This window comes from Thermobia domestica, chromosome 13 (genome assembly GCF_964235325.1).
Source record: "Thermobia domestica chromosome 13, izTheDome1.hap1.1, whole genome shotgun sequence".
Taxonomy (NCBI): Eukaryota; Metazoa; Arthropoda; class Insecta; order Zygentoma; family Lepismatidae; genus Thermobia; species Thermobia domestica.
Genome location: NC_137466.1, coordinates 143,984,898 through 144,056,986, shown reverse-complemented (window position 1 = coordinate 144,056,986; position 72,089 = coordinate 143,984,898). Strand labels below are relative to the sequence as shown.

The 72,089-nt window shown below is 36.2% G+C and overlaps 2 protein-coding genes across 6 annotated transcripts in view; both read right to left on the bottom strand.

The window, feature by feature from the left end:
- LOC145667812 (3-hydroxyisobutyryl-CoA hydrolase, mitochondrial-like) overlaps positions 1-25,831 on the bottom strand; it is a 29,588-nt gene extending 3,757 nt beyond the window's left edge. Inside the window, exons 1-2 of the mRNA XM_081735244.1 lie at positions 24,871-25,831; positions 6,538-6,680 (exon numbers count right to left, since the gene is read on the bottom strand). Coding sequence (XP_081591370.1) covers positions 6,538-6,680; positions 24,871-25,831 — 1,104 coding nt within the window. The remainder of the gene's footprint in view (positions 1-6,537; positions 6,681-24,870) is intronic.
- An 18,675-nt stretch (positions 25,832-44,506) lies between these two features.
- Positions 44,507-71,653, bottom strand: LOC145668606 (3-hydroxyisobutyryl-CoA hydrolase, mitochondrial-like). Of its 5 annotated transcripts, none has more exons than XM_081736636.1 (6): positions 71,562-71,623; positions 68,975-69,129; positions 64,866-64,933; positions 57,238-58,200; positions 53,943-54,085; positions 44,507-44,717 (listed from the first exon to the last, which is right to left on the bottom strand). In XM_081736636.1, the coding sequence occupies exons 3-6, from the start codon at positions 64,924-64,926 to the stop codon at positions 44,607-44,609; spliced, it is 1,278 nt and encodes a 425-aa protein (XP_081592762.1). In that variant the 5' UTR covers positions 64,927-64,933; positions 68,975-69,129; positions 71,562-71,623; the 3' UTR covers positions 44,507-44,606. The 5 variants fall into 5 exon arrangements, with proteins under 5 accessions (XP_081592762.1, XP_081592761.1, XP_081592764.1 ...); XM_081736635.1 differs by lacking the exon at positions 71,562-71,623 and adding an exon at positions 71,372-71,543; XM_081736638.1 differs by lacking the exon at positions 68,975-69,129 and having other exon boundaries at positions 71,562-71,653.
- Positions 71,654-72,089: the final 436 nt, after the last annotated feature.

Here is a 72,089-nt window from a genome sequence, read left to right as displayed (position 1 = left end):
ATACCGCATAGAAAGAAAATTAGTGCTATGTATATTATCATAAAAATGAGGATCGATTGTTTTCTTTGATGATGCCGCAATATTAGATTTTCGAATATATTTGGCGTACTGATAATGACACTAATTTTCTTTTTATGCGGTATCGACAGCACTAATTTAACATTAACATTGTGCATAGGTTTCATCTCAATCGGTTGAGTGGATGGGGCTAGGTTCACGCTAGCCCCACCCACATATTATTGTTTTTTTGACGTTTGTGTAACAGCACTAATTTTGGAAACTATGCCAAAAATTAGTGCTGACGATACCGCATAGAAAGAAAATTAGTGCTATGTATATTATGATAAAAATGAGGATCGATTGTTTTCTTTGATGATGCCGCCATATTGGATTTTCGAATATATTTGGTCTACTGATAATGACACTAATTTTCTTTTTATGCGGTATCGTGAGAACTAATTTAACACTAGCTTTGCGTGTAGGTTTCATCTCAATCGGTTGAGTAGGTGGGGCTAGCGTGAACCTAGCCCCACCCACATATTATTGGTTTTTTGACGTTTGTGTAACAGTACTAATGTTTTTAACATTATAGGTCGTCAGCACTAGTTAGGCACTAACTTTTGTCATATGTTTTAAAATTAGTGCCGCTGTGGGTGGGGACAGGTTCACGTGAAGACAGCCCCACCCACTTTTCATTATGGAACACTAATTTTGTAAACTATGCCAAGAATTAGTGCTAAATTAGTGCTGACGATACTGCATAGAAAGAAGATTAGTGCTATATATCTTATCATAAAAATGAGGGATCTTTTGTTTTCTTTGATGATGCCGCCATTGAGCATTTTCGAATATATTTTGGCCTTCTGATAATAGCACTAATTTTCTTTTTATGCGGTACCGACAGCACTAATTTAACCCTAAGTTTGGATACAGGTTTCATCTCGATCGGTTGAGTGGGTGGGGCCAGCGTGAACCTAGCCCCACCCAGAATCTTTTTTGTTTTTTGAAGTCTGTGTAACGGCACAATTTCTTTTAACATTACAGGTCGTCTGCACTAATTCTGCACTAATTTTTGGTATATGTTTTAAAATTAGTGCCGATGTGGGTGGGGCCAGGTTCACGGACATGTGTGATTCTTAAATCTGCGCCTTAGTTGGTCTTTTAGCAGTTCAACTACATGAAGGAGGGTTAATGCCAGCAGCTCGCCCCATTTTTCCACATGACTACCACACCTAACACTAATTGGAGCTTGCTACCAAACACTAACGCACCTGACTGATCTTCACTCAGCACCTATAAAGGGGAATTTAACTGTTAGTTTTTCGAAGGATAGGTGGCGCTTTTGGCGGAAAACGAGTTTTACACGGGAATGCACCCATGACAGGGGACACGGCAGAAGTCCTAAATGGCAGAAGTCCTAAAATGCAGAAGTCCTAAACGGCATTAGACCTAAAATGCACAAGTCCTAAAAATTATTTCGCGGCACAAGTCCTAAATGGCAGAAGTCCTAAAGTGCAGAAGTCCTAAAGTGCAGAAGTCCTAAAATGCAGAAGTCCTAAAGTGCAGAAGTCCTAAAATGCAGAAGTCCTAAATGGCAGAAGTCCTAAAAATCATACCGAGGCAGAAGTCCTAAAGTGCAGAAGTCCTAAAGTGCAGAAGTCCTAAAAATCTCTTGTGGCGCTACCATCGCGTCCGTAAGAAGAATACTGTCAATCTGTTAGTCAAGTTTTAGATATACTGTTTCATATTACAGAGCCTTAGTTCTTACAAGTTATATGTATAAATACATATTCTATCGTTCTGAAATAATAAATAAATAAATAAATAAATAAATAAATGAAGCCTATTGTCCTTTCTTACTCTTTCCATGATATATTTCTATGTTGACAAAATTTTAACTTTCTACCAAATGTGATTCCCAGATCTTTCATAATGTCTGTTTTTCTCTATTTCCACACCATTGACTTCATATTAGTAACATAATATTGTGTTTTAGTTATGTACGTCATAAATTTTGCTTTCCTTGTGTTGTTTTGAAGTAAATTATTTTTACACATATATTTCTTGTACAGAAGTCTTTCTGTAGCAAATAATTTTCATATTCGTAATTAACTACTCCTGGGATACGGCTGTTTCGGTGTAGGACGTTTTGGTGCAGGGCGTTTCGGTGTACGGATTGCTCGGTGTAAGGACGTTCGCCGGTTAAGGTCAGGCTGGTTCGGTGTAAAAGTTCTAATGTTTACACCGAAACGTCCACTCTTCAAAATGAAAATTATTCGTTAGGGAGAAATAAATTCACGAAGTAGAGTATATAAATTAATAAATAAAATAAAAATTAAATGTTTTTGTAATTGGCAAGGGTTACTTATTTATAGTGAGTCCCCTCGCTTCACTCTATGTCAGAACTTCTTATATCCTCAAATGTTATAATTATTAATTGATTGGGAAAACGTTTTACGGTAATGATATATAGTAAAAAAGTGTGTGATGCATAAACATTGTGTACACCACACACACCTTATTACGGCAATAACTGTGCACAAATCGCAAAATGCTGCACAATCTTTGAAAGAAAATTTTCAAACACAGATGGTTTTTCTTCCAATAACCGCTTTTATATCATGCATACCCAATAAGATTAGCAAATCTAGGAAAAGAAAACTGATTATGAATCAGTGATGAGATCTTAATTATATTGTTACGGAGATGTAAATTCATGTTATAGTTGTAGAGAAGGACAGTGTCAGAAAAATGTCTCAAGAAAATTTTTAACGGCCTAAAGAACACAACAAGAGGCTGAATCCTACCAGTTGTTCCTGCAGAAATTGTTTCTATTATGAGTTACTCTTTTGTTCTTAAACGTGTTTAATAATTACAGCAAATGAAGGATGTTTATAATAGAATGTGAAAGAATACAGTTTTAAAAGAATTAAACTACGTCAACATGTTAAAATAATTAAAAGAACCTAATTAATTAGCCAGTTTGTACTCTCATTTGCTTAACTGGAATAACCAAGGCCTAAAGGAAAAGAGTTTTCTGCCCAAATCTTATAAGCAGTGGGATATTTTAATATTATAGAAATTGACCCTCCTTCCCCTTAGAAGTGTAATTTTCAAGATACTGAAACATATAGTATTTTATTACTTTTAGTTAAAAGTTCAAATACCGAGTTTCACGCATCTAGCTTAAACAAATCCTTCCTTAATTTATTTACATATTTTCTGAGTAAGTAATGGGGAATTCGAACATTAAAAAAGTGCTCCCTTTGCTCTTTCCTTTTTATGTGTTCAATTTTCAGTTTTTTTTTTTTTTAACAGGAAAGATTATATGCCAAGTTTCATTTTACTAGCTTCAGAAACTTGCGAGATACACTACCCTTTAAAAAAATCTTGCCCCACCCGTTTTACGATACTTATTTCCAAAAATTCTTTCTTATGTCCTGCTTTCATAAGAAAATTATATTTTATAATTAAAATTTAACGACTCTACTTGTAGTAGTATGCCCAAAAAATCACTCATCTTTACTCTTTTATATAAGAGTACAGAAGATAAATACAGTCAAACAAATGGATTTCCATGAACAGTTTCCGATTTCTTATAACTACCTGATTCGTACATTTCCCACAAGCTGTGATTTTAAATTTACGCTCTGTCAAGGTCCAGGTTTCAAAAAGGAACTAACTGGAAATATAATAATATTATGTATTTGTGTACATGTGTAATATGTATAAATTTATTGTCTTATTGAAGCTTTCGTAATCTGGAAATAAACTTTTGATTTGCTTTTAATATATAAAAATCATGCTCCCCTAGAAAAATTTGCAGGCTACACCCCTAAATGACTATGTAGTAATTTCTGCAAAAATGGCACAGGACCTAAAATTTAGGTCTAATGCCTATATTTTTAGGACTTGTGCCATTTAAGACTTATTAATGTCACCCACTGTATTGCATAATAAATGTTCTTTGCTCAATTTTAAATTTACTGCGTTCTTTATGTATACAGTTGGTATTTAATGTTCACTCGTGAAATGTCTAGTGTGCTTTTGTCCTAATTAAGTAAACTTTGGTGAATTTTTGTCCTACTCTTAATAAAATACGCCCCGCACAGTATATATTGCAATTCTGAATGTTTGCTTGGTTTCAGAAGTCTGGTAAAATATTCTTTTTAAATATTTTTTTATTATTTATTTATTTATTTATTCTTGTTTTAGGAATTTGTCTTGGGATTCTCGTAACTCCATTCGAAAGAGACGAATTTCTTAACAAATTATGTAATTAATTCTTAGAATGAAATAGGTTGTATTATGTAATTCGTGTATAAGTGCAGAACAGATAGTGATAATAACGATCTTAGTAGTACAAATATAGCTGTTACTGTTGGAATTAGATACGTTCGTAACATTATTGCCAACTAGTTGCTGCATCGTCCCAATTTCGTGTGGTGGTGGCGAATTTCAGAACTAAAGCAAGTGAATGATAAAGGCACAAGTCCTAAATGGCAGAAGTCCTAAACGGCAGAAGTCCTAAAAGGCAGAAGTCCTAAAGTGCAGAAGTCCTAAAATGCAGAAGTCCTAAAGTGCAGAAGTCCTAAAATGCAGAAGTCCTAAAGTGCAGAAGTCCTAAAATGCAGAAGTCCTAAAGTGCAGAAGTCCTAAAGTGCAGAAGTCCTAAAATTTAGGTCTAGTGCCCATATTTTTAGGACTTCTGCATTTTAGGACTTCTGCACTTTAGGACTTCTGGATGTCACCCGAATGACATACCATACAGTGGTCAGTTCTTAGTCCTGTATATGTCTACCAAATTTTATGTTGATCCTCGCGTTCGAACCGAAACATGTCCCTTGTTAGTCAATATCTAGATTAGGGCTGCTTCCTGTTTTTAATTACATATCTGACACTGTTATTTGTTCCACTATATCTAACATCTCTCATTCGTCTTCTGTTCGATCCTGCTTATTCTCTCCATTCCTCTCCACACCCACATTTCAAAAGCCTCTAGACTTTTTAAAATCGGTTTTGCACAATATTCATATTTCTGTCCATAGAATACAATAATGCACACAAAAGTTTTATGAATCTTTTTCTTAATTCTATGCAAGGAGTCATAAACAATACTTTTCTTCATTCTAGTCACTAATCCAGCTCTCCATAATCTGACCTCTCAGAAATCCGAACCTCGAGATTTCTTACATGTTATCTCTTTATCATATCATCCACAAGGAGACATATAACGTTATATCTGTCCAAAAAAATTGGAAATCTTCCGTAAGTTAGAACACGGTCTTCTCTAAAAGCTACTAAAGTACTTTTGGGAACAGAAAGTAATTATAAATACGACACAATCATCTCTATGTACTTGAAGTTTGAGAATGAATTTGATCTTTATTACATTGACATGCAGTCAGGACCATGAGAGCCTATTGGGTTGAAAAATGACAAATTTACATTTTTTACATTTTTAGCTCTAGTGAAGAAAAAATGGATATAAGTGCTAGTGTAACTTTAAAGTCTTTTGTTCATAGTGATAATCAGCTTCCATTGATTTTAAAACTGCTCTTCGTTTAAATTGGAATTTGCAATTCGTGAAACTGTGCTTTTTTTTTATCGTATTGTTTTTATAATTACAAAGTTTGTTATTGCTTAATCTTAGTGTTGTTTTCCTGTTCATAAAATAGAGAAACTTGCAGAGCTCACGATACTGATAGTGCAGTATGAGAAGAACCAGGCCATAAAAGGTACTCTGTGTCAGTTGTTGGATACTAATTGTAATTATGATTATTATTTAATGTTCTGAGCCATTTTGATTAATGGCCGAACGTTTTCTTCAAAGTTTTACAAAAAATAATAAATAAATAAATAAATATGACCTTGTGTTTCCCCTACCTGAATTGACCTAACTCCTACCTAAGCATCAAATACTTTATGTATGGATATCCGATGTTATGTCTAGACAACGCATTTGTTTTTATTTTTAAATGGTGTAACTTTTATTCTGAAAACTATCCATGAAGCGTCTTCTGGTGTCTTCTGAAACTTTTCTAGTGTAATGATAGAAATAACTGTTGCTGATACTGAACTGAAGATGAAAACAGTGTTCGATCTGAAAACATTCAACAACGAGACATCATCTGATTAATATCCCGATAAACAGTTATTTGCAGAAACAAGAACCGTATCAAAATTTGGTGAATTTTAAATTAATATCATTTGATGGTTTGTTCCCGTTACCCTATGGTTGTATGTTAATTTGAAGTCCCTCTTCATTCAACCAAAGACGGGTTTTCTAATTTTGGGGAAATACAATATCAGGGATATCTTTACAAAAAGTGTAGGAGATCCAAGGGATGAATGAAGTATACCTTTTCCGTAGTAGTTTCTGAATATTATTGTAAATTCTGCTTGCTACACATTCACTCTTAATGTAAAGTACTAAAAATACAACTTTCCATTGCTTAGAATTCTTCATAGCTAATCGTGTTACATGTTATTACTTAGTGAATAACATTTTTGTTTCTAAATAAGTAAATTGCAAACCTTTGTGAGAATATTCAAAATTCGCTCTTCTTCTTGTGATGCAGGTTTACATATTTCTCTAATCAGTTCTTGTGGTACGTCATCTAATCGTCGATACATCCAGTCAGTTGAATTGGATCTATCCGTTAATACTGCACAACTACCTGTAAGTTAAAAATTCAGTTCAGTACTAAAATAATAACGTACAATTTTAATGTTAATGTTGTGCATAGTCTGGTGATTGAATGTTGTTTCAGGGATGAATGGTGGTGAAGTTCAACGAGAGACATTCAGAATGTCAGAATCACATAGTGTGCAATTGTGAAAACAAAAACATTGCAGAAGAAAATAGAATTGCCATCAGCAACATAGTAGCAGATCATAACACAAACACTTGACACGTCAGTCTTACGAGTTTAGAAATGCGCCTAAGCACCGACGTTTCCCTTCCCCTCCTCTCAAAGCCTCATTGAGTTCTTTCTTTTTTTAAAAAAAATGAGAACTTCTAAACGTAACTCGTCTACGTTGTAGATCTTCATCATCTAATAGAGGATGGTTCTGAGCACAACGTTCAATTGCAAACTTTTTTCTCTCCAAATTCGAAGAGAATCACATTTCTTAGACCAAGTGATGTATTTGTACAAGATGAATTTTTAAGTTAACAGAGAGAAGTACAAAGAAAATTTAAGATATTTCCAGTCAAACACAAACAGAAGACAAATTGATTCAGAAAGATCTATAGTGGAAATGGAATTATTTTAAATATTTTTTTAAAAAAGAAAAATACTTACCAGACAAGAATTACTAACAAAAAAAAGGCAATGCATTAGCAAGTTCATGTCGGAGAAGAACGGAAGTCAGAAGACATTTAGTTATTGGAAGTAAAACAAATTTTGAAGGAAATGAAATAGAGAAGATATTGATGCTGAAGATAGGAAAGAGAGACACAGAAGACAAGATAATTTGAAAATATCTAGAAGTAATGGTGCTCAGGTGAACCTCGTGGAGGATAGTCATTCGTAGAAAGAATTGATGATTAGAAAACTGTCCTAAGGTAGCGCAGAAAACGAAACGAGTTAGAATTTTGTGACGAGATTCGAGACAAGACAGCTTTTCCAATAAAAACCAGTTGAGAATGTTCCAAGAGCATTGCCAGAACGAACTTCAAAACAATGGAAAGATATTGATCAACACTAATATAATCTCTTTATGACTTACGGTTCCCGAGATATGCTTCCTTAAATCTCCAGAAATCGGAACTATTTTTGGTCAATATTTCGGGAACGGTAAGTCATACAAAGATGATATTGGTTTTGATCAATACTTAAGAGGATGATAAACATTTTGGTGCTAATGTCAACTGGCGATCACTGACCAAACCAGTGGTCAGTTGAACACTAGTCACCGGGTACTATTCGGTACCAAAATGTTCACCTTTTTGTTAGGTATTGACCAACGCCAATATCATCTCTCTATAACTTTTGGTTCCCGAAATATGACCCCTTAAATTTCCAGAAATTGGACAATTTTTGGCCTATATCTCGGGAACGGTAAGAATGACGCTAAAAATTCCATAACTTTCTCAGATAGCTTTTGGTGCTCTATCGAATAGAAGGCTCAAAATTGAAAACAAATAGCAAGTAACAGACATATAGACATAGAGAATTCAAGTATCGAACTTTTTAAGTTCGTTGAAAATATACATTTCGAGGTAAGACATTACTTTCATGACACATTTTTGAGACGAAATAGCCTCAACACTTGTCTCTCTCGCCTCCATAATTGTGTGAGCATTTATTTCTGCCAAATACGTAATTCCTCAAGATGAAGAATCAATTTGGAATATTACGCTTATCACCAAGATAGACTCGATTCAGGAAAAATCATGAATGTGATGTGAGCCCTATGGCCTGAATATAATTTGTTCTTCTTACTATTGTTATTCAAGTATAACAGAAAATTTTATATTTGAATTTCTGGGAAGGGATTTTTTCCAGAAGGTTAATGTTGTTTATAGTGTTATATGTTTATTTAAAGTAACGTGCTGTAACAAGAGGCTAATCATGTTGAAATCGACTATAATGTAAGATTCCGCATGTCTTCACATGTCTTCACATCATGCGATAACCATTTGTGTACTACATGTGTTGACAGCAAACAAATACAACGCAGACGACAGTTACGAAGAGGAGTCGCCCACAATCGCGAAGACAGAGATCACCGAAGGTAGCCGATATTTTAGGATAAAAGACAGCATCACGCTTCAAAAAGCATTAATCTACCCAGGCTGATCAAACCACCTAAAGCTCTAAGGCGCCTGGTCACTGGGAACACCTTACCCTCTCACGACGCTTGGTCAATTGAGAGATACCTTTCCTTAAGCCCTACGACGCTGGGTCATTGGGTTCCCTTTCTCTTTCACGACGCCCGGTCACCGAGAGACACCTAATCACACAAACTTATCCCATCTCACGACACCTGGTCAAAGAGAGTAACCTCACCTACAAAAGCCATATGACACCTGGTCATTGGGTTCCTTCCACTTCTTACCTAAAGATTATTAGTGGAACTACTTATTGTAATATATGTCTGTATTTAAGAAGATCTTTTATAATAAAGGTTGATGGGAAATTCCAAATTCCCGTGTACGATAATTGTTTTACCTTACATAAACTGAGAAAATTTCACAATAAGATCAAGAATTTACAGAGAGTTTTCACCAGCATATAAGGCAGAATTAGAAATTTTTCAAATACAACAGAACGAAAATGAGTTGGTCGATTCATATTTCTTAATAAAATTAAGGGCCATTAGACAGCTAATGCCTGCGGCTTCGAAGGAACAGAAGATCCATTTTCTTTCATTGAGACTACAAACATTTCTTTTTCTTTTCTCTTTCTTTTTTACAGAAGATAGCATTGGAATACTTTCAAACAGTCCAGCAGTTGCAGGATCGACTCCACGAATTAGAAAGGGCTCGGGACCTCATGCAGAAGAGGAACTATAAGGAATTGTCACAGGCAATTCATTCTTTAATCGGCCAACCTAACCGCCCCTCAACATTTCCTTTAAATTACTTTCATAACCAAACAAATCCTAGTTCGTTAATGCCAACCTATGCACAACAGTCAACTTCTGCAGTACAACATACCCAACCTGCTCTTTGTTATTCGCAATCATTACAGTCTGTATTTCCATTGCAGAATATTTACCCTCCACAGTCAACTTCCATTCAGCCTGAAGTTTTAAATCCGCACCCACCCCCACCAAAGTCAAAATCCGCCCTTACTAACTCCTCAGACGGACCTCACTAAACTAGCCAATTGAATGGCCGAATTATCAATAATAGTAGCACAGAATGCCATGAAGACTAATTTCAGGCGTAATAACGGAAGAAAACATAGTCAAGGAAACAGACAACGAAACGCGGGCGCAAAGAATAGTGGTGGTAGGAAAAATAAAAATTTTGTAAAAGCCGATAAAATATCTGTATGCCCAATATGTTATAAGAACCACGGTGCATCTTCATGTTGGAATAATCCAAAAAATTCGAATCAAGGAAACGCAAAGTCAAGCCTCGCGAGCCATTTCAGAAGTTGGCGCGGGCCACACAGAAACCAACACAATTAAAAAACCCATCAAATTCAAAAATAACAGGCAATAGCTGAAACTTTTAATGATACGGAGGACAATTTTTTCACTCAGGCAACCTACAACGATCGCCGAGAACACGTCAAGCTGGGAACAGAAAATAATAAATGATTACTTAATATTAAAGCAAATTCAAGCAGTCTGCCAGTAATAATAGACACAAGATCCAGTCTTAGTTTATGGTACAGACGAGACGTACCTCCAAATTGCAAATTAATACCATTTCAGACTCGTATCAAGGGCATTGCTAACAATGTTCTCACTTTGAAGAAAATAGCTCTAATTAAATTTAAAATTGGCACCACTACCTTTTCACATTATTTCCGCCTTATAGATGCAGACTTCAGTCCGATTTTTGGGAACGACATTCTCATTTGACTTTTTTCTCAAATACACCTAGAGCATAATTCTATATTATTATATATAAAAACTGGGAAGCCTACTTTTCCCAAGGAAAACAAGGGGCGGAGGAAATGTCGCAAGCAACTACTTGTTCTTTACAATTGCAGAGAAACGCAAATGTATTTACAGCTAGTAAAGTTACAATTGCTGCAAAATCTCATTTCTACTTTCCTATTTCAATTCCGAAGAAAACTCATGACGCAGCATTTTACATTGTCACTCCACTGCAATCAATATTAGAACGATGGATTGGAGGCAATGAACATCCAAATACCGTACGTTATTAATCTCAGGCACATCAGTGGCGTACACAGTGGTGGACGTAAAAGAATTTTCTTTCAAAATAGAAGAAGACGAAAAGAAAAAAAACATTAGGACTCAAGAAGAGATACAGGAAAGGTTAAAACAGGTAAAACTTTTAACATTGACCTTTTTAATATAAATCCCGATTTACCGGAATACCAGCGAATAGCTGTAAGCAATCTTATATATAAAAGAGAACGCACAAATCCTTTGTTCCCTCATCACGCTAATACGGCTGAACCAATTTCTTTTATTTTTGGGGGGTTATTAGGATTTGGACCCTAGATGGTTTTTATCATATCACTTTAATTTTTAATTACCAGTGTCTTGAGATAATTGACCATTCAAGTGTCCATAACGTACAAATCCTTTGTTAGTTCATCATAGGTATAAAAATAAACGTATTTATATGCAACCCGCATGACCGTGTCACTCGGCGGGTTAACATAAATGACAGGCGATATAATGTTAACATTTACTGCAATCTACTATGGTTTTTATCATATCACTTGAAAGCGAAAAAGTAAAAATTATCTAAGTAACAAAGTTTATTGCGTTCCGGGGTGACCGCAGCGAAGCGGGGCGGGTTAACATAAATGACAGGCGATATAATGTTAACATTTACTGCAATCTTCTATGGTTTTTATCATATCACTTGAAAGCGAAAAAGTAAAAATTATCTAAGTAACAAAGTTTATTGCGTTCCGGGGTGACCGCAGCGAAGCGGGGTGAACGCTGCTAGTTTATTATACAAATACTGTTTTTTTCATACCGTACGGAGGATATAGGTTATTTTAGGGGATACGAGCATAAAATACGCATAGATAAAAGTGCATCATTTCGTCCCCGTTCCCCATTAGGAATAAGGGATCAAATTGATAATCAGATACAACAACTGTTAGATGCCAAAATCATAACTGAGACACAGACGAGTAATTACTCTTCGCCTCTAATTGCAATCAAAAAACCAAACAGTTCATATTTCAGGCTTGTGTTGAATCTACAAGCATGTAAAAGTTATACCAAATATTTAAGCATCCCGTTTCAGTCTACAGAAGACGTTTTGCAGGTTTTAAAAGAGAAAACCCTAATTTCGACCCTGGATATTTCTCAATCATACGTCCAAATCTTACTACATACAAAAACCACTAAATACATGACTTTTGAGGTGAATCATACACGCAAAAGTTATAAATTTCTCAGGTGCGTAATGGGCCATTGCTCAAGTTCCCAATCTTTGACTATTGTCATTAAAATAATATTAGACGGCTTACCAAAAGCATTACCAAATTTTCCGATGACCTCGTCATTTGCTAATATACGTGGGAACAACAACTCTCAAATTTGGAGCTTTTATTCCAAAAACTACGGAAGCATGACTTTAGAGCCAATCCCAAGAAGACACACTTGCTATATAGAGAACTCCCAGTATTAGGATTCCTTGTATCCGGAGAAAAGATTAGCATCTCTCCGAAAATAGCAAATAAGATAAAGAATTTTAAGAAGCCGACTACTAAGCGAGTACTCAAGAGTTTTATGGGTCTTTGCTCTTATATTCGAAGTCATATTAAATACTTCACTTCCAAGGTAGAACGGTTTCAACAGCTCCTTACTAAAAATGCTAAATTCAAATGGACCGAAAAACACGATGAATTATTTGAGAAGCTGAAAGAAGACATCTTGAATGTCCCATTTCTCTACCATTTCGACGAAAAGATAGAGATAAGACTCTATACTGATGCGAGCTCACACCAATTGGGGGTGTTGGTACTAGCTTGTTATAACCCCCAAACAGACGAAGAAAGAATTGTTTCATATTGCAGCAGTCGTGTTACAACTGCAGAAACTAAAAGCTCAGTGTGGCAAAAAGAACTATATGCTTTACGCAAATTCAGATATTTTCTACTTAATCGTAAGTTTAAATTGTTTACAGACGCTAAATGTCTTACTTTTCTATACACGCATCCGGACAAATTAGGAAAATACACACGTTATAGACTTTTCTTAGCCGACTATAATTTTTACATCTGCCATATTGAAGGAAAGAAGCACCCGGCCGATAGCATCAGCCGCTTAGAACAAAACAGCAATGATACTCCAGAACCCACGGACCTACATCAAGCAACCGAGGATATGCATGCATACCGTTCCAATTGTTTAGAAGATCCCACTTTCAAATACAACAACCAGGATCTTTGAAGAACTTACGGGAAGAATAGCGCAAAGATGACTCGTATGCTGACATAATAGCAGTTTTGGAAGGGAAAGAACCAACAAAAAGTTCTACTATAAGAGCAGCTAAGTAATTTCCCTTAAAAGACAACCTATTTTACCGTACACAAAAATATTCAGAACTTGGATTAATTTATCTTTTGTGTATCCCGAAAGGTTTGGCAGGACTATGGTTCGAGTCTATTCACAAGGATCCGTCAGCACCTAATTTTGGGTTTTCAAAGACATATAAGACCGTCTTCAATAAATACTACATCCCAAACATGAAGTCCTACTTAGCATTTTGAATTAAGAACTGCAGAGAGTGTCAACTCTTGAAGAAACTCCCGAAAAACCACAAGGAGAACTCCTTCATCACCCACCAGGCTTTATAGGAGAGGATCTTATCCACACGAAGAAGGGAAACAAAAATAAGTTTTAGTTGCCATCGAAACAAGCACTCCTTATATAGTGACGAAAGCTGTTAATAGCATCACGTCAGATACAATTGAACAATTCTGATTGGAAGAAATTATTTTAAAATTTGGCGCCTTTCGTTTTCTTCATCTGGACAAACATCCAGTGCACAGAGCGAAGAAAGTTAAAAAACTAGCCGAAATATTCAATTTTGAATTTAAGTTCTGCTCTGCTTTTAATCACCAAGATATAGGATTAGTAGAGGTCATTAACAAAACTCTACAGAATTCCTTAAAGTTTTTCGTCCAACAAAATCATGAAACATGGCCAAAACTATTATCTCACATCTCTTTTTTGGTTTAAACAGTTTCGTCCAATTACGAACGAAGAAATCAGGTTTCTTTTTAATGTACGGGTACGAACTAAGGACTATCGTCGATTACCAATTACAGACCAACTTGTAAAATTAAGAGAAAGAATACGTCAAAATTTACTCAAGGCTCATGCACAACAAAAGAAATATTTTGACAAGAAACATAAGCAAGAAACTTTCCACAATGGAGATCTATCTATATATATAAAAGAGAACGTACAAAATCCTTTGTCCGCTCATCACGCTAATACGGCTGAACCAATTTCTTTCATTTTTGGGGGGTTATTAGGATTTAGACCCTAGATGGTTTTTATCATATCACTTTAATTTTTAATTACCAGTGTCTTGAGATAATTGACCATTCAAGTGTCCATAACGTACAAATCCTTTGTTATTCGTTCATCATAGGTAAAAATAAACGTATTTATATGCAACCCGCATGACCGTGTCACTCGGCGGGTTAACATAAATGACAGGCGATATACAGCGGAAAATAGCTTGAATCTTCTGTTTAAAATTTTTTAATTGATTTGCTTATTTTTACAGACACTTTTACAATATGCCAGCACCGGGATGACCGCAGCGAAGCGGGGCGGGTTAACATAAATGACAGGCGATATAATGTTAAGATTTACTGCAATCTTCTATGGTTTTTATCATATCACTTGAAAGCGAAAAAGTAAAAATTATCTAAGTAACAAAGTTCATTGCGTTCCGGGGTGACCGCAGCGAAGCGGGGTGAACGCTGCTAGTAGAGTATGAATTTATTTTCCCTTTCCACGGGTCGGTGAATCATCACAATGGACAGACAGGTACTGCGGACCGGCCACAATACTTTCAAAACTAAATAAACTCTACCGAGTTCGCATGCCCATACTTTCAGAGAGAGAGAGAGCAGAATATATCTATAGACAGAATGAAACCATATTATGATTAGGAACACATGTAATACTGGGATAATGAAGAACGCAACAGACAGGAAGAAGGAAAAAGAGGGAAAGAAGAGAGGAAAACAAGAATGACATGATTCCAGCAGATGCGAACCAGCGACACGCGACGAACACTCTTCATGTTTCAGCAGCAGTGAAGAGAAAAGAAAAGAAACACAATATTCAAAAGCAGAAAAGAAGATATAACATATGATACGGCTAACTATCAGAAGTGACCAAATCTAGTACGTAACTTAGTATTCACATTACAACAAATCCCTCGTCTTTATTTTCTCTCTTATAATTCCTCACCTGACTGCATTCTGTCATCTAGACTGCCTGCATACTTACAGTTTCCTTCAACGAAAAAAAAAATGCAAGCCAGCATTTTTCTTTCCGCCTCGAGCGAATGAATTTCACAAGACCAGCAACAATATTTTTTCTCGCTTCTCCGCCGCGAATCACATAATTGTCACTAACATATTAAAGTATATATACAGAGTGTTCAGAAATTCAGGATTTTCAATTGACAAACTTTCTTCCGACATGAATACGTTTATCATAGTAGTGACTTGAACCATTATATAAGTGTGTTCTGTCATCCATTTCCTACGACTAGTAAGAACTAGACCGATATTAGAATCTTTTCTATAATAGCACCCTATGTCTTGAAAACTTCATAAAATATACTACGGTCATTACTATCAGTGACGTAGTTATAATTATTAATTATAACCACCAAAGCCTCGACAGCCTCTCCTTTGAGGGAGATGAAGTAATGTATACGGATCCTGCTTAGGCTAGAGGACAAACTGTTAATGCTTCAACTTTAACTTTCTTTGTGTGATAATGTCTTATACAGTGTTATGTCAGTTACCAGTATTTTTAACTTTGATTTTGTGTTCAAATGTTTCAGTGTATTTATAGTGTATACTGCGACCAATCTGCAGATTCTCAATAATGGTAAAAAATAATCCTGTGGCTTATTTTTTTCTACGCCACGGGGGTGTAAGTTTCCGCATGTCTTCACATCATGTGATAACCATGTGTGTTCTAAACATGTTGACACTAAACAAATACAAAGCAGACGACAGTTACGAAGAGGAGTCGCCCATAATCGCCAGCAGTCGGCAAGACGGAGATCACCGAAGATAGCCGACATTTTAGGATAAAAGACAGCAGCACGCCTCAAACAGCATCAATCTACCCAGGCTGATCAAACCACCTAAAGCCCTAAGGCGCCCGGCCATTGGAAACACCTTACCCTCTCACGACTCTTGGTCAATTGATAGATACCTTTCCTTAAGCCCTACGACGCTCGGTCATTGGGTTCCCTTTCTCTCTTACGACGCCCGGTCACCGAGAGACACCTAATCACACAAACTTATCCCCTCTCACGACGTCTGGTCAAAGAGAGTAACCTCACCTACAAAAGCCATACGACGCCTGGTCATTGGGTTCCTTCCACTTCTTACCTAAAGATTATTAGTGGAACTACTTATTGTAATATATGTCTGTATTTAAGAAGATCTTTTATAATAAAGGTTGATGGGAAATTCCAAATTCCCGTGTACGATAATTGTTTTACCTTACATAAACTGAGAAAATTTCACAATAAGATCAAGAATTTACAGAGAGTTTTCACCAGCATATAAGGCAGAATTAGAAATTTTTCAAATACAACAGAACGAAAATGAGTTGGTCGATTCATATTTCTTAATAAAATTAAGGGCCATTAGACAGCTAATGCCTGCGGCTTCGAAGGAACAGAAGATCCATTTTCTTTCATTGAGACTACAAACATTTCTTTTTCTTTTCTCTTTCTTTTTTACAGAAGATAGCATTGGAATACTTTCAAACAGTCCAGCAGTTGCAGGATCGACTCCACGAATTAGAAAGGGCTCGGGACCTCATGCAGAAGAGGAACTATAAGGAATTGTCACAGGCAATTCATTCTTTAATCGGCCAACCTAACCGCCCCTCAACATTTCCTTTAAATTACTTTCATAACCAAACAAATCCTAGTTCGTTAATGCCAACCTATGCACAACAGTCAACTTCTGCAGTACAACATACCCAACCTGCTCTTTGTTATTCGCAATCATTACAGTCTGTATTTCCATTGCAGAATATTTACCCTCCACAGTCAACTTCCATTCAGCCTGAAGTTTTAAATCCGCACCCACCCCCACCAAAGTCAAAATCCGCCCTTACTAACTCCTCAGACGGACCTCACTAAACTAGCCAATTGAATGGCCGAATTATCAATAATAGTAGCACAGAATGCCATGAAGACTAATTTCAGGCGTAATAACGGAAGAAAACATAGTCAAGGAAACAGACAACGAAACGCGGGCGCAAAGAATAGTGGTGGTAGGAAAAATAAAAATTTTGTAAAAGCCGATAAAATATCTGTATGCCCAATATGTTATAAGAACCACGGTGCATCTTCATGTTGGAATAATCCAAAAAATTCGAATCAAGGAAACGCAAAGTCAAGCCTCGCGAGCCATTTCAGAAGTTGGCGCGGGCCACACAGAAACCAACACAATTAAAAAACCCATCAAATTCAAAAATAACAGGCAATAGCTGAAACTTTTAATGATACGGAGGACAATTTTTTCACTCAGGCAACCTACAACGATCGCCGAGAACACGTCAAGCTGGGAACAGAAAATAATAAATGATTACTTAATATTAAAGCAAATTCAAGCAGTCTGCCAGTAATAATAGACACAAGATCCAGTCTTAGTTTATGGTACAGACGAGACGTACCTCCAAATTGCAAATTAATACCATTTCAGACTCGTATCAAGGGCATTGCTAACAATGTTCTCACTTTGAAGAAAATAGCTCTAATTAAATTTAAAATTGGCACCACTACCTTTTCACATTATTTCCGCCTTATAGATGCAGACTTCAGTCCGATTTTTGGGAACGACATTCTCATTTGACTTTTTTCTCAAATACACCTAGAGCATAATTCTATATTATTATATATAAAAACTGGGAAGCCTACTTTTCCCAAGGAAAACAAGGGGCGGAGGAAATGTCGCAAGCAACTACTTGTTCTTTACAATTGCAGAGAAACGCAAATGTATTTACAGCTAGTAAAGTTACAATTGCTGCAAAATCTCATTTCTACTTTCCTATTTCAATTCCGAAGAAAACTCATGACGCAGCATTTTACATTGTCACTCCACTGCAATCAATATTAGAACGATGGATTGGAGGCAATGAACATCCAAATACCGTACGTTATTAATCTCAGGCACATCAGTGGCGTACACAGTGGTGGACGTAAAAGAATTTTCTTTCAAAATAGAAGAAGACGAAAAGAAAAAAAAACATTAGGACTCAAGAAGAGATACAGGAAAGGTTAAAACAGGTAAAACTTTTAACATTGACCTTTTTAATATAAATCCCGATTTACCGGAATACCAGCGAATAGCTGTAAGCAATCTTATATATAAAAGAGAACGCACAAATCCTTTGTTCCCTCATCACGCTAATACGGCTGAACCAATTTCTTTTATTTTTGGGGGGTTATTAGGATTTGGACCCTAGATGGTTTTTATCATATCACTTTAATTTTTAATTACCAGTGTCTTGAGATAATTGACCATTCAAGTGTCCATAACGTACAAATCCTTTGTTAGTTCATCATAGGTATAAAAATAAACGTATTTATATGCAACCCGCATGACCGTGTCACTCGGCGGGTTAACATAAATGACAGGCGATATAATGTTAACATTTACTGCAATCTACTATGGTTTTTATCATATCACTTGAAAGCGAAAAAGTAAAAATTATCTAAGTAACAAAGTTTATTGCGTTCCGGGGTGACCGCAGCGAAGCGGGGCGGGTTAACATAAATGACAGGCGATATAATGTTAACATTTACTGCAATCTTCTATGGTTTTTATCATATCACTTGAAAGCGAAAAAGTAAAAATTATCTAAGTAACAAAGTTTATTGCGTTCCGGGGTGACCGCAGCGAAGCGGGGTGAACGCTGCTAGTTTATTATACAAATACTGTTTTTTTCATACCGTACGGAGGATATAGGTTATTTTAGGGGATACGAGCATAAAATACGCATAGATAAAAGTGCATCATTTCGTCCCCGTTCCCCATTAGGAATAAGGGATCAAATTGATAATCAGATACAACAACTGTTAGATGCCAAAATCATAACTGAGACACAGACGAGTAATTACTCTTCGCCTCTAATTGCAATCAAAAAACCAAACAGTTCATATTTCAGGCTTGTGTTGAATCTACAAGCATGTAAAAGTTATACCAAATATTTAAGCATCCCGTTTCAGTCTACAGAAGACGTTTTGCAGGTTTTAAAAGAGAAAACCCTAATTTCGACCCTGGATATTTCTCAATCATACGTCCAAATCTTACTACATACAAAAACCACTAAATACATGACTTTTGAGGTGAATCATACACGCAAAAGTTATAAATTTCTCAGGTGCGTAATGGGCCATTGCTCAAGTTCCCAATCTTTGACTATTGTCATTAAAATAATATTAGACGGCTTACCAAAAGCATTACCAAATTTTCCGATGACCTCGTCATTTGCTAATATACGTGGGAACAACAACTCTCAAATTTGGAGCTTTTATTCCAAAAACTACGGAAGCATGACTTTAGAGCCAATCCCAAGAAGACACACTTGCTATATAGAGAACTCCCAGTATTAGGATTCCTTGTATCCGGAGAAAAGATTAGCATCTCTCCGAAAATAGCAAATAAGATAAAGAATTTTAAGAAGCCGACTACTAAGCGAGTACTCAAGAGTTTTATGGGTCTTTGCTCTTATATTCGAAGTCATATTAAATACTTCACTTCCAAGGTAGAACGGTTTCAACAGCTCCTTACTAAAAATGCTAAATTCAAATGGACCGAAAAACACGATGAATTATTTGAGAAGCTGAAAGAAGACATCTTGAATGTCCCATTTCTCTACCATTTCGACGAAAAGATAGAGATAAGACTCTATACTGATGCGAGCTCACACCAATTGGGGGTGTTGGTACTAGCTTGTTATAACCCCCAAACAGACGAAGAAAGAATTGTTTCATATTGCAGCAGTCGTGTTACAACTGCAGAAACTAAAAGCTCAGTGTGGCAAAAAGAACTATATGCTTTACGCAAATTCAGATATTTTCTACTTAATCGTAAGTTTAAATTGTTTACAGACGCTAAATGTCTTACTTTTCTATACACGCATCCGGACAAATTAGGAAAATACACACGTTATAGACTTTTCTTAGCCGACTATAATTTTTACATCTGCCATATTGAAGGAAAGAAGCACCCGGCCGATAGCATCAGCCGCTTAGAACAAAACAGCAATGATACTCCAGAACCCACGGACCTACATCAAGCAACCGAGGATATGCATGCATACCGTTCCAATTGTTTAGAAGATCCCACTTTCAAATACAACAACCAGGATCTTTGAAGAACTTACGGGAAGAATAGCGCAAAGATGACTCGTATGCTGACATAATAGCAGTTTTGGAAGGGAAAGAACCAACAAAAAGTTCTACTATAAGAGCAGCTAAGTAATTTCCCTTAAAAGACAACCTATTTTACCGTACACAAAAATATTCAGAACTTGGATTAATTTATCTTTTGTGTATCCCGAAAGGTTTGGCAGGACTATGGTTCGAGTCTATTCACAAGGATCCGTCAGCACCTAATTTTGGGTTTTCAAAGACATATAAGACCGTCTTCAATAAATACTACATCCCAAACATGAAGTCCTACTTAGCATTTTGAATTAAGAACTGCAGAGAGTGTCAACTCTTGAAGAAACTCCCGAAAAACCACAAGGAGAACTCCTTCATCACCCACCAGGCTTTATAGGAGAGGATCTTATCCACACGAAGAAGGGAAACAAAAATAAGTTTTAGTTGCCATCGAAACAAGCACTCCTTATATAGTGACGAAAGCTGTTAATAGCATCACGTCAGATACAATTGAACAATTCTGATTGGAAGAAATTATTTTAAAATTTGGCGCCTTTCGTTTTCTTCATCTGGACAAACATCCAGTGCACAGAGCGAAGAAAGTTAAAAAACTAGCCGAAATATTCAATTTTGAATTTAAGTTCTGCTCTGCTTTTAATCACCAAGATATAGGATTAGTAGAGGTCATTAACAAAACTCTACAGAATTCCTTAAAGTTTTTCGTCCAACAAAATCATGAAACATGGCCAAAACTATTATCTCACATCTCTTTTTTGGTTTAAACAGTTTCGTCCAATTACGAACGAAGAAATCAGGTTTCTTTTTAATGTACGGGTACGAACTAAGGACTATCGTCGATTACCAATTACAGACCAACTTGTAAAATTAAGAGAAAGAATACGTCAAAATTTACTCAAGGCTCATGCACAACAAAAGAAATATTTTGACAAGAAACATAAGCAAGAAACTTTCCACAATGGAGATCTATCTATATATATAAAAGAGAACGTACAAAATCCTTTGTCCGCTCATCACGCTAATACGGCTGAACCAATTTCTTTCATTTTTGGGGGGTTATTAGGATTTAGACCCTAGATGGTTTTTATCATATCACTTTAATTTTTAATTACCAGTGTCTTGAGATAATTGACCATTCAAGTGTCCATAACGTACAAATCCTTTGTTATTCGTTCATCATAGGTAAAAATAAACGTATTTATATGCAACCCGCATGACCGTGTCACTCGGCGGGTTAACATAAATGACAGGCGATATACAGCGGAAAATAGCTTGAATCTTCTGTTTAAAATTTTTTAATTGATTTGCTTATTTTTACAGACACTTTTACAATATGCCAGCACCGGGATGACCGCAGCGAAGCGGGGCGGGTTAACATAAATGACAGGCGATATAATGTTAAGATTTACTGCAATCTTCTATGGTTTTTATCATATCACTTGAAAGCGAAAAAGTAAAAATTATCTAAGTAACAAAGTTCATTGCGTTCCGGGGTGACCGCAGCGAAGCGGGGTGAACGCTGCTAGTAGAGTATGAATTTATTTTCCCTTTCCACGGGTCGGTGAATCATCACAATGGACAGACAGGTACTGCGGACCGGCCACAATACTTTCAAAACTAAATAAACTCTACCGAGTTCGCATGCCCATACTTTCAGAGAGAGAGAGAGCAGAATATATCTATAGACAGAATGAAACCATATTATGATTAGGAACACATGTAATACTGGGATAATGAAGAACGCAACAGACAGGAAGAAGGAAAAAGAGGGAAAGAAGAGAGGAAAACAAGAATGACATGATTCCAGCAGATGCGAACCAGCGACACGCGACGAACACTCTTCATGTTTCAGCAGCAGTGAAGAGAAAAGAAAAGAAACACAATATTCAAAAGCAGAAAAGAAGATATAACATATGATACGGCTAACTATCAGAAGTGACCAAATCTAGTACGTAACTTAGTATTCACATTACAACAAATCCCTCGTCTTTATTTTCTCTCTTATAATTCCTCACCTGACTGCATTCTGTCATCTAGACTGCCTGCATACTTACAGTTTCCTTCAACGAAAAAAAAAATGCAAGCCAGCATTTTTCTTTCCGCCTCGAGCGAATGAATTTCACAAGACCAGCAACAATATTTTTTCTCGCTTCTCCGCCGCGAATCACATAATTGTCACTAACATATTAAAGTATATATACAGAGTGTTCAGAAATTCAGGATTTTCAATTGACAAACTTTCTTCCGACATGAATACGTTTATCATAGTAGTGACTTGAACCATTATATAAGTGTGTTCTGTCATCCATTTCCTACGACTAGTAAGAACTAGACCGATATTAGAATCTTTTCTATAATAGCACCCTATGTCTTGAAAACTTCATAAAATATACTACGGTCATTACTATCAGTGACGTAGTTATAATTATTAATTATAACCACCAAAGCCTCGACAGCCTCTCCTTTGAGGGAGATGAAGTAATGTATACGGATCCTGCTTAGGCTAGAGGACAAACTGTTAATGCTTCAACTTTAACTTTCTTTGTGTGATAATGTCTTATACAGTGTTATGTCAGTTACCAGTATTTTTAACTTTGATTTTGTGTTCAAATGTTTCAGTGTATTTATAGTGTATACTGCGACCAATCTGCAGATTCTCAATAATGGTAAAAAATAATCCTGTGGCTTATTTTTTTCTACGCCACGGGGGTGTAAGTTTCCGCATGTCTTCACATCATGTGATAACCATGTGTGTTCTAAACATGTTGACACTAAACAAATACAAAGCAGACGACAGTTACGAAGAGGAGTCGCCCATAATCGCCAGCAGTCGGCAAGACGGAGATCACCGAAGATAGCCGACATTTTAGGATAAAAGACAGCAGCACGCCTCAAACAGCATCAATCTACCCAGGCTGATCAAACCACCTAAAGCCCTAAGGCGCCCGGCCATTGGAAACACCTTACCCTCTCACGACTCTTGGTCAATTGATAGATACCTTTCCTTAAGCCCTACGACGCTCGGTCATTGGGTTCCCTTTCTCTCTCACGACGCCCGGTTACCGAGAGACACCTAATCACACAAACTTATCCCCTCTCATGATGCCTGTCAAAGAGAGTAACCTCACCTACAAAGGCCTGGTCATTAGGTTCCTTCCACTTCTTACCTAAAGATTATTAGTGGAACTACTTATTGTAATACAGTGTAACCTCCCTTAACGGACACCTCTCAATAACGGACACCTCTATAATACGGACAGATTTTTTTGTCCCGGCAAAAATATATGTTCTCTTATGGAACAAAACCCTCCCTTTTACGGACACTCTCAGATACGGACGCGGACAGTCCTTTTTTCCCCAAACGTTTCAATAACCTCTTCATAACGGACAGGAATTTTTCTCGATTCTGCGTTATATTACAGGAGACAAAAGTTTTTTCCCCACAGGTGTATCTATCATGAGTCTAGACCGGTGAACCATCAAACAGAACACCTTCAAGCTAAACTTCAAATTCTTTTATTCTGCCCTCAATAAATTGCTTTCTGGGGGAAATTCTAGAAAACCTTCAATAAGCTATAACACTCATGCAGGGTCAGTCGTATGGCCAAGAATTCTATACGAAAGATCTTTCCTTCCCTAACAAATTTAGTCCTTTTTCCTCTGGACCTTGCATCTTTCCGACAATTTCATAGATAACAAAACAAACGTTGTTTTACAATAACATTTTCAACGAACAATGTTTCCTCTCTTACATTTTTAGTAAAGCAACTTTCTCTATGATGATATTCTTTGCGATTGGGGCTGAGTCAACAAACATATGCACTCCCAATAACTTGCCTTTTCATCCATTCCGCCAGTACGTACGTACGTACGTACGTACACACACACACACACACACACACACACACACACACACACACACACACACACACACACACACACACACACACACACACACACAGATATTTTTTTCGCAACCGTACTGAGGATTCTCAGAGGACACTAGCTAATGAGTTTAGCCGGTTAGTTGGTTCTTAACGCATCTTTTGAGAAGGTCCTGAAAATTTGAAATAAATGAAAAACTCTTTCCTCCCGCTTTCCCCTCCCATGTAGGAAGAAAATGATCATACATGCATTATCTTTTGCAATATACGAATATATTAACACATCCCCCAGCAATAATACTATTTAACATAAATTAATTTCTCCTTCATCCCTTGCAGTAATTCAAATACATACTAAATAGAGTATTTTCATATTGAATTTTACGTATTTACGTTCATACATAATATATCTACTGTATATTACTCCATACAATTACCGTTGCGAGAAATTAAATTACTGTAACCTCTCTGTAACGGACACCTCTCAGTAACGGACAAAAATTCATGTCCCATTGGTGTCCGTTATTGAGAGGTTTCACTGTATATTTCTGTATTTAAGATGTTTTATAATAAAAGGTGATGGGAAAATCCAAATTCCCGTGTACGATAATTGTTTTACCTTACATAAACTGAGAGAATTTTACAATAAGATCAGTATTGAATGGAAAAACTTACCTGTCACAAAATCCTTTCTTATGCCCAATCTGCCTTCGTATAAACTTTCATAGTACAAACATTCCGAGAAAGTCCTTGTACTAGCTTCTTCCATTAAGTGTTTAGTAACCAATAAAGATATAGGATTTTGTTTCTTCAAGTGAAGCAAGGTCTCTTGAGCCCATTTAGAAGGATCACTTTGAAGCGACTCCATGATTTTATTAACGGTGGGCTGACAAAAATGATCATTAACATTCTTCCAAATCATCCTTACATCTGAGTGATTACACTCTGGTTTACCATATTTTTCAATTGTGTGTCGGAGACTACTTGATGTCTGTTTTGGACGATTTGTTAGTTCTTTCAGAAGAATGTCAACACCGATGTATGGAGCACATATAGTATCAACTAGTTTAAGTTTCTTTGCATCTTTAGCCATCAAAGGCTTTCCTGTAAGGGCTAAGTATGTTCCTATCGAATACGGAAGACGCGATAAAACATAAGAACTACCGTAATCTACACATAACCCTACGGAACACTCTGGTTTGGACAACCAAGCATCTTCTTGGATTATAGTGATACTTGATGCGTTAGTTAGACTGCAACCCAATCCAACAGATGAACCATGAACGAGGGAGATGACGTTGCCAGGAAACTCTCGAATCATTCTCACTGTTTTAGAAAATAAACTTGTAATGTGATAGACGCACGGATATCTTTGTAAATAATCATGAACGTTTAATAAATCACCACCTGCTGAAAACATGTTTCCTTTACCGCAGATTATTACAGTATCAACATTCCCATACCATGATTTGAGGACTAACTGAAGGCATTCAGCCACAGGTATTGTGATTGCGTTATGGGCATGAGGTCTGTTCAGTGTTATTATTCCAATGTCATTCACACGTTTAATTAATAAATCATTTCCCTGTATTGCCTTTGAAGCATTCAACTTGATTAACTTTTGCAGTACCTCCATAACTCCTACAAATAAAAAGAGCAACTAATTTTATTTGCTATAAATAATATTAAACTAATATAATAATTGAATTAACCTACAGTTCCTAACAATTTATCAGTAGCTCAAGAATTATCAATGGCATATACTTGCTATTACTTAAATCACCGGTAATATTTCGTAATCTTGATAAGGTTAGTTCGTACATTTTTGTAATTTTCGAGTACTCCAGATATTTGATAACGGTGCAATTATCGAAACAAGACTAAATACTGCAAACATATTTGTTAAGCTTAAGCAGATTATGTACAGTTATTAACAAGAAAACTAGACAATATTCTGCTTTTGTAGTGGCAAGTTAACAAGGAGCAACACCAGTTTTCATTTACGTAAGTTTTGTTTCACGATGTGGATCTACAGTAGACTTCCAAACTTTGTGAATTCAATAATGAACAGGAAATAGTACATCAATAACTGCTGGTTGCAATAGAAGGATAAAATGAAAGATAGAACCTATTCCTTGGACATTGTATCCATATCGAAAGACCACTACCAAAAAACCATTATTGCAGTGGCGGTTTTAGCGGGTGGCCAGGTAGGCACGAGCTTACCCAAAATTTTTAATATATATATACATATTTATTATATATATATTAAATATATAATAATATATATATATATATATATATACTTATATATATATACTAAAAGATACAACAAAGAGTAAATGTATTTTCCACTATTTACATTAATGGTAAATAATTATTTAACAAATAGCATCAACTACTACTGTAAAAGTAATTTTCTACTGTCATTAATCAATCAAAATTGTATATGTATCCATAAACGAGGGAGTGGGCCTACCCAAAATTGAAATCCTAAAGCCGCCCCTGCCATATTGTTTTTCCTCTATGAAAGTTAATATGGAAATAGGAAATGGTTGTTGATGTCCATTACTTCAGGTTGCAATAAAAGAATAAATCAGAGATAAAACGTTCTTTTAGTATTGGATTCATATATAAAAATAGCACTTATCGCTGTCTATTTTTGTTTTACCATTGCTATTATGAGTGTTGAAACCAGAAATCTATGATTTCCACCACTTTCGGTTTGAATGAAGAAATAAAAGTCAAAAGAAAACTTATTCTTAGGACTCTGAATACATGTCAAAAAGCTGTTTCTCGTTATCCATTACCATTTCTCTTTGTGACTATCAATATTGTAATAATACGGAAGAAATAGTAAATTTCTAACATTTCCACTTTTAGTAGAAGGATTGGAGAGGAAATTGAAACCACTCTTCGGAAGTAGAATAGATTTCAAAAACACATTTCTCGGTTGCTATTGCGGTATATGTTCTATAACGAATAATGTTGAAACTGGAAATAGTTGCACGATGATAGTCCGCACTAAAATTATGATTAACATTTAAACTTTAATGTTTCCTCTTCTTCCAAACTTATTTCCCAGTTAGCTGGGATTGACTTTTCAGAGCGCTGTCCTTTCAGCGTTTCTACTGATCTAAATAAATCTATTTCCCTGACTTCTCCCTGACCTTTGCTAGGAAATTCCCTGACTTTCATGACAGGTGTCGGATAACGTTGACTCAAGGATAAATAACCGCGAATATTCATATATGAGAACATTTATTCCATAAAGACAAAATAATAATCAATTGCTCATACGTACATTCCACCCATAAAAATCTGAACAACATTCCATACTGTGATCATTAATTTTTGGCCTGTTGCTGACAACAAGCTGAAATTGGTGTACAATTAATGTTGGAAAAAAATATTTTATAAAATTTCCCTGGCTTTCAGTGATTTCCAGTCTTTTTCCCTGAGTTTCCCTGACCTGCACCGTTTTCCCTGAATTTTCCCTGACTTTCCTGATTTCCCTAACTAGTAGGAACCCTGTACTTCTATCTTGTGTCATATCCACTGTGAATTCACACTCCACTATATCATTTCTCGCGCAACCTCTGCACCTTTTTGGTCGGCCTTGCGTTCGTTTCCTATTCAACTCAATAGTATCCACTCAGTGAGCTACGTATTCCAAAAGTTTTCTTGTTACATGTCCAAATCATCGAAGTATATAGTTTCTTGTAGCTCTTCTGCTACTGGTATTACCTTTACTGTTCCTCGGATCACTTCATTCTTAATGTTGTCCTTTCGCATCACTCCACACATACACTGCAGCATCTTCATCTCCATATTATTTAACTTCTTCATCGTCTAATATTCTGCTTTGTATAACATGGCAGATCTCAATATTGTTTTCTAACTTTTCCTTTTAAGCTTTTTTTCTGTAACATTGATCCAAAATACTTGAATTTGTTCGCCCGTCGTATTCTTGTATTTTCGATTACTTTTTTTTTTTTTTTTTTTTTTTTTTTTGCTGGATGGGCAAAGATGAGTACCTCACGTAACATCGCAACAAATCAAGCCGGTATCTGTCTCCTGCCAAGCCTTTTGTAGCATGTTGCGGTCAACATTAACAATTCATTTCATGCTCGCTGTTAACTCTTACGCGATGGAAAGTGGAAACACTGAATGAAAACTAAATTTTGAAAAGTAACCTTTCGAAGCTCATGTCCTTCAATAGCATATGTTTATTAGATTACAGTCATCATTTTGACTTGCTCTATACAGCGTTATATCGTTTGAAATGCTGCGGATAGATTTTTCTTAATATTATTGTTTCACTTATAGTCCAGAAGGTATTACGTCGTTGGCTTCCCGCCCTTGGACCTGCTCGTCACTGGGGGTGTGGTAAGAGGGTAACCAATCACCACCAACCGTCTACTGCGCTCAGCGAGCCACGAGTAACCAAGCTGGCCACTCTCCATAAACGTCACTACAATTTTTCGCGGGAAGCCAACGACGTTATACCTTCCGTAGTAAAGTGAGCGTTTCAGAAATAGAAAAAAATTCCCTTTATTTCTAGTAAAAATGAGGAATGTTCACTTCTATTTGTATTTGAAAAACGGGACAACTGAACAGAAAAACCAATGTGAAATGAATAGCATACCCAAGTGGTGATCTGATATAAGACCTTGACCTTAATGTTGTAAACCTAACCTGATATTTGATATCGTCCTGTTTTAGAACCGAAGAAAGACCGGAAAACGATTGACAATGAAGTTTCCATGTTTAAAACCGGATAGCTTCAACAAGGTGAAAAAAAAAAAAAACTGTTTTCGAAACTTTAAAAAAGTTCTTTTGTTTTACCGAAAGTCAGGCTAATACCGAAAAAAAATATCTAGCATTCAATATTTTTGATGTGATATCTCTAGGATAACGAGAACTTAATGCTTGCCGATTATTATTCAATATACACCTTCAAGTGACAAGTATTTCGTTCGGAATACTGTTCCGAACTAGCACTTGTTGCAGGCCTTCGTGTGATTGTTATCAGTGGTAAAGAACAAATTGATTCTGTTAATTGTCTGTGGACTGCTCAAACATCATTGGTTCTGAAGCATACACATATAGAAAATAATAATAATAATATTAATAAACAAGTAAACAAAGAGATTTCGTGAAATATCCTGAAAGTAGATTTCCTCCGTCACAGCTGACTATTGTACGTGGTGTTGTTGTTGAGCACTTCTCCTCCTTCAAGGAAGGCATCTGGGAACCAGAAAGCATTTCCACATGTGTCGGTGATCCTTGGCTCTCGTTCAATCTAACCTTTATTCTTGTATGTGTCACCGAAGTTCGCTAGTTTATAAAATTCTATAGCTTAATACCAGTGATTTCACGTTGTAGTAGATATTTATTTAATGTATAATAGTTTGAGTGAGTGATCATTGGTGCTGATACTGTGACAATAAATGTAGATATTGGAATAGACCGAACACGCAACTACACATGCCGGTAGCCAGTCCAAAAATGTAGGGACGGTCCGGTAGAAGTTGGGGGGGGGGGTAGGGCGATCCAACCCTATTATAGTTTATCACCATATTATAGTTCATTTGCAAGCCTACCCTGGAAACTTTAGGGGGCAGCAAAAATTTAGGGGGCCGGCCCCTAGACCCCCCTCGCCTGCAACTACAGTCGTATTTTTAACGTATGAGTTGGCAACACTACTTGCAATCGGATAGGAAGGAGAAGCTGTCCGCTGACCAGGTTCCCAAGAAATCTCAACTGTACAGTTTTAAAGAACATATCTCTATTTGTAAAAACAAATTTTCATATTAGAAACGAAATTATTGTTGTGTTTCTCAGGCCCCTGAAATTATCATGTGTGCCCAACTGAGAAATTTAAGGAACATCAAGATTAAAGCTGTTATCATTTTTTTTCTACCAAGGAAAGTCACTGAAGCAAATTTATGAGAAATCAGTGAACTATTATAGGACTTTCTTTCGTCATATGTAGTGGTGAAGAAGTGGGTGGCATGTAGCTTACATGTGGCGATTCCTCAACAGATGATGCTCCAGCGTGAAGGAAGACCAAAAAAGTGACTATTCCTGGAATCATGGATGAAATTGATAACATTTTCATGAAAATCGCAGAATTTGAGCTAAACATGTAACAGAAGTTGAGGGTATTTCTCGGGAAATAATCAGTAGCATAATTTATAATGACATGGACATGCAAGCTCTCGGCAAAGTATATTCCTAACAATCTGTCAGCAGATCAAAGTATAAAAAGTGAGGACATGAAGAAAGCCACGTCACATTTAGACTGCAATGACGACCAATATTTGTAACGAATAATAACTACGGACGAAACACAGTTGTAGCATTACAATTCTGAAGTGAGATAACAGTCATAATAGAGGTGTCACTCAGGTTCCTTTCGCCCCAAGACAAGGGCGGATCCAGGACGGACTTCTGGGGAGTTACTACTTAGAGCTACTTTTATTAGGTGGGAGGATTTTATTTGTATATAAAATAAGAAAGTTTCGTCTTCTGGGGGCAGGCAATCGCCCCCTGGATCCACCCCTGCCCCAAGAAGATCAAGAGTCGGAAGTCGGTTGAAGAATACAACATTCTTCGGGATAAGGTTAGAGTCGGTCTCATAGAAGGGACAGATATTTAATGCAAAGTATTGCTTTGGATTATTCACAAAACTGAAAGACAAATTGAAAATGGAACGCCGTGAAAAATTGAAAATGGAATACTGTTCCTTCAGGATAATGCCTGTTCATCGAGCACTGCAAACATAACTGCCATCTCATGATCTAGAGTTTCAATGTCTACATCCTGCTTATTTTCCAGATCTAGCTCTTCACCTATTGCTTATTCCCCAAACTCAAACAACATTTCAAGGATCCTTCATTAGATTTGATAAGGATGTGATTAGTGCTTTGAAACAATGATGCAAGGAACAATTTTCAGAAATTCTTGAAACCAATTTCAAAAATTCAAATACTGTGCATGGAAATACGAGTTTCGGGAGGAGTATGTAAGTAGAAAAACTGTAGAATTTCATCATCCCATGTGCATTCCTTCTGGGTTCGTCTACGAACTTTTTGGTAGTAGTTCGTAGAACTAAATCGATTTTTAAAAAAATGTGTTATCGTTTTTGTTCTACGTATTTTATATCAATACTTAAGCACGAAATTGTAGTGGATTTGTATTATTTCCAATTTCAGTACAAAGTTAAAGATGGAAATTAGGAATATTGCTTGAACTTTTAATGGTTTGCAGGAGACGGTTTCTCACTATCTGACAGTTTTTACTCTATAGTGATGAAGATTAAAATCGAAAATCGTCAATTTCTACCATTTTCAGTTTGAATATCGTCTTAATCTACGTACTCGATTCTTAACTTTCGACCCCCTAGATCCTGGACAAAATCGATGGTAATCCATAATCCATCAAGTAGCTCTTCAGGTTTTGTGTCTTCTAGATATATCTATCTATTTATCTATCTATCTATCTATCTATCTATCTATATATATATATATATATATATATATATATATTTATATATATATATATATATATATATATATATATATATATATATATATATATATATATATATATATATATATATATATACTATGTGATCAGAAGTATCCGCATACCTGGCTGAAAATGACTCACAACTTCGTGTCTCACAACTATCGGTACAGCTGGAATTCAATATGGTGTAGGCCCACCCTTAGCTTTGATGACAGCTTCCACTCTCGCAGGCATACTTTCAATCAGGTGCTGGAAGGTTTCTTGGGGAATGGCAGCCCATTCTTCACGGAGTGCTGAACTGAAGAGAGATATCGATGTAGGTCGGTGAGGCCTGGCACGAAGTCGGGGTTCCAAAACATCCAAAAGGAGTTCTATAGGATTCAAGTCAGAACTCTGTGCATGCCAGTCCATAATAGGGATGTTATGGTCGTGTAACCACTCCGTCACAGACCGTGCAGTATGAACAGGTGCTCGATCGTGTTAAAAGATGCAATCGCCATCCCCGAATTGCTCTTCAACAGTGGGAAGCAAGAAGGTGCTTAAAACATCAATGTAGGCCTGCGCTGTGAGAGTACCACGCAAAACAACAAGGGGTGCAAGCTCCTCCAAGAAAAATACGACCACACCATAACACCACCACCTCCGAATTTTACTGTTGGCACTACACACGCTGATAAATGACGTTCACCGGACATTCGCCATACCCTCACCCTACCATCGGATCGCCACATTGTGTACCGTGATTCGTCACTCCACACATTTTTTCCAATGTTCAATAGTCCAATGTTTACGCTCCTTACACCAAGCGAGGCGTCGTTTGGCATTTACCTGCGTGATATGTTGGTTATGAGCAGCCGCTCGACCATGAAATCCAAGTTTTCTCACCTCACGCCTAACTGTCATAGTACTTGGAGTGGATCCTGATGCAGTTTGGAATTCCTGTGTGATGGTCTGGATAGATGTCTGCCTATTGCATTTTACAACCTTCTTCAACTATTGGCGGTTTCTGTCAGTCAACAGACGAGGTCGACCTGTACATGTCCTTTCACGTTTCCACTTCACTATCACATCAGACACAGTGGACCTAGAGATGTTTAGGACTGTGGAAATCTCGCGTACAGACTTCTGACACAAGTGACACCCAATCACCTGACCACGTTCGAAGTCCGTGATCTCCGCTGAGCGCTCCATTCTGCTTTCTTACGAAGTCTAATGACTACTAAGGTCGCTGATAATGAGTACCTGGCAGTAGGTGGCAGCACAATGCACCTAATATGAAAAACGTATGTTTTTGGGGTGTTCGGATACTTTTGATCATATAGTATATATAGGTATAAACAGGGTGTTTCAAAACAACACCGACAACGTTTGGGAGTTGATTCCTGACACCAAGATAAGACAAAAAGTATAGACCAACCTGGATGCACAAATGCATCCTTTCGGAGTTATAGGCTGCCGAAAACGAAAAAATGAACTCTAAAGGTCCATAGCTCCAATACTATGGGACCTACCGTAGTCGGGTCAAGACTTCACTTAGGAACTAATATGTGTCCTATCCAAATATTCAAGCTTCAGAACCCTGTGGTACTTCCACAACAATTTTTATAGAGGTAGTTGATGAGTACTTCAAATTATATGTCCGTAGTCAAACTCCCTCTATGAAAATTGTTGCGTGAGTACCTTAGGATTCTGAAACATGAATTTTTGGATAGCACAGATATTAGTTCCTAAGTGAAATCTTGACCCAACTACGGTAGAACAAAGGGAGCCGATTTCTCTGTAAATTTGGGGGTCCCATTCAGATGTAGAAAGCGTATATGAGGATTTTAAAACAAATCGCATTCAAATTATGTCAAATATTGCAAATTTACAAATACAGTAAGGAGGCCCATATGAGCTTTGGGGGGGGAAAGCCCCCCTGGAATCGGCGCCCTTGGGTAGAGCCCATAGTTTTGGAGCTATGAACTTTTAAAGTTCATGTTTATATGTTTTTGGCAGCCTATAATTCCGAAAGGAAGCATTTGTGCACCCAGGTTGGTCTGGTCTATACTTTTTGTCTTATTTTGGGGTCAGGAATCACCTCCCAAACGTTTTCCGTGTTGTTTTGAAACACCCTGTATAATTAATTAGTTAGAAATTTACTTTTCGGTTTAGGTTTATGTGAACAAATTTGAGTTCTTGTTCGCTAAGCAATCTTTACACTTAATGAAACATCATTCTGCTATCCTTATACATTGCACAGTATAAATTACTACTGTATGTTAAAGTAACAGTTTGATATTCATAAATCGATCTACCATGTAGCAATGAACATTTGAAATTCGTATTACCGGTAGTTTATTTCACGGATACTATAAAATAAAAATTTAAGAACTGTTACAAAAACTGAAAACCTTAACGCTTTATTAAAAAACGTGTAAGAATTTGCTTACATTTCACACATATTAGAAACCTGCTATTTTCAAAATACACTTCAGGAATGTGCATAAGAAATTTGTAATACATAAGAATATCATGAAGCAAATTTACCTGACAGTTTGTTTCTTCACTATTAGAAACCTGAACATGTTAAAAAGCTGGCGTAAATTTTCAAGTTCTTTCATTAAATTACGTAATTTAAATTTGGTACTTGTTGTATCTTTATTTATCTCAATTTAAAATGAAGATAAACAATTTAGGGAAAAAACAGGAAGATATAAGCAAATTCTTGAGTGCTTTTGGATCAATTACCAAACTGATAATTGAGTATAGCTGAATGAAGGTGTGAAGCAGTACTCAAGGTGGTTTAGTACGAATCAGGGGCTGATCCTGGAGGGTGGGCGTTATGGGCAACAACCAACACCAGAAGAGGAAACTTTCTTATTTATATATAAATAAAACCCATCTCAAAGTTTGGAGCTTTTAAAAGTATCTCCAAGAAGCAGTATTACAGCCTCCTCCCCAGAAGTCCGTCCTGGATCCACCCATGGTAAGAATAAACACTAGAAAAGACGTTGAAGATACAAATTGGAAACTTCCTCGATTTTCAAACAGAGCAAATAGTGGGTGCAAGGGTATCCTAGACTAGCAATGTATTTAGCCCAGATGAACAGAGTGGAAGGTGATAAAGACATTCGTCACTCATTGAAAGATACCCTTATACAGTAGAAGATGATTAGTAAACGTAAACTAAACCTAAGTGCGAGGTGTTGATGGACATTGAAAAAGGTATTCCCAAAAAAACCGTAAAAGGAATGCAGCACAACTGACTACAGAACTCAATCAGCATTTGGAACAACCTGTTTCTACAACCACAATCTGCATAACCTCAACATCCAAAGTCAGGTAGCGGTTTCGTAAGTCCTGCGTTAGTACTCGAGAAAGACGATTGCGAGAACGCAAAATACAGTAGCCCACTCCAATGATTGGAACCAAGTAATGTAGTCCGGTAAATCACCTTTATCTTTGTTTTAATAATTAATTTAAATATTATTTACTATTTTTTGTTTTGTTTTGAGACAATTTAAATGTATTAGATTGATACACCTGATATACCGCACTGAAGTATGTCACTTTCAAAATATCTTCTCCTTCCAGAAAAAAGAAAGAAAATATAGAAAACTAGAATATCTGGCTAATTATGGTAGTCTCCATTTTCAGCCACACATGTTTGTCATCGATGGGAGGAAGTGTCAACCAGAGTTTCATCGTCCGGTCATATCGAGATGCCGGAACAGGTGCTAATCAGGAGAATCTAGTGGATCATGAAGGATTTCCTGTGATATATAGATGTGTATTATTATCTCCATAAGGGCACTGCGTCTGTTGACTATTGCTGGATGGCTGCTAACAAGTTTGCTACGTATTTAATGGAGTTCAGCACTGTAGTGAACTGCTGTGATGATTTCGCCTTGAGAGACAAAGACCAGATGGATCACCTCCACCATTGAGTATTACACAAGCAACAAAAGGCGCTTCTTATTTAGACTGCTCAAGGATTAGAAACGATTCTTGACTCTTATATCTATTGGAACTTCAATTCTTCAACAAGAATGAGGTTCCTCTCGTTCTTTTGTTGGATAGTTCAAAGCAAATTCTAAAAAATATTCACATCTTTTACCTACTTGAGATTCAACAACAGTATCTTGGAAAAGGTGATCCATTATTATTTACAAGTGAGTAATGCTTCACAGTGTGAAACTAACAATTCTAAACTATGCAAATTCAATACTCAAAATTACTGTAGTATATGTAATACTAGTTGCAATATAGTAACAAGATCAAAGATATACAACCTCTTCTTCGGACGCTCAATCCATATCAAAAAGCCATTACACGCTATCATTCACTGTTTCTGTTCTATGGCAATAAGGGTTGAAACCGGATATAATTTATTTCAACGACTTCCGGTTTGGATAGATGGCTAGGGGAGGAGATAGAAACTATTCTTGGGACACCGAATCGATTACAAATAGGCACTTCTTGATATATTTAATCGTTTTTGCTCTACTGAAATCAGTATTGAAAAGGGAAGTAATAGTAAATTTGAAGCACTGTTTCTTCCAGACGTGTTTTTTTTTTGGGGGGGGGCTCTGAGACTGCCCCCCGGAGCTCTGAGAGTGCCCCCCGGAGGAAACCAAAATAGTACGTCTATAATATAATATTAAATAGAATAGTACCAGCAGTGCCTCCCCCCCTCGCGAATACTAAGTGTGTCCCCCGGAACATTTTCTATGAAAGAACGACTGATTTGAAGCACTTCCATTTTCAGCAGAGTATAGTGAATAGTCATGATATATTGTCTTGAGACGCCGAATCGTTTGCGAAAAAGCTACTTGCTATATGTTACCATTTTTATTCTATGACGATAAACGTTGCAACCAGAAATGGTTAATTTTAACCACTCCGGTTTGAATAGAGAGTTAACGGAGGGGATGAAACCTACGCTTGGGACGCTGAATCGATTGAAAAAACGCATCTCGACATCCCTTTTGCTCTGATACCTGTCAGCAGACGAATGAACAAAGCCGTTCTATGAGATTTCCGACACTTGTGGACACTTATGCAGAGCATAGTCTGAACGTCTAAAGAAGTGTTTTATACATATCTATACCAGAAACTAGAAATCTATTCCTCAAATGGCATGTAAGTATGTTGCAAATAAATAATAATAATAAAAAAAATCATCGTATTTTTTTCAGAAATGTACTTTTTTTTTAGAAAAAAAATTGCTTCTCGTTTTTTTCTAAAGTTCTTTTTTTAATAGTCATTTGTTTATGTATCTAACGACTACAGTATTTAAGTATGAAGTATTTTTATGTAAGTAATTGCCGTAAAATGCAACATAAATTAAACGTTAGATACTGATACGGAACAAATATTTTACGATATACTGTATATTAGTAGCATACCTACTAACAATCCAAGTTTCAGCCAGTGTTTCACCAATATCAACCAAGAAATAAAAGTATAAATGAAAATAAGTTTTTTCGTGAAAGCAGGCCTTTAATAAGTACGAAAATAATATCATGCAAATAACTTGTCTGAAGGTAAAAACTAATACTAGTTTGCCTACTAGTATTTTTCTAAATATCATACATCCGTAATTTGTCGACTAGATGTATGATATGTAAGACCGGCAACGTGCATTTGCACGGGGATGCAAAATCTGTCATAAGTATCAGGCACGTAGCCAAAGGGGGGGGGGGGGTCCGGACCCTCTTTGAAACCAGGATTGAAATCAGCGTCCACTCCACTCCAGCTTTACGAGGAACGCATTAGCCGAATTACTTGCAATACATAGTGACGAATGAACGGCATATTCTGGAAGAGTCAGGGAATTTTAAATTTCTAGAAAAGTTACGGAATTCTCAAAATGTCCGCTACTAGCCATGGCAATTTCAAGCTTTCGAAAACATAGTGTCGTTTTGTAATAATGTCGACGTTTTATCAATTTTTCGTCACCGTTTCTCTGCAGTATCAAACTTGAGTATGATTTCACAATTTTTTAGTGTTGGTGGTTAAAATGCTAGTACAGGAATTCCCTCTTAGTACAGAAATTCCCTCCTTGCATCTTATCGCCATTTTAGGTGAGATGGGATTAAGCAAGATGGGAATTTCCATCTCGCCTAAAATGGCGGACATTCTTATCTTGGAGACATCAGTGACTGATAAATCATTAGGCAAGATGGGAGAACACCGTTTTCTACTGCTCCTTTAACTAGTTATTTGAAACAAACAGTAGTTGACGGAATAATGAAAAGAAAGCGACAGAGAAAGTAACGCAGATATTGTAAAATATTTTACGAGACATTATTGGATATGTACTTTTTATAATAGTTGAGATCATAATGAAAGGAAAATTGTTATATTTGAATGAACAAAGGAAGGGACGTAGATATTGTAAAATCTTTTCAATACTTTTTTATATTATTTTGCTCGAGATTTTTTCATAGTTTGTTATTAAGATACTTTCTAACATATCCTCATTTTATTATCCTAACAAACCAATATGTGATGCCAGTAAGATAGTTCAGATTGATCGAGCTCCTGGTGTGATAACCACAGTATTTAATGTCACGTTCCCCATTGCGAACTCCTGGCTAAACGAACCAATATATATTGTCAGTAAAATAGTTTAGAATGATCGAGCCCCTGGTGTGTGATAACCGCAATATTTCATGTCACGAGTCCCCCATTACGAAATCGTGGATACGTGCCTGTAAGTATATTATTTAAAATAAAACTCTCTTGTTGGAAACAGACTTCATGATGATGGTAGTTAAGTTTACTAAGCTGACCTACTATTTGAGTACTATATTCATAAATCATGTTTAGGTCGCATTAGTTTAAAGCAGGGATACAAATAACCACTCGCCCGGGACGAGTGGTTCATCGGTGAGGGAGAGTTTTTAATATCACAATTAAAATACCGAAGGTAAATAAATGATTTCTATAGTGGGATGTGGGCCAGTAACTCTTTCCTTGGGCTAGTAAAATTTTGTTGGTTATATGATCCCTGGTGTAAGGTCACATGGACAGTGCTAAAGCAAATGGTCGAATAAATTCCAGCATAAATTGCTTGATTATTATCAAATACTAGCAGCGTTCACCCCGCTTCGCTGCGGTCACCCCGGAACGCAATAAACGTTGTTACTTAGATAATTTTTACTTTTTCGCTTTCAAGTGATATGATAAAAACCATAGAAGATTGCAGTAAATGTTAACATTATATCGCCTGTCATTTATGTTAACCCGCCCCGCTTCGCTGCGGTCACCCCGGAACGCAATAAACTTTGTTACTTAGATAATTTTTACTTTTTCGCTTTCAAGTGATATGATAAAAACCATAGTAGATTGCAGTAAATGTTAACATTATATCGCCTGTCATTTATGTTAACCCGCCGAGTGACACGGTCATGCAGGTTGCATATAAATACGTTTATTTTTACCTATGATGAACTAACAAAGGATTTGTACGTTATGGACACTTGAATGGTCAATTATCTCAAGACACTGGTAATTAAAAATTAAAGTGATATGATAAAAACCATCTAGGGTCCAAATCCTAATAACCCCCCAAAAATGAAAGAAATTGGTTCAGCCGTATTAGCGTCATGAGGGAACAAAGGATTTGTGCGTTCTCTTTTATATATATAGATTCTACAAGAACTAAATTCTCGAACACTCGTTCCATTTAGTTATCACAGCTCTGATATGAAAGTTGGCCTTGTCTTTGTTACAAATAAGTTCCTTATCATTAGAGGTGGAAACAACTTTAAAAAAATAGATGTAGAAGCAAAATCAAGAAATAAAGATAAAAGAACTAGTTGCACTGGAATTGAAAACTGATATATTGAGATTGAAGCTCGATATTGAATTCTATAAAAAAAGGATTATCATCTTTCAGATGTGTTTGTTTTACCTTTCACTAACATAATAGATTATTATTTAAAGAAAAAAATAGACACAACGAGATTATATTTGTAGTACTTAAGCCTTTCTGATTGCGAGTGCACTTTTCTTTCCCTTCATGCTGGAGTAGCATACTTAAAAGCACTTAAACATACTTAAGTACACTTATAGCAAAAACTGTTTGAGTTGCTCTTTTACTTGATGCATTGTTTATAATTGTACGTTAAATGTAATAAGTACTATAAAGTCTTAAAGCCCCGATATTCATTTTGAAACACCCTGTATTTCTCAGCAACACTATTGGAACTAAGATGTAAGAAGGAGAGAAAATTTTTCTTATGAAGTTAGTGTTTACAACAACGATACTATTACTAGTCGGAATTATAACTACAACAATCAACACGAGTTAGTAGTCAAAAATATACCCAAGAGTACAATAATCACACAATTTTGCTCGTATAGGTACAATGAAGCAAAAGGTTTGTAAGTTACGAGGGCTTCGACTCAAGTTCTGCTGATTATTTCACTTATAAGTAACATAAATCAATATACAATAGTTGCCAGAAAAAAAACAGACATTTGAAAAAAAATATGGAAAAGAACGATGTTTTTTATTGAAAAAAAAAAACTTCACAAAAAAACGTTTTTTCACAACACTACATCTAAGGACGGTAGAGGAAAAAGGTGTGCGATCCTTCGAGATCTGCTAATGCATCATCTCTAACAATAATAATTTTATACTACTACTACTACTACTACTACTACTACTACGGAGTATGTTTAGTACAAGGGGTCGAGAAGCACGTAAAAAACACAAAATTTACAGGAGAAATTAATGATGCAAGTACTTAGACGTAACATAACGTAACCAAATCTAACCTAACCTAACATAAACTAACCTAAGCTAACCTGAACTAACCTAAACTAACCTAATATTAGTAGAAATAAGCGAAATTCTATCATTTTTTGGAAAATTATGCGGGACTCCTACACTAATATAACATAAACTAAACTAAACTAACCTAACCTAACCTAACGTAAACTAAACTAGCCTAACCTAACCTACCCTAAACTAACCAAATGTGAACCGAAATTACCAAAATTGTAACATTTTTTAGAGGAAAGAGCTGGACCCCTTCTGCTAAACATAAGCCACTACTACTACTACTACTACTACTACTACTACTACTACTACTACTACTACTACTACTACTAATAATAATAATAATAATAATAATAATAATAATAATAATAATAATAATAATAATAATAATAGTAGTAATAATAATAATCTGAATTTGACAAATACTATTCAATAACATAACTTACCTTTTGAAAGTGCTGAGAGTTATAACTTATTGAAGTTACAATGTAAAGCCACAGACTCACTTTCCTTTGCAGAAGGCAAATTACAAACCGAGAAAAAATGTACTAAGGATTTAATTGTTCTTTTTCCTTCTTTTAATCCTGCTAAGATTGTACACGTAAAATAATTGAACAAATTGCGTATACACATACAGGTCATTCAGTAACAGTTGCAATGAAGGTTATTTACAGAGTTAAGAGTATGAAATCGGAATTTTATTTTCAAACATGGTATACTTATGTGCATTTATGACTGTGAACTAAACATCTTTATCGTAGAAAATTATGCAAACTACACTTAAGGTTATTAACGAATACTACCGCCCAACACGAAGAAATAACTTCTGAAGGTTTAAACAATTTTTTTATAGATCTAATGCTTTCACATTTTATTGTAACTTATTGGGTCAATATTAGAGTAATAATTGATGCAATTTTCAATTTCATTGCTTTCCAAATACGTGCTTGTTATTTTATATATCGTTTCGTTGAATTGCGTATTAACTACTATATAGCTGTTTCAATAGCTTATTTACAGGGCTATAGATTATAACACACTGTCGCCCTAAGAATCACTCCGGAATCACCCTTTTCCTTAAAATTAATGCTGTTGAATTATATTTCTACTTACTAATTTAATATTACTGATATTGTTCTGGTCCATTCCGTTTTAATACACGAAGACATTTTTATACTTTTATCCAGATTTTGGATCGATATACAGGGTGAACCTGAAAAATGTCCACAAACTCCGAGAGGTGATTTGTGACATCAAAAGAAGACAAAAAGTCTTGTTGCATAATGTCGAATTGTGCGTCGTGTAAGAGTGGCAGGGGTGTCAACTTAGAATCAAAAATCGAATCGTGACAATTGGAACGGAACAGAAAGATGTGCATGTACTTCGGGAAGTGATTCGTGACACCAAAAAGACGAAAAGTCCACTTGGATGTTGTCGAATTCCGCTTTGTGTACGCTGCGCACATCTTTCTATTCCGTTCCAATTGTCAGGATTTGATTTTCGATTCCAAGTTGCACTCCTGTTATTCTTACACGACCCGGAATTCTACAATATGTAAGAGGACTTTTTGTCTTCTGTTGATGTCACGAATCACTGGAGTTCGCGCACCGGAATTGAAAGTGACTATGTTTGTGATTTAATAACTCTGGATCCACCGGACCAATCTCGATCAAATCTTCAACATAGATGAGATTCGGGCCTAGGTCGGCTTTTATAATTTCAATTTGACGGTGTAACTTAGGGGAGTGTGAGAAGGAAAATATATAAAAATGATCGAGAATAACCGATGTTAGTGTCGAATTCATAGTTTTCGGGGACGCTACAATGAACAATGACACTTCCGATCCTTTTTAAATTCAAATTCAGCCCTGCAACTTGGGGAGGGGGAGAGAACCCCTTGCTTCTCACACGGCCAACTTTATGTGACAATGTTTGAAGTTAGAAATCCCGAAAATTTATGTTATGATTGCAGAATGCATGACAAAGAACATCATCTATCAGAGGGAGCTTCAGTGATAGTGAAAAGTGACTGACTAACGGAACATATTACTAATTTTTCTTATTTTAACCCACTGAAGCGGGTAATTAACTCTTTCCGCTCTTCCCAATTTTTCGTATCCTTACTCATAATGAAGTTAGCCAATGCCACCTGACTTTTGGTGCACTGTGTATTACAAAAGAAGAAATCAACTTTATTGTATTTGGTCTAGGAATTAATTCGTGCGGGTGGACAAGAGATGGCGCAACGAACGGAGCGTCCCACAGTTCCGTGTATCCACACATGTGTTGCAAACCCCTGTCATCGCGTATCGTTCGTAGTATAGGGCAGTGGATTAAAGCGTCAACAACACCAGTTTGTAGTTAAGTGAACATGGCGCAATTTGTGCCTGATAAAGTGTTTTTGCGGGGTGTCCTGCTGCATTACTTTAACATGCAGAAAAGTGCGACTGAAAGTCATCGTATTTTGGTGGAAGTGTATGGTGACCATGCTCTAGCTGAGCGAACGTGTCAGAAGTGGTTTGCACGGTTTAGAAGTGGTGATTTCGGCTTGGCAGACCAAGAGCGAGCTGGACAGCCAAAAAAATTTCAAGACGAAGAATTGACAGCATTGCTCGAGCAGGATTCGTGTCAAACGCAGGAACAACTTGCAGCAGCATTAGGCGTTGATCAAACAACAGTCTCCAAACGCTTGAAAGCCATGGGAATGATTCAAAAGATGTCACATTGGGTTCCACATGAATTGAAAGACAGAGACGTTGAAAGACGAAAAACCATTTGCGAATTGCTGCTTCAACGACAGAACAGAAAGGGGTTTCTGCATCGAATTATTACGGGTGATGAGAAGTGGATCCATTACGAGAACCCTAAACGAAAAAAGGCCTGGGTGAAACCAGGTGAACCAGGTCCATCACAACCAAAACGAGATATTCACTGTGCAAAGGTTATGCTGTGCATATGGTGGGATATGAAAGGTGTGGTGTACTATGAGCTGCTGCAACCGGGTGAAACTATGAATGGAGAACGTTATCGACGACAATTAATGCGATGGAAGCAAGCTCTGGCCAGAACACGACCAGAATGGGAGAACAGACATGATAAACTTATTGTTCAACATGATAACGCTCGCCCACATGTCGCAAAACCGGTCAAAACCTATTTAGAAAATGTCGGATGGGAAGTTTTACCCCACCCGCCGTATTCACCAGACGTTGCTCCTTCGGACTACTACTTGTTCGATTGCATGAACAACGATTTGATTGGACAGCGGTTTACTTCTTCAGAAGATATCGAAACATGGGTCTCTGACTGGATCGCTTCCAAGGATGAGGACTTCTTTCGCCACGGAATCCGTACATTGCCTGACAGATGGGCGAAAGTGGTGGCTAGCGATGGACAATATTTTTCTTAAGGTATTTATGTATTTTGTGTTTGTACTACAGCTTCAATGTGTGCGTACCAACCGCACGAATTAATTTCTAGACCAAATACCAGAAATTTCCCATATGGGAAATCACTCCATCATCCTCATACAAGTTTCTTCATTACATCATTATAATATACTTTTCTCTTTTTGAGATCGAGATGTATATATATATTTCTTCTTTTGTAATACACGGTGCACCAAAAGTCAGGTGCCATTGGCTAACTTCATTATAAATAAGGATACGAAAAATTGAGAAGAGCGGAGAGTTGTTGGAAATTGGTGATTTTCAACCAAAAATGGTGGAAGTTTTCCAATTGAACCGGCCGTTTGAGCTCTGAATGTTAACTGAAAACCCAACTTTTCCAATTCAGCAGGTTCGAATGGAATATAAGGCCACTCAAAAGAGACAAGATAAATGTACACGTTGTTGTTTGAGTGTATCTCTTATACCTCAAATCCATACCTCAACAATGCTATATTGCTGGTATGGTGAAGGTCCAAGGGATAAACCTGTTGAAGTGGTAACGTTGCTTTTTTTTTTATTAAATTAGGTTTTAATTAATTAAAATTAATAATCACATCAATTAATAATTCTTTAATAACTTCTTTAGTTTATTCAGTAAAATGTGAAGCTATTGAGGTTAACACTTAATAGTTTCTCTTCAGGTTGCGTTATTATTTCAATGCCTCCTGGAGGTCTATTTGGGATTTCAAAGCTTCTAAATCCTCATCTAATTTATTAAATTCTCTAAAAAGAATACTTTTCTCTTCGGACCATACATCTTCCTACAACAGAAGAAAAAGAAAATTCATAATTTATTTTTACAGCATGTTTGTTCCTAGTGTAATATTCTTTTTCAGCGCTGAAATTATATGAGATTTGCAGTATCTATAGGTCACTGTAGGCTCCTAAATAACTTTATATTAAAATAAAATTTGGAAGACTAATTTCCTTAATTTTCGTTATATCTAACGCAATCTCATTGTAACAATGTTATGTAAGAATTTTTTGTTCATCAAAATGTAATACGGAATAAGTCTACGTCTGCCACAATTATTCACTCGCAATATGACTCAGAAATGGAATTCTTATATATATTTTATGGTTTTGATTCTACGTAATCTGAAGTACGGTTCGCTTATAATTTACAAAATGTCCTGTGAATATTTAAAATCGTGTACTCGTGTAAAGTTGTAAAATGGATTACTATTTGCAGTTTTTGTCAGTTTATAACTGGCAAGCAAGTTTGATTTACCACATCAATAGAAGCTAGAAAAAATCTTTCTACTAAACTTAAGTCAAAATTACCTATTTACAAAGTTATAGTCTTGTGAAATCATGGAAAAACGAATAAAAATTGGCAGCTATACATCCTTAAAAAGTAGAACATGAGAACTTTGACGTTAAATCTAGTTTAGAAAAACCAGAACTTACAGAATACGTAGCATTTTATCTCCACTGTTTAGTGTTGGATTCTTACGATAATAATCGAAACTGTTTCTGTATGAAAACGCATGACATCATAATATGGAAATTTATTGTCAGACATACTGGCAGTATTAAAAATACTGGAGTGAGAAAAGAATCACTGGGGAAGGCCTAGAAACTTTTATAGGTGTGCCTTCGTTATTTAAATGCACACCCAATTTATATTAAACGTGCAGCTGTTAATTGCAGCTGTTAAGTTTCAAAGGGATGGAATAAAATTGTTCGTGTTCTTGTCGAAACTGCCTGTGTTACAAAAGAAAGAAAGAGAAAAAAGACTATACGAGGTGGTTATGCACCAATTCACTTTGCAAGTATTTCATAATCCCTTCCCAGACTTGTGTAATTCCAGGATTTCAATGAGGGAGAAGATATTATGCCACACCATTCTCTACCACATAATAACGAACTAAAGTGATTTTTTTGCAGGATAAAATGTTTCAAGGATATCTTGGTCTGTGTTTGGTATAGTGATCTGTGACTGATAAAGTGTGCTGATTATGAGAAAGACGCTTACACCTGGCAACATTTATTCCTTTATATTAAAATATTCTGGAAGAAATTACGGACACAGCTGAGCCCTGGCCTACACGGTATCCTAACAAGCCATCAATTAGGTTATCATGCGGAAATGTGGGGGTGGGGTGGACGGTGGGGTGCTGACTGCCACAGCCAATTATTGGTGTTGATTGCCACGACTGGCGCTTATTGCCAATATCAATGTGCTGACTGGCACGATGGCGTGCTGACTGCCAGAGCCTGAGAGAAAATTGCTAGACGTAACATTACCGGACGCCAAGAAGCATGAAAGAAACTAGATGATCCTTAGGACCGTGTTGTTCAGACCAACACTTAACAAAGGTAAACAGGTCTCTGTATGTACAATCATGTCCAAAATTATTGCCACATGATTATAAAGATGTTGTTCTAGAAATATAATTTGATAACGAGTTCGCCCGGTATTTCTTATAATGTTAGTATGTGTATAACCGGCAAGGACAAGTATGTGGTAAATTTCATGTCAAAAGAGTAGTAAATAAGAACAATAAAACGAAATAATCTTATCCATTTAGTTACATTTTATTTTACTCATTATGATTTTCGTAAGAATATAATTCTTTTCTTATGAAATTAATCACAAATATAAATTTCCTGATTATACACATAATATAAGTATTAAAAATACTCTGAAAAATTATTAAATTATATTCTTACAAGAGGACAGTTATAGATATGCGACAATAATTTTGGACATGAGTGTACTTTCAGTTTTGCCAGGGAGCGGTGCGTACAAAATTGTTACGATTTATGTATTCTCACTTGAACTCCCTATGTCAGCATGAACTGTGTACAGCTGTGCAAATTGTTTCGAGCAGCTCTTGAAAGTTCCATCAAAAAAGCACTGCTGGCTGTACCTCACAAGGGAAGTGCAAATAAACTAAGCATGCCATTTGAAGTCTCAATTCATGCTGATTATAACAAGCCAATAAAATTCCTGTACGGTTGAGAACGGTTTGAGATATTCAACTTGGAAGTTTATATGAGAAAATGAGGATATACGCATTTATATGCGTTAAGTACAACATAATTAGTAACGAATATTGACATACGAATTGAAAGCTATCGGAAGTAACAGAAAAAACAGTGTTACGCATTAACTAACGGGTTTGTTAGATATAATTAGTCATTACATTCTTCACAATAGGTTAGAGATGAAAATTGATCACTGTTGTTCTTCTGTTTTATGAAGAAATGACGCAGGCAAAATACTCCCTTGTACCATGAACACTTTATATGTGCAATTGTGTTGCATCCGTCAAGAGAAAAGTTCGCAGAACCAAAGCAAAAAGCAAATTCGACAAGTGATTCAAAAGTTATAGGCCTATAATTTGTTAGTAACCTGCCTTGCAGAACGCAAACTCAAACAATCCAATGTATGGATCGGAAGTGATCGGTGATCGGAAGTGATTCGTATGGACACGAACTTTTTTGGATTGTTTCGTTGGTGCATTATAACGTCCAGACGAAGAAGATTCATACTATGTACAAATCTCCTGTTATAAGCTTTGATTGATCGGAATCAAAACCCATCAAATGGTTGCCCAAATCGTGTACAATTCTTTCGTATCTTCTCAACCATTAGGTCTTTGCATCCGTCATGGAACTTGTAATGGACAATTTGTCTATGAATGGACCCCAGTGATCAAGCTATAGCAATTTAAATCCATCAGGCTTCGCCATGGGTGAAAATACTTAACGTACTGAAACGTGCATCCACTCATTTTCTCATATAAATTTCCAAGCTGAATATCTCGAACAGTTCTCAACGTACAGGAGTTTTATTACCTGTTGTAATCAGCATGAATTGGTCCTTCAAATTACATGCTTATTTCTCTGCAGGCGAGTGCTTCTCCCAACTTCCCTTGTCAGCTGGCTTCAGACCATCATATCCATTAAATAATACAATAAAACAATTAATATAAACAATGAAATGTGCAAATTGTACATATAACAGAAAAGACAATCCCTTTATAAACATTCAAGTGTATGTCGTTCCACTTAGTGAGCAACTTTGTAACTTATAGGATGCCACATAGATTTGCTGTGATGATTACTAAATTAGTCTCTACTAAATTAATTAATAATCATAAATTTAGTATGAGGGATTAATTCCTCTTTCCAAATACAGTTTCCCCCAGATTCGTGGCAGTCAGCACGCCGTAGTGGCAGTCAGCACCTTCTTATTTGCAATCAGCGACATTCGTGGCAGTTAGCACCAATAATTGGTTGTGGCAGTCAGCACCCGTGGCAATCAGCACCTATCCGGGTGGACAGTTGGTCATCATCTTGTTTACCAAGGTTCTCCAGCAGAGTGCACCAAGCTCTTGTGGACTTGAATACAAGCCAAATAGCGAGTGTATCCACGGAAATACATCTAACACTAACTTTATTCGATGCGACAAAGTACACTACACTCCCGTATAATCGAATCTCGAGTAACCGATTTTTCGAATTAACTCCAATTGCTAATTTTAAAAAAGCCTTTGTCAAAGAAATGTCAAAAGAAAAAAATGCTTTTATTACAACCTGCATTAAACCTCTTTGTTTTGGTCGTAAGGCTTCAGTTTAGAAATACTTGGTTTTAAAGGTATTATATCGTGCCAATGACTTCTTTTTAAGCTGAAATAGTAAATATATAAATAGCCGAATAAGTCGTTAAGGACCCACAGCTACTGAGAACTCACCATATCTTGTACATTTCCCTCTGAATTATAATACATTATTGATCTTACTTTACATACGTTGAGTACAAATTTCAATGGGAATGCTTCGTGTATATATCCTGAGACAACCGTACATGATGACGTCACATTACTTGAATCTTACTTTCTTGATTATGAAGTCTGAAGTTGCGATTAATATTTTCTGTTAATCTCTTGCAGTCGCGAATTCTGTGGAGGAATTTAAAACTAAAAAACATATAAAACGATAATAATGCCTGTTGTTCTGTATGGTTGCGAAACATGGTCGCTTACTCTGAGGGTGAGAACAAGATCCTGAGACGAATATTCGGACCTAAGTGGAACAGGAATGGGGAATGGCGGAAACTTCATAACGAGGAACTACATAATTTATAAGGTTTACCGAACATTGTTAGGATCATGAAGTCTAGGACGCTAAGGTGGGCTGGTCATGTAGCTAGGATGGAAGGAAGTAAATATGCTTTCAAATTGTTGACTGGAAGACCAATGGGAAAATGACCAATAGGAAGACCTAGGCGCATATGGGAGGACAATGTTAAGATGGATCTCGCAGAAATAGGAATGCAAAGTAGAAATTGGATCTAGTTGGCTAAAGATAGAAGTCAGTGTAGAGGTTTTGTGAGTGCGGCATTGATCCTCTGGGTTCTATAGGCCACAGAGTTAGTTAGTTAGGTTGATGTCATTTGGTATAAACCACATTGATGTTGATATTGGAGGAATGTACTCAGTTATTGTATTGTCAGGCATGCAGCCAACTTTTTATTAGCATGAATCTGGTGTAAGATTCCCTGTCAAAAAATAGATCATGTCTGTGGCCCAGAGTGTAGATACTCACCTGAGATGAGAGTGATTGTTGAAACACTTTGCTAACCCCTGATTTCACTGAATTTTAATCTGTTTATTAGCTACGTCATCCATCAGGAAAGTCAATGGAAATACAGCATTCCCGTAGCAATCCTCGAATTATAGAGCACCACTGACAACCAGGGGATCGCATCCTGAACAAAAATCAACTTTCAGGTCTACACGTTATCGTCATCCTTGGTCAGTTGACTGTTGCACTTGGCTGAACCACGATGGAGAGGCTTGGCTGCAGCACTTGTCTTGTTCTGTTGTATTGTATATATACAACAGATAGACATACATTTAACGTACAAGTTATATAGAGAGTATTGGAATATAATACTTATTGCCTATTTTGCTATTTGCTGTTAAAGTGCATGTGTAAACATTACGGTGAATGCTATAAATTAGAATGAGTTCGGACGATATTGTTAGTTTTATTTGAATCGAACGGAGAGGGAAGGAAATCTCCAATCATTACACACAGTTCAAAGTTACCCTATGAATCATATTGTGTGATCGTGAAATGATGATCGAGGGATATATGGGGTATGGGGTAGGATATCTGAACTTCTTGATGGCTTAATAGGTTTAACGGGGAGTGGAAATAACTTGGTAGAGGCAGTTATTGGTAGAATGTGGGTGAAACAACGGACTTCAAAGTGAATTATCCATTCTTGGCACATTTGCATGCACACACTGTACACTACAGAACGAATTTGTATTTTTATCATCACTTCGTATCAAATATTAAATACTGGATCTCAGCAGTAATTGACAATGGCAAAGGCGGGTATAAACACTTTGCAGGCTTCAGCTCGCTTTTGTGTTGGTAGAAGAATTTTTTTTTTTTTTAAATCAGAAGCTTAAAGAATGTTTGAGGAAGTAAACAGTATCTGAAGAATACACGTAATACAGAGTGGAGTTAGGTTAGTAGTAGCTTTGATAGATCCAAACATTCATTAGAGAACAATTATGAACTTAGTTCTTCGAATAAGTTAAAATCTCTTCCGGTATCTTTGGATTTAGAATGAGAAATCAATGGTGTCTTTGTCTATGACACGTCTATCATATGATGACAAAAGTCTTGTAAGAGTTAATGACTAATAATGATAATGACGATGATATCTCAGATTATGGAAAAGAACATAAAGAAAATCAGCTTTCACACACGGAGATGAGATCGTCAGCAACTAATGTAAATTACAACACCGAAAAACAAACGATTTGCCGAGAAGCGAGTAGGAGCAAGTCAATTCCAGACATTACGTTTCATGATAGTGCATGCTGAAAGTACCCAATTTTTGATACATTTCGATAATTATTGGTTGAGATTGCTTCACGAGAGCTGCAAAATAAAGACCGTATTTTACGAAAGATAGTTCACCCTGTTCCCTTTCGAAAGACTGATTTCAAAGAAAAGTGCAAAATGGACAAAGGTTTCCAGAACTTAGTTTTGCTCACAGAAGCAAGCATTGTCTTGTTTCTGTTGTGTTTCATTCTCTGATGAAAGAATGAAATGGAGCGGTTATTAGAGCGCTAATGGTATCTCTAATTGGAGAAATCGAATTAGAGAGTACAAGACCATGAAAGCAGCTTTGGTTATCTGTCAGACTTTTGAAACTGGAAAGACGTAGAATGTTGTATAAACGAATGTGAACTGATCGATGACTGACTACTAAGACCAATAAAATTCTTAGCCAAAATGTTAAAAAGACGTTTTGGAAGGTTGTAACAATCGTTTTCTTCCCCACTTGATTGTTACAATTCACTTTCTCAGTTCCATAACAATTATGTCATTCTTTCGTATTAATGCGCAACGGGTTTTAGGTTAAGTATACAGGGTGACTAGAAAATCCCTCTATTCCCGAACTAAAAGGTGTAACAATATAAGATGTCAATATAGGCCTATTTAAGATTTGAAACTCTCATTCTGATCACTGACATGATAACAGTCTCCTCCCGTGAATTATCATATGATTCCCACATAACTGCTCGCAGAGGGAGGCGAATAAAATCTGTGTGTTGAACAGTTCATTGTCTTGCCTTCCTGTGTCTGGTGAACAATAATCGCCTTTACGTGTTTGGTGAACAATAACCAGTAACTTCACTTTGGAGGAGCGCTTAGTGGCAAGTGTGCCGGCTCATGAACGGAAGCAGAACAACGAAAATATGCTGGAGGTGATGGATAGGTTCGTGAACGGTTTGGTAAGGAGTCACCAAGTCGTCAGATTTTGATCACATGGTAGAATAAAATTTTTCGCCTGGGAAATGTTTTGGATGTCCATCGTTCAGGTCATCTATCAACCAGAAAGCAAACGTGCGCAGAACTTAGTGTGTCAGTGATGCATTCAACTTGCAAGTCGACTAGAAAGCGTTATTATTAAGTATTATTAATGTAGGGATGAAATAAGTGCAGGTGTAGAGGGATTTTATGGCCACTCTGTACGTTAGATTTGACGAATACGAAGACTACCACGATCTGGTCAGAAGCACAAATCCAAACACAGTGGAGTTGATGTTAGTATAGCTAACAAAACAGTGGTAGCAACTTAATAGGACATAACTCAGGTTAATGAAAGAATACCTTTGTGATTTGAATAAGTTAGTTAGCTTCTTAGCTGTTGACGGTTAGATAAGTGCTAGATGAAGCGTTAGTGTTGTTAAATGTCGATAACAACGTTAACGATTGCAGCTAAATAGCATTATCGACAAGAGACAGTAAATTAGCATAGCCACCATTCACATTCCTAATTCGTAACAAATAATGTTTTTAATAGAACAAGAGGGACAGTCTCATGCCTATAGACTATGTCATTTCTTTGTTTAAAATTGTTAAATCTTTCTACTTAGTAGATGTTTTCTCTATTTCCCATGTCTTCACCCTCATAACAGAAATGACCAAATCCCGCAATATATGCCATATTTTGTTCAGACGACATAAAAAAGAATATAGTCGAGCTACATACAATCGTTACAATCTTTTCTAATCACGCTGTCTTGCATAATGTACTCCATTTTCCCCTTTCTATTCATCATAGGTGAAGACGGTTCTACTGGAAATTAATTATTTTTTTACTTTTATTTCCAGTACCTTTTCTCAAGATACCTTTTCTCATAAATGGCCCTATTGGTTCTGCATGTAGTGATACTATTCAAATATTGTTCAATGGTGAAAGGAAAACCACTTCTCGCTACCCGTTACCGTTTTTACTCTATAAGGATCAACATTAAAACCAAAAATGGTTGAACTCTGACACTTCTGGTTTTAGTAAAGACTTAAGGATGGAGATGAAATGTAAACTTGGGATCCTTAGTTAATTACAAGAAACCACTTCTCAGCATCTGTTATCGTTTCTAGTGTATATTGATCAACATAAAAACCGGAAATGGTTGATTTCTACCACACCTAATGGATGGATCACCTCCGCCAACGAACTCAATTTTTAAGTTTTAATCATCTACATCCGGGCCAAAATTTCTGGTAATCCATCAAATACTTCTAGAGATGTTTTCTCCCGGACAGACAGGGAATAGGGACAGGGTAACAAGATCAGGTATTCAGAGAACCGAAAGAAAGACTACAGGAGATTATTGACAAAGTAGCTGACACTGCAAAACTATATGGAATGGAAATCAACATCGAAAAATCGAAAGTCATGAACATATCCAGTGGAAATGCACCGTTACGGGTCAGAGTAGAACAAAGAGTATTTCAAATATCTGGGAAGTATTTTGACAAAAGAAGCGTACTGCACCAAAGAGATCAGATCAAGAATTGCCATGGCCAAAGGAGCATTCAACAAGAACCCATCACTCTTAATTAGTAGCCTTAATATTGGACTAAGGAAGAAATTGGTCAAGTGCTATATGTGGAGTATTGGATTTTATGGTTCAGAGACTCGGATATTACGGAAGTTAGAGAAGACATATTTAGAAATCTTTGAAGTGTGGCGTTGTAGGAAGATGAAGAAGATAAAATGGACAGAAAGAGTAACAAACGAAGATGTTTCAAAACTAATAGGAGAGAAGAGGACGCTTCTAGCCACCGTCCTTAGTAGAAAGGCCAGTTGAATTGGACACATCTTGTGAAGAAATTGTCTTCTTCATATCGCCATAGAAGGAAAGATGGAAGGAAAGCGAGGAATAGGAAGAAGAAGAACACAAGTGATCGATGATTTAAAAAAAAAAAAATATTAGGAGTTAACAGAGGAAGCTGAAAATCGAGAAACGTGGAAGAAACATTTCCAGGACCAAACTGAAAATTAAGAAAGAAGAATAAAACATTAGTCCCTGAACCTGACAAAAAGCAGAATACTTTATAATAATAATACATATTATATAAAAGAATTTTAGTAACCAAACTTCTAAAACCTTGCCAACACTGCAATTAATATATTTTTAAAAAAGAAGCATTACCTCTGTCAAAATTCTCAAAATCCTATGCTCGTTCTCATTAGGCGTCTTACGTATGGAGGCGATCAAATCACTTGGAACATCTTGAGGTCGGGAGTACGACCAAGTTGGAATGGATGTCTTCTCAACAAAAATGCTACGGACAGCTACAAATCATAAAAATATAAAAATCAATAACAGTTAACTCAAACGACAGGATAACTCGTATACTAATAATATATGTATATTATAAGCAGGCATGTTTAAGAGATAGAAAATACCTAATACGCAATAAATTTTCTTCCAGGTACGCTTACTTACAGCACTACATTTTTTTCATTTTTTTCAGCTAATTCGTTTCTGCAGAACTTACTTTTCGAATCCTACAAAATATTTACTAAATACAATATTTGAACTGTAACTTAAATATTAAATATTTTTATGAGCACATAACTACGTTTAGTTTTAAATTAGGTTTGATTTCATATACACACAGAGAGACCAATTTTGTTACTAGCGACGCGATTACGCGTAAACGTTTCATGAGAAACAGTGAGACAAGTCAAGAAATTATTACAACTCATATAAATATAGTGCGAATATCAAATATACAATTCTCTGATAGTATGCCTTATTAAATATCTATTATTACAAGGAAAATATACATTAACTGAAAAATGTTTTAATTTGAAGATTCAATTCAAATTCGAATTCAAATGTCTTTGTTAAAGTGGACGAAATTTAACTAAGGCTGTTCTAACGCCTAGCTCACTGTCATCAAGAAGAAAGAAAAGTGAAGCAGGGTTTGAATTGTAGTTTGTACCTGTTTTAAAAAGCAATCAATATCTTCAGTGTTTAGAGCATGGTTACATCACACGATACTACAAATTAAATTATAATTATGAAAAATTCATAACACAATTGACAACTCATTATATATATGTTGACAATAAGGCATGCTTAACATTATGTTTATTGGGCCGTAGTAAGTCAAAGCTATAGAGCCCTATCCAAGATGGATGTAAACCCATTAAATGTCATTCTTCTACTTACAGGCTATTTTGTTATTGTATACATTCCATAACCACCTCCAAACAAAGCAGAGATACACCTTGTAAACTACCTCCGGAAATTGATCAATGATACTGCAGATAGAGCCATGTCAATATACAACGAAGACGTTACCGTACACTTTGATTTGGATGAGGATGTCATAGAACGAAATGGTATCACCAACTTTGGAGAAGTGGACGAAACTTACGAGGAATATGTGTGAAGGAGAGCATTGTGGACCTACGGTGTTAGGAGTGGTGAGTCTGTGGACTTGGAATACAAGAGGAACGTAGTTGAACTATAGAAGAGTGGAAAACGAAAGAGATTGTCGAATGTCCGTTATGCGACACTACAAGAAAGTAACGTCCCGAAAATAGTCGTACCGTGGGGAAAAGGAAGTATCTTCCGGTGGAACACGCAAAATCAATTCCCTGAGGTGTCGCTCGCCGTGCTTCAGAACTTTGAAACCGCCGTCGGTACACATTTACCGACATGACGTAGATCTGCAGCGGCGGGCTGTCAAGGCAAGTCAGGAGCTTAACCTAGCTTCATTTACGGCCTCAGAAAAGTGGTTGTGAGAATTTAAGCGGTCGCACAATATTGTTTCACGTAAAGTATCCAAACTTATAACTGTTTTCCAACGTTAGTAGATGTGTATCTCTAACGGCGTTGCTAGTTATGGCCTGGCTAAAATGTGTCATTTTGACCTATGTTCGCACTTTAAGGGGATGTGCACTTTAAGGTTTACCCCCTTCATCCTCACGTTGGCCGATATAAAAACACACGTATGTCCTACTTTTGATTCCTTTATTCACCCCATGAGTTCCAAGCAAATCGGAGTGTCACACTTGGTTTTGTGCAAACCAAATGCCCATTCTAATATCACATTAGACCGCGGTGGCTCAGTGGTAGAGCGTTCAACTCTGGTGCATCGGGTCCTTGGTTCGATCCCACCTCATGCCAAGTGAGTTTTGTGGTGGACCGTGTTTGTGGGTTTTCTCGGGATTCTCCCATTTCCTCCCACTTTCTTTATTCCACCATCTCATTTATTTCTCATAACCGTCTTCTTTAACCTAGCTGGCATAACAGTGGAACGTAAAACTTTATTATTCCATTTCAATTCATTTTTCTAGTACCATATTGTGGTCGATTGATACACTCCTATTAGGCAGTAAACATCGGAGACTTTCTTTACAGAAACAAAAGACTTTCTGTAGTGTCTAAACGAATGGATTCTTTATAGTCTTGTTAAGAACTTTACATACAAGTTACTATATAAACAAGAAGTTAGCGCTCAGCAATGCGTTTGAAAAACACTCCATATAAAGGATGGGTCATATTGATGGGACACATTTAAAATGCATTTTTGGAGCATGTTGAACACAATATTTCTAACCAACTATAAGGAGCATATTGAAAAAGGACGGGAGTTTTGCACTGTGCTCAATGTTTGAAGATTATAACCCTTAGATTGGCACCACCTCGTCGAGAACATTCTTTTAGCCAATAATTACGTTTAACATAGTTTGGCGCAGAGTTTCACCAGGAATGGCTGCTTTTCCCTTCGGGTGCTATCTTCCAGTTCATTGATAGTTTTGAATTGCCGAAATGAGACAGCTTGGCGTAAGGGACATTTTGATCCAGCTGGATGGTGCCATTTGTCATACTGCAATCCTGTCAATGACAACCCTTCGACGACAATTACCGGGATGCCACATTTCGAGATTATCGTGATATCCATTAGCTAACTATTCCGGACTATTTCCTATGGGGGTCATAAGGGAGAAGATGTACACCACAAAACGCACTACTATCAATGAACTGAAGGACAGCATCCAAAGGGACATAGCAACTATTCCTGCCGAAACCCTGCATCAAACTATACTGAATATGATTGTTAGGGTCGAAGAATGTTTCAAGGGTCTCATCAAGCTGGTGTCCATCTAAATGATGTAATCTTCAAACACTAAACACAGTGCAAACTTATCTCCGTTGGAATGTATTCAATGTAATTCTTAGTTGATAATAAAACGTTGTGTTTAACATGCTCCACAAATGTATTTTAAATATGTTCCATCATTATGACCCACCCTGTATGTAGAAGTTATAGCTTAAATATTTATAACAGTGCTTCTTGTAGTATTTTAGCATAAAACTCTTAGAAATTAACAACTTTAAACTAGTCATTCAATCGAGTAAATAAACAGGACTACAGTATTTTATTTACGAACAATTTATATCTTGTAGTGACTCTATTATAACCTACCTGCTCTAAAATCAGGACTTTCAGCCAATCTTGCGCAAATAAGGCTTTCCTGGTAAAGGCACTCAGCGAAAGTTTTGTCCCGTGCTTCATCTAGCAGTAGCTTAGACAATATAAGTGAAACAGGGTTAAGCTTTCCCAAATCTTTTAATGTTTCTTGGGACCATTTAGAATCATCTTTAAAAAGGGAATCAATAATTCGTTCAACACTTTCGTGACTAAAATGTTTCTCTATCAGTTCTCTTATGTGATCAAACTGGGACAAGCCAAGCCTTTTACCAGGTATTTCTATCATTGCTCGCACTTTCTCGTCCGTTGGATGCTGGATAGTGATAAGTTCCTTGCACAAATTGTGGAAATTTTCGTCTGAACATACATGATGCACAACTCTTAACCGCAATGCATCAGTAGCAGGCAAAGGTCTTCCTGTTAAAGCAAGATATGTTCCCAGTGCCGAGGGTAAGCGAGAGAGCGCGTAAGAACTGCCGTTATCAACACACAATCCTAACGCAGATTCTGGCTTTGAGAGATAAGCATTATTACGTAGCACCGCAAACTTGGAAGCGTGAATAAAACTAAAACCATATCCTGCAGCTGGACCATGTACGAGACAGACAAAAAACCCGGGATATTCACGGATCATTTTCATTGTCTTTGCATACAAACTCGCAAAGTGTAGGGCGCAATTATATCGCTGTAAATACTTGTTTCCTTGTACCACATCACCTCCTGCACAAAACGTAGGTCCCTCAGCCCGTAATAATACTAAAAATATTTTACCACGCCAAGCCTTCAGCGCCAGTTGGATGCATTCTGCCATTGTAGGACTAATAGCGTTGGATACTTTAGGTCGATTTAACGTTATTATACCCACATTTCCTTTCCGCTCAAAGAGTATGTCACTTCTCATAGCGGATTTTGTCAAGGAATCTAGCCTTATTATTTCTTTGGGCACATCAGTAATTTCTGAAAACAAAAGAGAATAGGTAAGTGCATGTTTATTCGCTTTGTGTAAGGTTAACAGTCACATAATACGAGAGATAATATTCTTGTAAAATTAGCATACAGAAGGCATATCAAGTAAGGCTTCATCCAAGAAACGTACATTGCTAATAAGGTTCAGCATTATTAAAGAATAACTGCTTACTATCAAAAGAAATGTTTATATATTTGTTCCGGAAAAAAATGGATTTTTAGTAACAAGTTATTAATATATTCAAACAAAAGAGGTAAACTTAGGCACTTTAAAAGGAAGGGTTATGATTTGGTAAAAATGAAATTTCGAGTTTAAAAAAGTGTACATTTTTGATTGTTTAAATATTGAGTTCCGAAAATTGTAAACGTGGATTACTAAGGCTAGTTTATTTATTAAGACCCACTGTTTAATTATATCCTTACTAATACACAAAATAATATTTTATTTATCTGTGGGCCTGTCATTAGATTTTCCCACATAGAGAAATCATCTAGAGTCATCAACTTTGTACACAGGTATGTCTTCACTAGACCTAATCGCGTACAAAGCCTCTTTTTCGATTCTCGATTCAAGGGAGGATTGGAAGTCAAAATTTATGTAAAAGTTATGTACAGTGAACCATAGTACCTGAGTTTTTCCGATTGCCCAGGTTGCACACCAATCAAATGTTTGAATTCTTTTGCATTAACTTTATTCTTTCCGCGTGAAGAATGGGTATTTCTATCAATAAGATAAACACCTTCATTCCCAAATTCAAATAATATACAGTATTATCCTGAGCAAAGTCACGTAACTAACTCTTTTGCTTTTTTTTTTATACAAAGTTAAATTCAAGTCTAGAAGTAGGATAAATCAGCACGAGCCAATTTCATAACGTACATTTTCAGTAAACCCACAGGAGGTGACTCGAATTTTCGTTATTCATAGCTATATATTATGCTGAATAATTATCCAAAAGATACGACGTCACCTCCCAAAATCTTAGTATCCTTCCTCCACTTAAATTCATTACTAGCTACGGTCATGTTCATGTTTTTATACTGTGAACAGTGAATCAACTTTTCATGTTGTTCATTCTAGTTTAGTATAATTTTAGTGTCAGCTGATGAGTAATTTATGGATACGTACAATATCAGATTTTATGGATACTAATATTTACAGTGAAACTTGTACTGAGATCAAAATTTTAAATGAATAACAACTTCGGTAAGTTTTAAGGTCCTAGGGCACATTTATTTATAGTGAGCAAAATTCTCTGTCTATCAAAATCTTTATAAAGATTTGTAGCAAACAGATTTGGATAAGGAATGTCTTAAAAATCGAAGTACTAGAAGCATATAATGTACGTCGAAAGTTATTAGAAACTTTAATTACAATTTTACGCTAAGTTTCTGCAATGGATGCAGAGTAGGGCTCAAACTCATTTCCCCTGGGACTTGCTATTTTACACTAAAATATATGCTATACGATTTTTCTGTATTATAAGAAATTTTGACTGCTAATTGTGAGTCAACTCTAGAGTACCTGGGTCATGAAAGATAAGAATACCAAGTGAGTATACATTTGTAAGCAGGTCTACAATTTGTTTGTCAAAGTGGTTTCGTACTGTATAAACAGAAGTGACATTTCGAAAGCAACTCCTTCCATCTGCAGACCAACAGGAAAGTTGAAGTGTCTGGAAATTTCTTTACTCTATCATTTCAAAATTCACCTATTACATCTAATAAGATTTGTTATACACGCGAATACCTTGTATCTTTTCTGTCTACACTACTGGGTCACATGTATGTAGGTAATCACGAAAGAGGCGTCGATTCAGAGAAAATCCCAGTGCGTTAATGGCTTGCTGAGTTAATCATTTTGTGTTTTAGAGCGGAGAGAAATCTAAATAACGTTAAACGTTGAGAGGTGGTACAATATGTTAGAGGTAACGAGAATTGTAGAAGATTTGCTACGTTGTGGAAAACCCAGAACAAGCAACAATATTATGAATAAAGTACAGGAGACCGCAGAGACGAATTCAAATAAATCACTTAAACGATTGGCTCTGAAAATAGGTTCTGACTCTGAAACTGTCTACGTTGCACAATATCGTACAGAAGAACAGTAAAAGCCAAGCTCTGCAGGTTAAGATTGTGATCAGATAGACAAGGATTGTGACATCAGGAAAAAAATTTAGTTATGTTTAGCAGATTAAGTCATTATATTTGGATTATGTCTCTCATTATTTCTTCCGATGACACTACATTCCATATGTCTGGCAAAATTAATTGAATTTGAATGTTTGACAACCCGTACAAAGTTTATGAATCATTGGACCATTTCTTTCTTGGAGGACAACGTGAACCGGGTCATTTATATTAATATGCTTCAGACATTTCTTCTGCAGGATCTTGAGAGGTTAGGCATCATTCAATCATTAATGATCTCTCTCCACTTTCTGCAAGATTGTGTCCCTCAGACTTTGCCTTTGAAGTTCGGCAATTCCTTGATTGTCGTTTTGCGAAGGGATTAATTGACCGCAAGAGAGACACGATTTGTCCCGCAACATCCCTCATACATTACACGTGTGATGATTAGTTTTTGGGGCATATCAACAAGCAAATATTAACAAAGAAACCCACAAGTCTAGAGTACCAAAAACGCAAGGTAAGTTATGTGATTTCGAATAATCCTAGTGTTGCCTTGGAGATGATAAATTTCTCATTTCATCTCGATTTTCGTCTCGTCTTCGAGATGAGACTTCCAATAAGAAGTAGGTTTTCGAATTCAAGACGAGGCGAGAAATTGTTTGAATCACAACACTAGTTAAGCCAAGTTTAAGATCTGAAACATTGTTCTAGAGTTACATAACTCATATAATAAAACTATAAATTAATAACGTGGTTGTATGAATATAATGAAGAACATTTATCAATATTCAAAGACAGGCCCGCAACCAGAGGGGGGTTAGGGTGGCCTGACTTTTCGTGGCAACCTCCAGATCTCAATACAAAAAACACAATTTAGATATTTGTAAGAGGATTTTTAATGACTTGGCCCCCCATAACAGATTCATGTCCCCCCCAAACTTCATTGGCTGGTTTCGGGCCTATTCAAAGCTACTCAAGCTATTACACAATATACACGAATAATAAGTGTAGTTTAGCCCTCTGCGCTGATCGAGTGGGTATCGGAGCACGTGGTTGCATTTTCGATCTTAGGTGAGAGAACATTAAAAAATAACTTCGCAATCATTCACTTTTAATAATTATCCGTCTCGTTAAACCTAAAGGGCATAAACGTGGGACGTTAAATTAAAATTTCATTTCATTTCATTTCAATAAATATGGTTTACATGTTGTAATATCAGTGGCGGCTAATGATAGTGTTGCAGCGTTGCGCAACGACCAAAGTATTTCAAGAAAAAAAAATATTATCAATAGTAGTAAAGAACAGAAAAATACTTTTTAATACTTGCATATATACACTTTAAATAACATATTTTTTACTTCTGTAACTGTCCGTTCCGTTAATCCGCTTTAAAAAGCGAAAAATAATTCGTCACAGAGTCTCTAATTTATACTGTGTTGCAGCGAGCATACAACGACCAGATTCCTTCAGCGCGGCAATTGGAGCAAATGTTAAGTCTCCTTTCCCCTATCTCAAAAGTTAAAGGGACTGGTCGTTGCAGTGCTTCTGCAATACAGCAAGGTTTCCATTGAATGAGAAAGTTTTTCGTTCTAAATAAGCTTTCTGAATTTTCTTTCACTAACAATTAACAAATGGAATTTGTTTTTATGCATTCATATTTTTAAATTACGGGACCATACTGAAGTAAATCAATATAAAGACAATAAAAAAAAAAAAGATTGCAGAATTACAAATAAGAAAGAAAATATCTAGTAGAGGAGAAAACAAATGAAAGTAGACCCGCATTTACAAGTTAATTCTTAGCTTATATTGATAATGAAGGCTTTTCTACAGTAATTTGTGAATCAAATATTAATAAGTCAGTATGTAGAATCGCCCCCCCCCTGTGGATAGTATTTTAGTATAAACATATTTCTTTTGTAAAATAAGTATATTTTATATTTTTGATAGTTTCCACATAAAACTGTATGATGGGGAACGCCACATTGAATTTGGGACTAGTTAGCAATGCTCAGAGGCGCAGCCACGAGGGGGGTCCACCGGGTCCGGACCTCCCGAAAATTTCGAAACTTGACTAACATTTGTGGACTTTCTTAACGAACTATACTTGTTTAACAGAGAAACGATTGATGTAGGCTAAATATTTTATTTTACGCCTCATGTACTCTTCTTTTCTTATAATCGTTCTATCATTTTTTTAAAATAATATAGATGACAGTAAGTAAGAATTACTTATCGTCTTATCGGGTGCAGAACAAGACAGGTTCCATATTATGTAGACGTATTGGAGCTCCCTCAAATACTTTGGACCCCTCCCAGTTAACAGTTTTTTTTTTTTTTTTTTTTTTTTTTTTTTTTTTTTTTTGGCTTCTGTTACATGTTGATCCTTCATCTGGCGGGTTTCGAGGTTTCCTTTCCATAACATATCACATTGGTAAGCATTGTTTCGCCTCATGTGGAAGTATATTGTGTTCATCGTGCATTGCGTAACAACCAAGATGGATGATTTGGAATGTTTTTTTTTCTTTTACGCACATGTGTGTGTGTTGATGTATGAATATGTGACATTCGGAATTCATATACCAGTACCTATTTTGTATCAGCTGTTTTGGTTTTTAATTATTAGGTTTAATTTTATTGTGTATACTTTAATTCTGTAAATAACCTGCAAATTCTGAATGAATTGTATACCATGACTTCTGTAAATAACTTACAAAAAACATTGTCCAGCTTTCAACTGAGGAAAAATTTGCAATTAAGGCTTAGACAAAACAAGCAAAGGACAATTCAGGAGAGTGTTCGAAAAAAAATCCAGTTTAAATTTACAGGATATCTTATGGCAGTAGTGTTGTTTGCACCAGATACATTTTCTCAATTTATTTTAAATTTTTCTGGATAACATGTGAATAAAGTGTGTTCAATGTACATTTTTTTTATAACACTAATCTCTGCGACGAACTCTCTTCAGTCAACGCTGAAGAGGAACTCGGATCACTGTCAGGGACTGAGTTTGCTAGAATGAATCGTTCGCAATAATCTAGAAAAAAATATTTAGTGGATCTACAAAGCTTTGAAATTAATATTAACTGTACCTATGGCGTCAGTAAAAGTCGAAAAGTTTTTTTTTTTTTTTTTTTTTTTTTTTTTTTTTTTTTACATCAAAAAGAATTGACACTTTCAAGAAATTGAATGTACCAAGGAAGGTTATCACCATTGGTTATGCTTTCCATAGAAAAAAACCTGACAATAAGAATACCAGAGTTCAACCACCGTGTATTAGACAGATTTACTCCAATCAAAGAGAGGAGAATGAACTTACTAATTAATTAAGGTAATTAATCGGATAAAATGTTCTGCATTTTTTATTTTTTAAAAACAGAATTTTATTTAATTTAACATGTCACATAGCATTTGCATCTAAAGTTATGCTGATTAGTCATGAGTCCACTTTATATCTTCTTTCTCTTATCGTTCGTACTGCAACACCCGAAACCACAATCCACCGGCCGCCACTGTGTAATATCATATTCTTCGTGTAATGTAATATCATAATCTCGGAACGCAAGATGCTTCTGGTAACTTCTAGATAAAACTAAGGAAAAGTTCAGGGCAGAAATTTTGTACATAAGTTTTCAAAAAAGAGACGAGATGAGAAAGTATTTTTTTCAATAATCGAGACGAGACGAGAGTTCTACAAAAAATTACGAGACGAGGCAAGAGCATCTTATTAGTCTCGTGGGCAATAGCAAATATTCCAGATGAACACCATAAGAGCGTAATTATCGGATTCAGAAGGATTGCATAAATGTTTAAACGTGAATGGTTCCTAGTTAAAAATCTCACAATAAACCCAACTGCATGAAAAGTAAGATTTCAAAATCCTTCATGTAAGAAATTTCATTTCTTTGAAATACAATGCCTATTACTTGAAATGTTTAGGGTTTTCGATTTCTGAAAAACTTTTAGGACATCCTGCGTTTTAGCGTAAGTGTCTCAGACTGTGACACTTAAACTAGAATATATGAAGTGTTGTTTATTCAAGACGGTAAAATAATTTAACGGGCGTAGAAACAAAACATAAGACTGTGAAATTTTGTACATTCCGACATGTACATATTGGAAAACCTGTAGTTTGAAGCTAGAGTGACTCGTGTGTTTAAATGTATTTTATTTGCTTAAACTATCTTTTTGTATTTAGAAGTAACCGGGACATTGAGGAAATGATATATTAAACAAATCACAGGAACCTTCCTGCTGATTTGAAGAGGAAATCTATTAAAATGTAGCTATTACTTCGATAGCACACGAGCACATCGATATATGTGGTCGTATATCACTGGATCGATTTTACGGTCTTAATATTTGTCGTACATAGTTTTTTTTAAAAATATATAATTAAACCAAAGTTAGACGCTAACTGAACATTACTTCTGTTGAATTAATTAATAGGCCTATTTGTCTATTGATTTGTCAAAATTTCTTCATAATATGTTCTTTCTAAAAGGGAACGAAGTTATCTTACCTGCTGATGCTTCAGTAACAAGACGAGTTATTGACGATATCCCCTTTCTTAGAAAAGCCATGATTCTTCTGTAATAAATAGAAAAATGTTAAGAATAGTATTAGATCATTTAAATTGGAAACATAAAATACAATACAGAATAACACTTCGGTTATGCTGATGATTCGAGCCAGGATTTCCATGCACAAACCAACCCCAAGATATGCATGCAAATATGCACGAAAAATATCAAAAATATGCTCTAAAATATGCATTAAAAATTTTAACATATGCACTGAAATACACACTAAGAAAATAAAACTTCAATTTCTTATAAAAATATCTCATCTTAATTACCTCTTTTGTTTGAACTATTAGCGTTTTCCATAGGTTTTTTTTTTCTGTACAGCCTCTGCGTTTATCAGTGAGAAATGTTTTTAAGTCGAAAAGTTTCTTTCTACATCAGCAGGACTCACTGGTCCATGTGAAAAACATCAAATGTCTTTCTGTGCAAGGTCCTCTTCCAGTTTCATGTTTTCACCGTCATGTATATTTGCAATGTCACAGACTGTTTTGTACCCGGGATTTTTGCCTAATGCTTTTTCAATGTCGGTATTTTCGCAACACAGTGAGTTTCACTGGACAAAGTCTGCGATAATTTGCCCAACAAGAAGAGTGAATGCAGCAAAGCATTGTACGACAATGTGACTGTCTAATTTTAATTCAGGTATTCTCGAGAAGTGCATTTCATTTTGTTCTCAATGTCACTTATAATTGGTCACTTACTCTGAGGGAAGAACATAGACTGAAAGTATTTGAGAACAGGATCCTGAGAAGAATATTCGGACCCAAGAGGAACGAGAATGGGGAATGGCGGAAACTTCATAACGAGGAACTACATAATTTATATGGTTTACCCAACATTGTAAGGGTCGTCAAGTCTAGGAGGCTTAGGTGGGCGGGTCATGTAGCTAGAATGGAAGAAAGTAGAAACGCTTTCAAAGTCTTGACTGGAAGACCAATCGGAAAACGACCATTAGGAAGACCTAGGCGCAGATGGGAGGATAATATTAAGATGGATCTCGCAGAGATAGGAATACAAAGTAGAAACTGGATGCAATTAGCTAAGGATAGAAGTCAGTGGAGAGCTTTTGTGAACGCGGCACTGAACCTGCGGGTTCCATAGGCCATAGAGTTAGTTAGTTAGTTAGTCACTTATAGAGAAACATTTGTGTGACACAAATAGCAGCTGCACAATCGGGATTTAGTGAGTGTACAACTGTCTTCACTTGATTTAAGTTTTCTGCATAATACAACACAGCTTCTACCCACGAGCTTCATCGGATTTAAACTGTTGCGGAGGTAGCGGAACATTTTTAGCTACTTCGCGAAAGATACGTACGCGCGATGGACCTTTCACGAATACTTTCTTTATATTTGATACAAGTGCGTCTACTTCCGGAAATTGACATTTGATTATTACTGCTACGCGATAAAGACCGTGTACAAGAGAAGTCAGGTGGACTAATTTAGGATACAGCACTTTATTCTTTTATTCTACAGGGTGTCCGAGAAGTCCTTCCCTGATTACAGAAATTGATAACTCAGGCTAGAAATAAGATAGAAATATGAAACTGGTGTTGAATTGTTTACAAACTATAAAAGTTTTTGTCTGTGTTAGGTTTGTTCTGTATTACTAAGTCTCATTTTTTTTTTTTTAGGTTTGTAGTACGTAAGTAAGAAGCCCAAGAAGCCATGCCAACCAACCAGGAGAAGGCACAGTGTGTCCTGTGGTACCATGAGACACGATCACCAACCACGGTGCAGAGACAGTTCCATACAACATTTGGGAGGACTCCACCTGATGTCAAGAGCATTAAAGCCTGGTATGAGAAGTTCAAGAACACAGGGTCGGTTGCTGACCTTCCGAGGTCTGGTCGACCAAGAACCTCAGCAGACACGGTGGAGGCTGTGCGGCAGTCTTTTCTGAGAAGTCCTAAGAAATCGGTGCGCAGGGCCTCACGTGAATTACAGATGCCAAAAAGCTCTATCCATGACATTTTACACAAACGTTTATTGTTTCGTGCTTACAAAGTGCAACTCGTTCAGGCCTTGTTGCCCGACGACGGTACACGTCGATATGACTTTGCGGTCGAAATGCTATCACGTATTGAGGACGATAATGGTTATCTCAGACGAATTGCCTTTTCCGACGAAGCGACATTCTTTGTCAGTGGAGTAGTGAATCGCCATAATGTACGCATTTGGAGTTCAGAACCAACCAGGGAGGCCAGGGAGTTCACTAGAGGCAGTCCAAAGGTGAATGTTTGGTGCGCGTTATTGCACGATCGAATTATCGGGCCATTCTTCTTCGCTGAGGATACCATCACATCTGCAGTGTACCTGGATATGTTGCAGCTGTATGCTGTTCCTCAGCTGCTTCAGTATCGCCCCGATGTCGTTTTTCAGCAAGACGGTGCACCACCTCATTGGGGTTTGGACGTCCGTGCCTATCTCGATACGACATTTCCTGGGCGATGGATTGGTCGTGATGGACCAACAGCTTGGCCTCCACGCTCCCCTGACATTAGACTTCTTTTTATGGGGTTATGTCAAGGATGAGGTCTACCGAACACGTGTACCAGATCTTGAAACCCTGCAGCAACGAATAACCACAGTCGTTGCATCGATCTCTCCTGTGATGTTGGGTAATGTGTGGATGGAAACTGAATATCGCCTAGATGTGCTACGTGCTACCAAGGGTGCTCATGTGGAAGTGTACTGATGTGACCAAAACTTTTATAGTTTGTAAACAATTCAACACCAGTTTCATATTTCTATCTTATTTCTAGCCTGAGTTATCAATTTCTGTAATCAGGGAAGGACTTCTCGGACACCCTGTATATGTTTTATTCTACATCTGCGTTTACAAAGTGATTCAGTTCACTTTAAATATAACCTACTTTCTTGTGATATACCCTGAAATATGCTAGTATCCAGCAAAAACATTTGGAAATATGCAGTATCCTGCAAAGTTTACGAAATATGCACGCACATCGAAATTCACTCAAAATATGCAATTATATGCGCTATCATATGCGTCTCAAAAGAATCCTTACAAGTCTGTCGGAAAGAGAGAAATATTTTCCATACGTTTCTATGTCTATAAACATGTATTTTGCATATAAATCCTGACTGTACTGATGATACTTCAGTCACAAGTAGCATTGATTTGGACAAGTAACTTGAGGAAGTAAGCTATCATAATCTAACCTAACCTAACTCAATCCAACCTAACTTTCTACTCTCGTCCATCACTGCAATATACTTGGCGGACAAGGACAGGCACTAGAACCCTTATCAATACTCTCTTTTCATCTTCGTTTACTCTATCTTTTCGATATCTATAGCATCACATGTAGCATGTGTTCACAAGTTACGGATGGATTAGAGCATTTGGATGATGCTTGCCATGCAATCGGGAGAACCTGGGTTTGATTACCAGCACCAGATTTTAAGCTTCACTTATTTTTCATACTTCAACGACAATATTTCGAAATCTGTAGCATAAGTTCAATGAAATACGAGTTCGGCTTGACCAAAAAGCCTATGGAAGCTTAACAAAGAATACCATATACGAACAATCAAGCTTTAGTTGCCATATGATTATCAGTTTGAAAATTCAAGTTCAAAGTGGACTGCACAAGCTTCAAGGACAAACCACGATCCCCAGGCATGACACTCATTGCTATCAAAAGGTTATTTCATATTTGAAATACATACATTGACCAGCAAAAACATTATGACCACTGACCTAATATTTGGTAGCACATTTTGACTCGCAGGACAGCAGCAACGTGGTTGGTTACTATTTTCATATGAATTTCGACAGGTTAAGGATATTTAAGTGGTTCACCTTTATATAAAAATAAGTCAATCAAGTAATGTTAATAGTTCAAGAAAATGTTAAAAAAAGAAAAAAAGAAAAACGAATTAGATTAATTTTACAAAGCAAAGTCAAATTTGTATGCTTACAGAGACAAGAACAATGACACTACTTTCAAACATGAAGAAAAACAGTTGTATTAGCATAAAGTAAGAAACCAAATTTACTTTATTCGCATACCTACCTTCGCTAACGCGTTTTTTCGCTACAGACGTAACCCTACGCTACAGTTTAGTCCCTCATGCGTTTCTCTACTCAGACGCAGACTACATGGAGTACTAGGTTATAGTGAGCAAGTAACACAGGTTAGTTTGTTTTTCGTAGATTTGGACAGATAATCTGTAAAAATACATTACGCCATCTGTAGCAAATTACTTCTAAATCTAGTGACGTATGCAAGTAAGAATTTCTGGGATTAAATCCCTCGCCCTTCACTAGGATATTACGCAAGAGTATAACTATTACCATATTTACATTTGTATATAAACACTTTCAATGATGTGAATTTGGGAGCTTGAGCCCTTCTCCTTAATGAAATCAAGCGTACGCTACTATCTAAATCAGACCCAGTTTTCTTTTCTCAATAGAAATACCAACTGAAATGTGCAAGGTAATGCTAAGCCAAAGAACGAGAAGAAATTAGGCTTCAAAGTGCCAAGTTATCCGCTGTGAATTTAGAATTTCAGGGAAAAGTTTTCTCTTTTCGGTGTTGTTAATGAAGCCAATAACAAAAAATAAAGTATTAGTATAAGATACTCTTGAAGATTTCAAGTATTGCTACTTAAAGTTTCCTAATACACTGTTTCTTTATTACAGTTAGGTTTATTAGAGAATGGGGAAATATTATAATTAAGGGTATAGTTTTGAATTTAGAGGACCAAACTTAGGTTTAAAAAATAAACAGAAATTTACAGAGGAAATGAGTTGATGTTGCGGGAATGTAATTACTAAGCGAAAGTAAGTACTAAGTTAACCTAACCGTAAAAAAATCAGAAAATATAGCGAGAAAGCCCATCTCTATAAATCATCAAGATAAGTAGTTAGTTAACCTAACCTAACTTGAAGAAACAAAAGATACAGAAAATAACGCTAGAAAGCACGAATTTTAACCAAAACATTCTGGCCCCCAAATTCAAAAATATGCTTTATTAAGTAATACCCTCTTTAATACTGACAAAATCATGGGTTCACTTGAGCAGACGGTTCTACCAAAAACAACGTTTATAGGTAAAATAGGATATGAAACTTTTTTTTTTTTTTTTTTTTTTTGTTAAGGAATGAGAGTGGTAATATAAGTAATTACTGTCAGTGCACAGCATATTGGAATGAATTTTGAATGACAGTGAAAGTATTTTATAAGTGTGGTCTACCACTATCCTCGCTTATGCGTATACCCCCGTCGCTGACTTGCCTACTCCATACAGACGCACCCTCTCGCTAACGCTCGGGCCACCCTGCTGCGCTCTTGCCCTGACCCGCTTAGATAGCATTTGTGCTTTTTAGTGGCCACCTAGCACAAGTTGGTTCGGATTTTATGCACTAGTTTTTATGCCATAAGTTCACACTCGTGTTTCAACCGAGCCCTCCTGAATTTAATCTGTAAGTAGTAATGGAGCTCCTCATTTAAGTGCGTGATCTGCTAAAAGAAATACAAAGCTCGAATCTAACCTGAAAATGTAAGAAATGTGTCAAAGTTTGGTAGAACCGTCTGCTTGAGTAATGCCAAAATCATTACTTGCTAATATTCCAACACTTTCTTCTGTGTATTTTACAACAAGAGAGCGGAGTCATTAAGGATCTAGGCAAGAGTTTCCTATAGGCATTTCATTCAATTGAATCGTTCAATGAACCGATTTATAAAGAACCGGTTCCTGCCCTTGAACTATGAAGTGTTGTAATGATTCTACTATTATTTCCAACATAGTTCAAGCTTCTTTATGAATCGGTTCATTGAACGATTCAATTGAATGAGATGCCTTTAGGAAACTCTTACCAGGATCGATTCCGATCTACCAAAAAGGAAAACAAGCAATAATCACTTGTCAAGTTCTAAACTTCACACAATTAATTTTAATTACACTTAAAACATGTTAGTTCTGTTTATTAGCTACATATTCTTTAATGTTATCTTGAAAGAAAATGCACTCTAAACTAACCTAAACAATTAAAAGTTAATTTCTTAATAAGTAGGAGTTAATTTTCATTCAATTCGTATGGTTCTTAATACGAGAATTTATAAATTTCCGAAGTTAACCTACCTCATTGTAAAATAATAATAATAATAATAATAATAATAATAATAATAATAATAATAATAATAATAATAATAATAATAATAATAATAATTGCACATTGAAAAATAGATTAATGTTTCAATGTTTCTTAATATAAAAAGAAATAATAAAAATGAACAAACTAAGCTTATCGACAATTGTACTGATAGCTTGATACTTTCTTTTCTGTTCATAATTTTCTTTGGTCATAAAATGTTACTCATTTTAATGGAATCATTTAATATTTTTTTTTTTCATATCACCATTTCGCTCATATACATGCAGGTTCTAAATAGCTTATTACTTACGAACACAAATTTTAGATTTCAATCTTTCATGTTTATGGAACTCAGTTCTATTAAATGCTGCAACTAAGACCATAAAATAGAAAAAGATTTAAAAAAAAACAAATATTATTTTTACAATTCAATCGTTGATCATAGTTTGCATGAGGGTAATAAATGTCAGTCGATTTTCAGATACTTATTTATTACTCACATATTGTTACAAGCTTATAATATATATTTCGAAACAGTTATTAATTTCAGTTTCTATTTAGGAACAAAATCACGTACAGATTAAGAATAAAGAACAAACTTCTTTGTTTTCTTTCTTACTCTCAATTGAGTTCTTATATCTTCAGGTGCACACATTGAACACAGTCACCTATTACCAGACAGTTTTGTTAAAAATAATTATTTTTTAAATTATCATGTAGATATCAATGAAAATGGTGGATGATAAAGAAAGACTGCTGATGTATCTCGGTTATACCATCTACACTCTTCTCTTATTAAGCTATGCCCATATATCACTTTTCATAGGTAAAATTGAAGGGTGTTGTAAGTTATAATTACTTCACTAATTCTCTCCAGTGTAGTGCTCTCCAAATGTCCCAATTTAGCCGGGATAGACCTGAATTTACATATTTTGTGCTGAAAAGTTATTCAAAACTCAGGGTTTTCTCTAAAACACAAGCAAACAGAGGGTGCATATTAAATATCATTTCCAGAGAGGACGTATAGT

Coding starts and splice junctions, on each gene's coding strand:
- LOC145668606 (XM_081736638.1), bottom strand. CDS start 64,926: ATGGCTTTTCTAAGAAAGGGGATATCGTCAATAACTCGTCTTGTTACT. Junction 58,201..64,865: donor TGTTACTGAAGCATCAGCAG/GTAAGATAACTT, acceptor TTTTGTTTTCAG/AAATTACTGATGTGCCCAAA. Junction 54,086..57,237: donor AAGTCCTGATTTTAGAGCAG/GTAGGTTATAAT, acceptor TATGATTTGTAG/CTGTCCGTAGCATTTTTGTT.